General features: G+C 40.3%; 6 protein-coding genes across 7 annotated transcripts in view; 2 read left to right on the forward strand and 4 right to left on the reverse strand.

Moving 5' to 3' along the window:
- dmac2l (distal membrane arm assembly component 2 like) overlaps positions 1-1,896 on the forward strand; it is a gene marked incomplete at its 5' end in the record, with an annotated part of 3,290 nt that extends 1,394 nt beyond the window's left edge. The window contains 2 exons of the mRNA XM_079217714.1: positions 548-719; positions 866-1,896. Of these exons, the coding sequence (XP_079073840.1) occupies positions 548-719; positions 866-980 (287 nt within the window). The 3' untranslated portion in view covers positions 981-1,896. The remainder of the gene's footprint in view (positions 1-547; positions 720-865) is intronic.
- Positions 1,893-9,510, reverse strand: cdkl1 (cyclin dependent kinase like 1 (CDC2 related kinase); the record flags this gene model as incomplete). 2 transcript variants are annotated; one of them, XM_079217696.1, is made up of 9 exons in its annotated part: positions 1,893-1,994; positions 2,661-2,822; positions 3,209-3,265; positions 3,476-3,558; positions 4,121-4,321; positions 5,222-5,312; positions 5,663-5,735; positions 7,518-7,639; positions 9,343-9,510. In XM_079217696.1, the coding sequence occupies 9 exons, from the start codon at positions 9,508-9,510 to the stop codon at positions 1,893-1,895; spliced, it is 1,059 nt and encodes a 352-aa protein (XP_079073822.1). The 2 variants fall into 2 exon arrangements, with proteins under 2 accessions (XP_079073822.1, XP_079073821.1); XM_079217695.1 differs by having other exon boundaries at positions 3,407-3,558.
- A 2,502-nt stretch (positions 9,511-12,012) lies between these two features.
- On the reverse strand, positions 12,013-44,273 carry map4k5 (mitogen-activated protein kinase kinase kinase kinase 5). The gene is made up of 33 exons (XM_079220703.1): positions 44,147-44,273; positions 37,390-37,447; positions 31,575-31,665; positions 30,578-30,642; positions 30,417-30,472; positions 30,289-30,336; positions 29,453-29,495; positions 29,271-29,343; positions 28,655-28,786; positions 28,370-28,432; positions 28,166-28,247; positions 27,401-27,517; positions 26,393-26,471; positions 25,605-25,676; positions 24,486-24,544; positions 24,259-24,326; positions 23,049-23,093; positions 22,649-22,691; positions 22,324-22,537; positions 21,989-22,074; positions 21,510-21,551; positions 21,189-21,273; positions 21,026-21,105; positions 20,670-20,730; positions 19,851-19,965; positions 19,664-19,722; positions 19,268-19,371; positions 18,713-18,890; positions 18,292-18,360; positions 18,071-18,163; positions 17,717-17,787; positions 15,338-15,393; positions 12,013-13,040 (listed from the first exon to the last, which is right to left on the reverse strand). Exons 1-33 carry the CDS (start codon positions 44,252-44,254, stop codon positions 12,953-12,955), a joined length of 2,703 nt encoding a protein of 900 aa, XP_079076829.1. The 5' UTR covers positions 44,255-44,273; the 3' UTR covers positions 12,013-12,952.
- A 1,949-nt stretch (positions 44,274-46,222) lies between these two features.
- On the forward strand, positions 46,223-57,779 carry atl1 (atlastin GTPase 1; the record flags this gene model as incomplete). The annotated part of the gene is made up of 14 exons (XM_079220725.1): positions 46,223-46,262; positions 47,930-48,180; positions 48,615-48,749; positions 49,290-49,394; positions 50,193-50,243; positions 50,532-50,588; positions 50,941-51,033; positions 51,122-51,260; positions 51,900-52,027; positions 52,288-52,344; positions 52,933-53,004; positions 53,921-54,352; positions 55,967-55,981; positions 57,663-57,779. The coding sequence occupies 14 exons, from the start codon at positions 46,223-46,225 to the stop codon at positions 57,777-57,779; spliced, it is 1,692 nt and encodes a 563-aa protein (XP_079076851.1).
- A 2,935-nt stretch (positions 57,780-60,714) lies between these two features.
- sav1 (salvador family WW domain containing protein 1) lies at positions 60,715-67,389 on the reverse strand (the record flags this gene model as incomplete). Its single annotated transcript, XM_079216166.1, has 5 exons — positions 60,715-61,344; positions 62,812-62,967; positions 63,146-63,416; positions 65,845-66,393; positions 67,296-67,389. The coding sequence occupies 5 exons, from the start codon at positions 67,387-67,389 to the stop codon at positions 61,131-61,133; spliced, it is 1,284 nt and encodes a 427-aa protein (XP_079072292.1). The 3' UTR covers positions 60,715-61,130.
- A 2,519-nt stretch (positions 67,390-69,908) lies between these two features.
- nin (ninein (GSK3B interacting protein)) overlaps positions 69,909-72,089 on the reverse strand; it is a gene marked incomplete at its 3' end in the record, with an annotated part of 20,579 nt that continues 18,398 nt past the window's right edge. The window contains exons 26-27 of the mRNA XM_079225879.1: positions 71,151-71,264; positions 69,909-70,124 (exon numbers count right to left, since the gene is read on the reverse strand). Of these exons, the coding sequence (XP_079082005.1) occupies positions 69,909-70,124; positions 71,151-71,264 (330 nt within the window). The remainder of the gene's footprint in view (positions 70,125-71,150; positions 71,265-72,089) is intronic.

A 72,089-nucleotide genomic window follows, 5' to 3' on the forward strand; every position in this document is an offset into this window, starting at 1 on the left:
CTCTAAAGGCCATAATCTCCACTAAATACAACGGGTTTATGTACTATAAAAATATTTTCCTACAAAATCAGTTTTTCATTGAACAAACTTCTCAATGCGGCTGTACAATAACAGAGCCTTCAAAATTGGCAAAATCGTGATTTGAATCAGCCTTCGATTCTGTGTAAATATTTTGGCCAGGTCCGAGACAGTGTTAGGTTTCGATCCGGCCTATCGATGTTGGATTACCAGACTAAAGAGCCGGCTCTAATCAAAGATTAAAGCTCGGCTCAGAAAGTGTAAATTTTGCATCAAGTATGTTAACATGAGCTTGACCTCGACTGTTGACCTGAAAGCGATTCCCCTCTTTGTTAACAAGAAAGGAAAGGCGATGGCATAAGTGCATCTTTCCCAGACGGATTATCCAAAAGTGACGCAAGAGACCGGCGGGTTTTACACAGAGCCGGCACCGTCACTGATGACATACACTTTTAGTGAAGTCTCTTCTCTCTCTGCCTCTGTAAATGTAATCAGGAGAGTGTGCTGATCTTGCGTTTTTTTCCCCTAGATGGTTTGAAACACGTGGAGGAAATCAAGTTCAACAAGTGCAACTACATCGAGGACGGCTGCCTGGAGAGGCTGAGCTCGATAGAGAACCTGCAGGAGACTTTGAACAGGATGGAGGTGGTGTCGTGTGGAAATGTGACCGACAAGGGCCTCATCGCCCTGCACCAGCTCAGGTGAGTCTTCACCATCTAAAAAAAAAAAAATCAATTAAACATGTTCCATCTGTTTCTCTGTTGCAAAATGTGTTTAAATGGAACAGATTAATCTATGTTGCTGATTTTAGTTTACTCATTTGAATTAATGCTTTAATTCCACGCAGGAATCTGGAGCATCTGTTTCTCAGTGATCTTCCGGGGATCAAAGACAGACAGACGACAGTTGACAGACTACAGACGGCTCTCCCACGTCTGGACATATCGCTTGACTTGGACTGAGAAACAACTCCCTGTTTGTCATAATCGTAAAACATGGACGTCTTGTTCTAAAGGGCTTGTATATGCATATGTTTATTTCATGAATCATTAGGTCGTTCGTAGTTGTGTCACCGTTCAGCTTTAATGAAGAAACAGCGGCTAAGATTAATGTTAAAGCACTTTATTTTGTTGACAGCAGCTTTTCTCAATAGATTTAACCATTATGTAGTTTATTATATTCTCAACATTCATGGTAATAAAGGTTACTCCGTATGTGGGTACAAAGAGGAAAAACAATTTGTGAAAATGCAAAAGGACTTTGCGTCTTTTCCATCATTTCTCTTCAGATTCATTTGGCATTTGTACAATATCTGAGGACAGACAGATGGCTGTGAACATCCAGAGCACCAAAGTTCCAGAGATGATGAGTACAATGTGTTTATTGTTACTGCATTATGCTACTGAATGTGGTTTAAAGGAATATTCACTCCCGGCGTCAATAAATAGTTTCAGAAATGCTCATGAGTCAAAGTTTGTGTCCTACATTGTAACTTACTCGTAACATAAAACTCACTACTAAAAACCATGACACTCTTATTAAATAGTCCATCGTTATATAAAAAAAAATACATTTGGCAAACCAGGGAAGGCAGTACGTCGTAGTTTTACCTTCAGTCTACTCAGCGATTACAAGCAGAGCATCGCTCCTTGTCTTTATAAAATCAGCTTGAAACGGAGGCAACATACGTGACCCAACATGTGTTGAGATATAGTGCATAGACTGACATCAGTATCGAGAGTCACTCGACACAAAGCCACGTGGTGAACAAAAACCTCTGTGGTTGAATCCTCTCATAAAAAAAAAAAAACACGGTGCTAACAGAATCTGCAGTTCTCAGGAGTGGCTGCTTGTTGGTTTGATCCAGCTCCAGTTCAGATGTTCGGTAGGTGATAGTTGAATTTGCGCAGGTTGTTGTAGTACTTCTTGTTGTCCAAAACTGGGAAGATGCTGCTGCTGGTCAGCTGTGGCAAATACTGCATAGAGGAAAAATGAATGCAGTTTCAGCGACGAGTTTCAGAGCATTTTGAGAGTATGTGGACACAATTATTTTAGATCTAGTGAATATATCAAGTTCCTTCTGGTTGTAAAATGCAACTTCACTGTTTTTTTTAAGGATTATTTAAAAATGAAGACACTTATTCTGAGAATGCAGGTCCAGAAGTAGTTTCATTCATCTAGAGTGTATTCTACAACGACACATCTTACTTAATCAGCTAAAAGGTTGGGAACAGTCGGGGAAAAGTTCTCGTCCAATGGGTGGTTCGTGCACACATTTCAAAATACACAATCAATTAGTAGCACTGCATTCCCACCTGCGTCCTTTTCTATTAGTTTTAGTTTAGATTAGTCACCAATGTTCTTTGAGACTCTTAAATGTCATGTTATTTCTAGTTAATATGATTCTAATTTTCTGACTATTACAAGGTTTCAAGATCAGTAAATTCCATATTTTAAACCTTTTGAGAATTTCAATTTTAGGTCAATATATTGAAGCTTTTGATACCTGATTTTCCCCGAATTTTCTTTCAGAGAAAAACAATATTTTGCCTGCAGATTTCTACAACAGACTGCAGTATTTAAAACCCACTGACATCAGCCCTTATTGTGGCAGCTCATTGGTGTTCTAAGGGGCTACTGACCCCGGGGGGGAGGTGTTTGCGAGGTAAACGCGTCCTCCTGTTGCTGGAGCGGTCTTGCTCTCGAGAGGTGCTGCAGCTCTTTTCTCGCAGGCTGTCAAAGTACGGATGCTGGAGGAGCTGCTCACAGGTCAGCCGCTCGGATGGGTCCATCCTCAGACAGCCCTAAAGCATCAGAACCATTAACTCGGAGACAGGAGACGTCAAGGCCGGACAGCCAGTTGACCCCATGACATCCCGTTTCTCAATGACCATCAAATACAGCTGTCTGGTTATGGCCAGAATCATACAAGCAACTAAGCATAATGGAGCATTTACTCTGGTTGTTTGGGAACGTCAGAGCTCTTTGCACATAGTTTCTGATTTGATGTCCCCAAATGTAATGCAAGTCATACTTTTCCTGTTTTCTTAAAACATTAAAAGAAATCTATTTAAAAAAAAAAAGAACATTTCAGTGGATTAAAATCCAAACTTGAATTTACAAAGCTTGTCAATGTATTGTGTATTAAAACATGAAATGGATTGTAATACTGCAGTTTGGACATCGTTACCTTCATGAGACTCAGAGCTTGATGTGAGAGATTTTGATATTTCTGCTCCAAAGGTTCCTATGCAAAGACAAAAAGACAAAGATGCAGTATTGTTTTGTGATTGTGCTGCTTTTTATGTTTATGTTCACTTTTCTTGTGATCCCTCAACAAACGTCTTCATTATTTAATCTTTGTGTGCCGAGTTAACTGAAAAAAAACATCCTGAAAACTAAATTTACACAACGAATTTACAGAATGCAGCTCATGTAGCACATATGTGTGTCTCACCATCTCTTGGGGCTCTGGGATGGAAACTCCACAGAAGAACTGGTTGCTGCTGAAGACCTGCTGGTGGCGAGGGATCAGATCTCCTGCAGAGGACAAGAAAGATGAACATAATCTGTCTCAAATTCCTCCTGTGGATGTATTCATGCTCAGTATTATCATTCGTTTGGAGATATTTTACAATTTCATCCATCCACCTCAAATTTCACAAGACATTAATGACAGTGGAAAGATGTTTTTCTTTCTTTATCATGTTTTACTCTCACATCTGTGACAATTTAAATCCAGATAATCCATATTAATACTTTAAAATCTACATATCTAATGTATCTGTTAACATTTTCATGAAAAATTTGCATGCTTTATGTTTTGTGATGAGTGATTGCATAAAAGTGAATTGTGTATGCAGTAAATTATAAAGCTCTAGGCTTATGAACACTTAAAGATCTACATTTTTTATGTTTAATTGTGTAAATTGCCTGACAACCATGCATCACCATTTAAATCACACTTTAGTTCCAATGAAAGACAATAAATGACAACGTTATCCTTTTAATGGAGATATTGTTGTTTTCGTTCTGAAATATTTCTCACTGTGTACAGTTTGTATCCGCGGGTTCCAGAACTGCAGCGGGCTGATTGGCTTACCGAGAGTCTTCCTGATCAGGTACAGCTGGTCCATGTCAGACTTGCCGGGCCACAGCGGCATCCCTGACAGCAGCTCAGCGAGCACACAGCCGATCGCCCAGACGTCCACCGGAGGGCCGTACTGAGTGTCTCCCACCAGCAGCTCAGGAGCCCGGTACCAACGAGTGGCCACGTAGTCTGTGTAGTAGTCACATGGGCCAGCTGGAGGCAGGAAACATATACCATGTGACACTAATATACTGGGTTAATTTGTATCAAATGGTTATGCTAGTGTAGCCTCTCATACAATGATAAATATTAAATACTGTAAACCCCTTTGTACATGTTCTGTTTCCACTATTAATGATCAATGTCATATTAATGTCCGATACAATCTTAATAATTAGCTCCGAAAGTCTTTGGGTTTAAAGCAAAACGAATGCTTGTATCAGGGTACATATGACTAAGCATTTGGATCTAAGAGTAATTTACCTTCGCTCATTGTTACAGTTGGATATTTTTATCTGGCTTGGAGAGGTTAACTATACATATTTCCTAGAAAAAGAAAGTGCAGAAAAGAAAAAAAATGTTTTTCTTCATTTCAATGTTTTGAATCATCTTGTGACTCCTCATATTTATCTTGGGGGGATTTATTTTCTGAGTCCAGATCAGAAACAACTGCTCTTTAAATTATTCTTCACTTTCATCTGATCAAATTGTAACAGAACTTTGAGTTTGATAAACGTCCGTTTTATTTTTAAGAATGATGCTCGTCATGATACACAAATCATAATTTATTAACTTTTTTTAAATCACAAAATGTATTTAATAAACCAATATATCACTCCATCTGCATACAGTGAATGAAATGTGTGGTCCAGACGGAGGCATTTCGAACCAAACAAGAAACTATTCATGATTTTGTGGCTGGAAAAAGTAAAACATTTTAAAACAATGATTATAAAGTTCTGCTCTTGTAGACTAAAACATTTTCACCTGCACAACTGAAGCACACAGCGTTTAAAGGCTTTAAATACTACACAGCCAGCACCCCTGAATGCGATATGTAAGTGTCCACCAGATGGCACTGTTAGCAAAAGCTTAGTGAGGCTTCAAACTTACTGAGAATCCTTGCAAAGCCAAAGTCACAGAGTTTGATGACTTGGTGTTTGGTGATGAGAATATTTTCCGGCTTGACGTCTCTGTGGATGCACTGCGGGAACAGAAATGGTCAAATGAACTCCCTAAACTGAGACTCAGATACTTGTGGTTGTGAGGAGAATAAAAGGGGGCCGTGTGAGAAACCGTAAAAGGAGAGACAGTGCTGTTAAATGGGGGCCCTTGTAGCATTTGTTGTGTCGAGGTGATACATTAACTGCTGCTCAGCCAAGGGGAAGGAATTCTTGTTATAAAAAAAGCCATAAAGCAGAGGGCTTGGTGGGAGGAGAACGGAGGAATTCAAAAACAAGCTGAAGGGAAGCGTCGACAACTGAAAACACACTTTTTTCTTCATGGAGAGACAAGTACGAGGAGAAACCAACGAGAACGAGTCACCTCACTTACATTTTGTTTGTGACAGAAGTTAACAGCTTGAAGTGTCTGCCAGGTTATACTTCTCACAAGGTGCTCCGGGACTCTGGAAGACAGGAAGGAAGTCAACGATTAGTTGATTAATCACTTCAATGAGCAATAGAAAATAAATGTTTCAAATCCAGTATTGACTTGGGAAATAGAAGCTTGACAAAAAAGATCCACTGAATGGAACTAAGCATCTGATGATTCACCAGACGCCATGTATTGATGAAGGCAATGAAATGTGGCTGAAAGCTCCAGAAGATTTCCAGATAGAGAATAATGTGCAAATATTTTTGTTTTTAATCAAACTAAGGTTTAAACAAAATGACGTATACAACAAAATAATCTCCAGTATTTTCTTATTTTGCTGTGTTCAGGACGTTTCTGGACGACGAAGATGTGTTTGTTTTGGGTTTTGAGGAACCGTAACAAAATAATCTGAAAAGATGAATCTAACAACAGAAGAATGGACGGAAAGATAACTTTTTCAGCTGACTTTTGCCGTCATCTCTGCTGTCTTTCCAGACATCTCTTCTCTCTATGGAGGATAGTGAGCGGTCCTGTTTCCACTACTCAACACTGAGGCTTTGTTGGGTCAGGGACCGCCATCCATCCGTGTTGCCGGGGAAATGGCTAAATCGAGCCTTGCGACGGGCAATTAATGACAAACTCCGCCCCTTCGCCCCACTTTGTTGTCTCTTCTTTTGAACCCTCTGTGTCCAGGAGGCTACAGGCCAGGACCAGAGGGGGGGAGCCAGACAGCGAAAACACTCCGTGTAAAATGTGGCCCCGGGCCTAAAGAGTCCCGCCTGCTCCCCGCCAGCAATGCATTCTGGGAGAGCATCACTGTAAACATTCCACAGCGAACGGGTCAGCTTCCCGAGAGACGAGCGTTGTGCCCGTCAGAGTCGGACAAAGACCAGTGTACGCTGTGGTATACACGTAATGTAGAGATAATAAAGAAAGTACACATCAGAAGCCACCGTACTCAGATTCATGCTCTCGCTCTCTCAGCGTGTTAGAGTTTACAGTCAAGTTGTGAGCTCATTTCATAGAAGGAAAAGTCCTCAAATAGCTCAAGTATGTTATTTGTATTGCATTACTAATACAAGTGTCTTGGCCTGAGCGGTTGAAATCGTTAATTCTGTTTTAGTACAAATATTTCTATAATGCATTATAAACATACTTACCATTAGAGCGTTATGATCTACTTATAGCACTGTATAATTATAGTTACAAGCACTCTACATTCACAATACTTTATAACAATAATCATAAGTAAGTCTATTATAAGTCATAATTAAAAGGTTTTATGATTATTGCTTTAAATCATTCTGAATATGTATGAGCAGATTATATGTTTCTAAGGCATTATAGACATGGGAGTCATCAAAAGTGTTTTTGAATATTTCTTTTAAAATATTAAGGGTTTTCTGGAGTGAAATGTAACCAAGTATATTATTGTCTTCTCATGCATGTTCTTCATATTGTACTTTCTACTACTATTAGACAACTATTTATTTCACAGCATTAATTACTTTACAATTCAAGATTTTTGCACACATGCAGCTAAAATGATAAATCGATTAAATGACTGGGCAAAAAATACTTGGCAACTTTTTGATCAGCTGCTATTCCTTTTAATTTGAATCATTTGGGGGTTTGTACTTTGCATTTCTCACTATTTTATCAAATGTTTACTGTACTTAATCCAATATTATAATATACATTATTCTGAAATGGGCCAAATTTTGAATGGATGATTTTGACTTGTCACAAAGTATTTCTCCACTGAGGTATAAGTAAAGGAACCAGATACGTTATCTTCTGGAGCCACACCCACCCTCGGGGGTGCCGGTCCAGCTCGTTGAGCACCGTGTGGTCGCAGTACTCGAACACCAGGTGAAGCTTGCGTTTACGCCGAAACACCTCGATCAGATTCACCAGGTTGGCGTGTTTCAGTTGCTGCAGGGAAACAAATCGCAGAAGAAGAAGACGGTCTCAGCACAGACGCCAAAACCACCAGACACAGGAACAGCTTCTTTCCACTGGCAGTCAATCTAATAAACAATTCAGACGACACCTCCATCTGCACTACTCTGTTGTCTTTAATCGTCTTTTTGATATTTATCTTGTTTATTGTATATATTATTTATATATGTACGATGAGAGCTACGTAAAACCGGAGTCAAATTCCATGTATGTGTAAACACACATGGCCAATAAAGCTGATTCGGATTCTATCGGAGAATTGCAGTGACGTCCACACAAATACAAGTTCAGTAAAACTAGTGAACCAGTAAAGCCTGCTGGTTAGAGAACGGCCCCATCTGTGGTTTGCTCTTATCAAACACACTAAACTCTTCACAGATGGTAATACACAAGCTGTTGCCCCTGACGACCTGTCCCCATCCTGTCCTATTTATGAGCTCTTGGTGTCCAGCAGGCCACGGACACTCCCACCCAGCGCATGACTAATTAAACCACCAACAACTGTACCTTTATTATCTTTGATAATCATTAGGAAACATAAAAACAGGTTTTAGCCTTTGGTTTAAAAAAATACAAATAAAAGATTTTAAAAAAAAGATTAATAACTTACTGTCTGATGTTTCAGTTGTTTATTTCCAAGATAAAATCATTAAGTCTCTAATCACTTAATGATTTGAGATTAATTCACTGACTTGGATATTTATCTGTATGTCTAAGTCTAAACCAGACTTTTATAGCCAAACACACTTTGACAAGCCAGAACAATTGTGCCGACTTGGTGCTTAAGTCTTTTTCAATTTCTCATTTCCTGTTACCTTTTACAGACATTTCACATCCTAATTTAGGTCCTTCAGTGGGTCCGGACCCTGCAGAGCTTTTACTTCATTTGATTACAACCCTGTAAACCTCTTTTGATCGCTGCTCTTTTCTCTGTGCAGCAGCTACAAAAATGCCTCCCCTCTGTCTGCAGAATTAACTGCGTCTGTCCCTCCTGCCGGCTGTTGGCAGAGAACGAAGACGCTATAAACAGGATTTGCATCTTTAAAAAGGTCAAATATAAAAAAGGTGTTGCTTCGTATTATTATAGTAGGTTTTTGTTTGGCTGTTCATCGTTATATTGTATTTCCAAGGTAGAATATATAGTAGTAGTGAATCAAAAGGATAATAGACTGAACTCTGACAACAACAAAGAATAAAAGCTTAAAGGTTAGTTTTGTTAATAGAAAAACAGAAATAATATTATTTAGTTTCATAAAATATTCATGTTAGTTTGCATTAATTTAAAGTTAAAAGTTAAAACTGGTAAGGAAGCAAGAAAAATGAAAAAAAATGAATGCAAAGCTAGTTTTTTTTGATTGGACAAAATTGGACTTTTCAGCGCTTTTATTCTCAGAACAAGATAAACCTAAATTGTACTCACTTTGTTAGTTTTTATTTAGTATGTCACTGTTTTGTACTTTATCTCACTATGTTGTATTTTCCCCTAAAAGGTGATGTACTGTGAAAATGTAACTAACAAAGTCAAAATCTTTGTATTTCATAATTGTAACATTGAGCATTTTATCTCGACTAAACCTTTCCTGCAGAAACGCAATTACTGCTTCATCAGTTTAATGTCAGTGAAGGTTTTTTGTGAGAAGACCCAGAGGAAGTTATGGATATTAATGTGTTGTCACCTTCAGCATCCTGATCTCCCTCAGTGCAATCTTTTTGATAATCGGATCGTCCTCCGACTCCACAAACTTCTTGATGGCGACGATCTGCCCCGTGTCTTTGTTTCTGCACTTGAAGACGACGCCGTATGAGCCCTCTCCGATCTTTGCGATCTTCTCGTACTTCTCCATCCTCAAGCTGGACCAGCAGACATCCGAAGGTAAAGACACTTTTTCCAGGCGGGTCCAAGGAGGCAGACTTTCACTGCAGCCTTTAAAGAGACGCAGGAAGGTTTCTCAGCAGGGATGCAGAGAAGGAGAGTGACTACCTGAAGCCTTTATGACTAGCTCACTTAATTAATAAATCCACAATAAGCACCCAAACCGGGGCACATGAAGGATGGGTATTTTCTGAAAACAATACAATAATGCTTCTCCTAAACATAAAATAGATTTTGGTCTATTTCGGTGTCTTTTCATATTGTGACATCAGACATTTTGATTAACTTCTGCATCATTAGAATGAAAAACAGCTGATTGCACGGAAACATGCCATGCAGAATTATCTGAATACACTGAAAAGCACAAAGACCTTTTCATGCGTCAACTAATTCAATGAAGACACCAAGAAAAAGATAAATAAGATAAGATATGAGGAATCCAAATGTTGAGAACATCTTAAAACTCTTAAACTGCCTGCAACAGATAGATTTGATTGCTTAGAGGCAACATTACACCTGTCTCCCGACAGTTAGACTGCGTAACGAAACAATTTGCAATGCAAAGTATATTAGGTCATTTCCCCGAGGGAGGAAACCAGAGTGGAAACAAATAAAACAGAGAAAGTGAACAGCCAGGGGAATTAAATCAAAGTGCTGCACTTATTTGGAAATTAAATAATAAGAACAGCTCAGGCTGCATGTTTGTACCGGACACTGGAGGTTCATTTGTGATGAATAAATAGTTTCTATCATCTTGGATCATGAGCAAAGTTTCCCCAACAAGCTGATCATATAAGTGGTTACATTTAAATATTTATATGAGAAATATATTTATAAAATGTAAATGTGAAAACTTACTTTGAATGTCCGTCAGTCAGAAGCTCAGTCAGTGAGGAGCTGCTTCTTCCAAACACGACGAGGACGACAAATACAGCTCAACTGTCCCTGCAGACACAAGAAGCGTCAGCTTTTAAAGAGTCAAGGTGGACAGAATAAACCACAACATCCAGCCACGCTTTTCAAAATAAAGTGTAACAATAAGCAACCATTACCTCCTTTACTTCCATGACTTGTGTGTAATTAACTGCCTAAATAGTTTAAATGTACTGGGAGCCTTCTGAGCAAAGACAATCTTTTATCAAATGTGTTTTTTGTTTTGTTCTGCAGGTGGAAAAAGTACATAGATCTTTGACTTAAAAGTAGAAGTACCACAATGTATACATACTGTGATAAATGCAAGTAGAAAACATATTGCCTGAATTATAGTCAGCTGGTAAACTTAGTATTAGTTTGAATTATTATTAATTATTTTTTACACGCTGCTGGTTAGCTTGTGAAGTTAGCCCTCAGAAATCAATAAAGTTGTAATATATAATAGCCTATTTATTTGATTATATCTTGTATTATTAATCGTAATTTACAAAGTAGGCAGTTATCAAATATTTGTTGTGGAGTGAAAAGTGAAAAACTTGCATTTGAAATAGAGTGGAGTATGAGTACACAATTAAGTAGCAGAAAATAATATACTCAAATAAAGAACAAGTACTTCCAAATTGTATTTACGAACACAAGTAAATGTACTTTGTTACTTTCCAACACTGTTGTTCTTTCTAACCCATAAATTACTATTTAATAGAATATGTATAATTCAGAAAGAAAAGAACATAGCCAATAAAAAAAAGTAATAAGAAAACTTAGTATTACTAGTGTACATGTTTTTGTGAATCAGCTCCGTTAGAGCAAACCTGGCAGTTTTGTTTCTTGATTTTATTTTGAAGGTGAAATCACCAGACATCTGGTCCTGACATCAACTGACTCAACTTGACGCATTTTCTTTTATCTTTTCCACCTCAATTTCCTAGGAACAGCGGACTGACGCCACCTCCATGAGCAAAATGGGAAAAGCCTGTTTAAATTTTTTTTTTATTATAGATTTATAGATTTTCGCACCTGACAGACTGAGTGTCAGAGATGTGTTTAAAAACAGAGACGGGTGAATGACAGCCTCTTTCAGTCAGTTACAATCAGGGAAAACTCCCACACACGTAAACAACCTTCTACTCTCAGAGGGGGAATTCCCTGATGCTCCTGTCCTTACAAAACCTGAATCTGACATCACTTAGTAGCAGTAGGAGAGTCTGTGCTGCACAATTTTATCATTCTAGGATGTATTTTCTTACGCTTTTGAGTCCATTTCATGTTTTTGGCGATGATCAAGACAACCAAATCGGTGACATCACATGACATGAGTAAAATGTACACTTAGCATGTTGTCCTGTCACACCGAGACTAATTACTGCAGGTGTATGCTGTCAGAGGAACGGCAGACTAAACGTTGAAATAATAGAAACTAATACTCACCTGTATTCCTCAGTTCCTCCCATCGGACCCTCGTCATCACTGAGGAGTAACTCATCTTGGTTGCATCAATCCAATCTCACAAAACATAAACCAGAGTCCATTCATGTTAACTTGTTAACAACTTTTTTTATTTAAAAAAAAAAAAAAACAGCATACATTAAACATTTTGCGAAGGGAATGCAAAGATGTTAGCAAAACCTAGCATTGTCCCTCATTTTGTCATTTTATTTTAAATAAAAAAAATGTACAAAAGTGCTTACATGGTGCAAATAATGAGAAGTAAAAGGTCTATAAAAGATGAAAGTAAAGAAAAAAAATGTACATTATATCCAACTTCTAAAAATGCAGCAGAGCAGGAGAGATGCGACTATATTACATAGCAGTAAAAAATAACCCAAAGCTTCTCAAGAACGGTTCACTAGGTAGTTAAACCTCACGCAGCAGGACTGCACTGTCTGTTAATACGGCCCGTAAATCAAACATACCCTATCACTTAGCATGAGGTTAATAAATATTGCTTAAATAACCCACAATGCACTTGGGTTTCTGTTTAAACAGAGCTATTAGTTTGACTACAGAGCTTGTAAATTCTCCTCTCAAGCCTACTAACGGTTGCCACTGGCATTGATTATGAGACATGTTACAGGTGATAACACAATAAATCTCCCACTGTGTTGCTAATACAATCACAAATTATTGTGAATTTTGAATGGCACTTTTGTCAATAATACCGCTAGATAACTTGTTTGTAACTCAGTCCATAATGTCCATAACAGCTGTCATTGGCTCTCCACTTTGTGCTCATAACGGTGTCCTTGTTGCTTGTGATGAACATGTTGCTGGTGATGAACGTGTTGCTGGTGTAAGGCTACTCATGAATCCAGACTGAAGAGGCTCCTCTTTTTACTGACCTGTCGATCCCGTGATCAGTAACAAAAGCTCCCAATAACTGTTTTAAACCAGTTTCCCTCGACACAGAACCTGACGTGAACGTCTGGAGTTTTCTCCCAAACAAAACTGAGGCATCTTATCCACTTTTCTCTGGGGGAGGATCAGTAACTGTTCTCATGACCTGCTAAAATGTAGAGGTTGCTGAGGGCCGTGGGGTTGTCTGTGGGTCGGCTCTGCAAAACTACCACCCTACAAAAAAAAAAGACACAAAAAAAAAACACAGACACCACAGTTAGAACATCACACAGAACTACTAAAAGATGGCGGCCGTGGTACCTGTTGGAACATAAAATTAAGGCTGCAACTTAAGTTTATTGTCAACAAGGAAGTTGATAGGTTTTATCATTTACTATAAATCACATGTCCATTAAGGAATACTTCAACATGTTGGGAAATAAACTTATTTGCTTTCTTCCTGCGAGTTAGATGAGAAGATTGATATCACCCATATATGGTATCAATTGGCACTAGAGTGAGCAGCCGGATAGCTTAGCATAAAGACTGGAAACATCGACCATTGTTCTGTTCAAAAAGGTGACTTTTTTTTATAAAAACCCGACCAGGAATTTAAAAACACAACTTTTTAAACTTTGCTGTGTAAGAAATATAATGATGTATAACATTGTATCATTTGGTATCAATCATGTCATTTTACAACCTGTAAGACAGAGAATAAGCATATTCCCTCAAGCATCAAACTATTCCTTTCCTACAGATTATTTGCATACCATAGCTTTTTAGATAGTAGAATGTTTTTATTCTAGCTGCCATGCTGCACATTATGTCAGTGTTATTTTAAAAAGGTCAGTTATGTCAACGTAACTTTGTCTGTAAATAAATGGAAAACAACGGCTGCCTGGAAAGTAGAAAACCGTTTATCAGAGATTTATCCTTGAAAGATTTGACCGATTGCCAAATAAAACAAATGTCTCTCCAGAATGACAGATATTGACGAAATACTATGAGGTTAGGGGGCTGACTTTTGCCAATGAAATGTAAAAGCTTACTTTAAGTAAATAGGGGAAGAAATGCTGCTAATTTACCTGCATTAACAACCAATGTCAAAACTCAAAGCGTCATGTTAATGGTATCGATCTACTCAGAGGACAGTTCACGGTAAACCGTCCGCGTCTAACGTCACAGTCAGATCAGGACGTCAGCGGCTGCATCTTCAGATGCCATGTGGTCGTGATAGCTGAGCAGGGAAGCTACAGCCCATACTGTCCGTTCCATCAGATGAAATTACAGAGGCATGGAGAGACACTCAAACCAGGCTGGCAGTGCCCGGGCGGCGGTGAATAAAACATGGCGGGCTGGGCAGAGAGAGGCCTTGCTCCGGTGCCACAGGCATGGTGGCTTCATCGGGAGTCACTGACTGAGCTGGGAGAGCCTCACTGAGTACGCTCTGCGACCCTGTCTGTGTGTGTTTCTATACTGTATATGAGTGAGTGAGTGGTAGGGAGCTAAATCACATCCTACTGCGTCTGCAGCTCAAAACCAACAATCAGGACATCAGTAGAGAGTTTGAACGGTTAGTCGATTAACGATAAAAAAGTATCTGCAACTATTTTAATAGTATTTCCATAATTTTAGCCACTTTTAAAGCAAACTTTAACTGGTCCCGGTTTCTCAAATGTGAGGATTGTGAGGACTGCATTTGTCTGTTTTATGCCATTTATCTAGTCATTAAGAGAATAGCCCACCTGATTAATCAATAAGGAAAGTGATCATCAGTTGCAGCCCTGCATCAGTTAATGCAGGTTAATGGGGTTTTGTTCCTCTTATGTGATGGTTAACTGATTAACTTTGGGTTTTTGGACTATTGGTCAGCCTAACTAAACGATATATATATATATATATATATATAAACGATGTATTGACACATCTAAAACATTAACAGGGGTGTGACTAATAGCAAGGTGTCTAACATTTAACTTGGCCTTCAGCCACCAGAGCTACTGAAGCAACAAATGTGTGTGCGCGTGCGCGTGCGCGTGTGTGTGTGTGTGTGTGTGTGTGTGTGTGTGTATGTGTGATGTCAGGGGTGCCTTCAGCAACAGCTGGGTTTAGAGTCATCTGAAAGCAAAATCTTAAGAACAAATGGAGAGAATTCAAGAGTAAAAATAGAGCGAGGAGAGGCAGGTAGAGAGCAGCGGAGTGAGAGATGCACCAGAAGCAGCAGGCGATGAGAGCTGTGTGCTCACAACACAGCAGGTGAGCGGGTTGTTTGGTGGTTTGTTTGCTGGGAATAAGACCTGAAGGAGGACAGTCATAACACGGGTGCCTGATATCAAGGGGCTGATCAATTATACCAACAGCGGTATTGAAAAGACAGATAAACGGGGTAAGTGAGGAGGTAGCGTGAGACACTAGCTGTAATCCTGTTTGTTGATGAGGTGATGCGCCGTAGAGGCCCTTTGAGATTTTTGCGTTTGATCACTCGCCTGCACTGATGCAGCTCAAGATGGAAATATCTCTGTACCAACCTGTCAGATCCGAGGAGGCGGAAGACTCTGCTTGGATCACAAATCTCCTGGGTCACCTGGGGAATGAAAAGAAAAACACAACTGACAACTGGTTTTCTGTGTATCTGACGTACTGGTGGAGCCAAGGGGGCATTAAAAACACATGAATCAACAAGTATTTTTATACTATGAGAGCATACTTCTAAATCTTTGCCGTGGGTGACTCCTGTCTTGGCAAACACTATGTTTTTAAACCAATTGTATACGTCACGTTTACTGACACTGCACTCATTAGTTGGCCTTTCGGCAGAGACAAAACACATGACTTCTATGCTCAAACTGTACGGATCAATCACTCAGTTCAAATGTGGGTCCTCATACTGATTATACACATGCCCACTGACCATTCAAATAAATCTTATTTAAACAAGATGACCACACCCTCAACTATTTAAATGATAATACAAAGGCTGCTGTACAATTGTACTAAAATAAAATAAATTTAAAGAAATGAGCAGAAAACTTGGAAGATACAGACAATTTGGTCCACGACATGTAAAATAATAAAAGCTCACTTCAGTTTATAACAATTCTTTGACAGCAGCCATTTGGAAAATAAAATGGTGGAATTGCTCATATTGCAAGAGAGCAAACCAAATTTTTGTACGAGGGTGACCAATCCCGGATTAAAATTCTGCCTATTCTGTACAGTGTCTGCCCAGTTTTAGAGCGATAAAATAAACAATTGTAATTAAATTGGTTAATTTCTGTGTACATATTTAAAAAAAGGCAAGCCCAGTATGTGTTTTCAACTATAGAAATAACGCATATATAATTTTAGTTGATTTTATCTTAATAATAAAAAGATGATTATAATTAGCACAGCTGTCCTGCTGTTAACAAATCAAAATTACTGGCATAAACCTCTAGTAGCAACATTACTATTATTATTATCTAGTTGTTGTTTAGTGTATTTTGAAAGATCTGTCAATCAATTTCAGAGCCAGAAAGTTGCCGGCCTGTGTTTGGAATTTTGGTGACGCGGTGACCGTTTACATTGGGATCACTTGTTGTGTCTTCAGCAAAAAAATGTCTTCATGTTTTTGAACAGACTGCAGGTAACCGAGTGCCGTCTCTCGGGACTCTGTGTCACCGTGTACAATCCTGGAGCTGACTTGTCTGAGACACAAGATGCAGCCCGACACTTTGCGGTGTACAGAACAAAAGGCCCCTTCAAAACGCACTCTCACGGGTTGACATGTCATGAAAAGTTGCCGACAGATGGGAGATAGTCTACGTGTGACACCTGCTAGGTGTAATTTCTTGGCCTCGGGAGAGATCTGATCTGTTTAAGTCTAAACGAGAACAAGGTCTCGGGTGTTCAGAGAAGCACCCGCCAAAGCGGGCACGGATCAACAGGCCTGCCACTTGAATGCCTTCGCTTTTGGGAGGAATCATAACGAGACAAAGGCTGAATTATTTAGTGCTGCTCCCTGACGTGTGACAGGTTTCGTTTATGATTGAGCATGAATTTTGCATGGCAGCTGACATTTCAAAAATCCTTGCTGTGGGAGAACCGTCAAGCTGGGCTGGTTTCACCCGAGTGCCACGGGACCACGTGTGACACGGCAAGCTTTCAAAAAGGGGGGCCTCGATCGCCGTATCACTTTTCATAAAAACAGAATGCTTCACCTCCATGTGATCTCTTGAACTTTTATTCTGCTGCTGGGCACCACTCGTGATCAGGTTCACATGGAATCCCTCCGTGAAAGGGGGACAAATTCATTACCTCGCCCTGACACAAAGACACCGTGTCTGGCTTCACCTGAGGTCTAATCTCCTGGGATCACCTAAAGCATGTCGCAACGCATATAAACAGCCAGCTCTCAGAGCCAGAGGTGTTCTCGTGTGTAGAACAAACAAGCTTACATTCAGAGAAGTGACAACAGCTTCTCCTCTTTTGTCACTGGCAACCCATTAAGATGTACTAATCTTTCATTTTAAAATGTTGTTTGTCATGCAGCCTTTCAGACGAGTGGAAAGAAAACGTCCAAATTATACATTTAAGTGTATATTTTACTACTGTGAATTCTCCTAAATTCACCAAAGGTTATAACCAGATAATGCCTCACTTGCATAAGCAAACATAAAATTCCATAAAACTTGAACTAATTATACTCTTCTTAAAGTAAACTGGGAAAGTTTGATGGTGGTATCTATTAGTTAAACATATTTTACCCATATCACTTGGGGTTCCTCCCCTGAAGAGGTGAGGCTAATATACTTTAGATATACTATACTACAGATGCAATACAATGGTATAGTATCAAAACGAGACGTTTTTGTGAATTTGTATTTCAATACTGTAGTCATATGGTCAGACTTTTTATTTATTTTTACCTCGTTAGACTTGAAGCTCTTTCCTTGCATGCCATGTTTCCAGAAGGCCAGGACGCTGTCTTGAAGGCACACTGTCAGAAAAGAAAGGTAAGAGGCCATGTGTCAAGGAAGCCACTGAAACACTGCCAGCTTCATGAAGAGGAACAACGTGATTCATTTTGAGTTTACAAAAAGCCCCATTGTAAATGTAACCTGCAACTTTGCTGGATATGAAACTACCCTTTTCTGTCATGCTGGGAGTTTTTTGGTATAATTCCCTTCAAGGTAAGGATGTTTTGTTGTGAGGTATTACACAGAATAACTTGCAGCACTAAAGACAGAGTGTATAATCCAAGACTTTGTCTAAAACCTTACCAACTGATCCGATACAGAAATCAAAGCTGAGCTCAGATGCCAGCTTCTTGTTGGACTTCAGTCTGCCCTGGAGATTAACAATCTTCAAATTTTCTGGGGAGAGAAACAATAAAAGGCTGTAAAAATTATGTGGCAGAACATAGATACATCCATCCAGACTGTACATAAGACGCTGCGCTTGTACAGATTCTGGTCCAAGCTGATGAAGAGATTGTACTTACGGTCTAAACACACCAATACTGTATCTCTCTCCAGCTGGGTGACGTGGATTGCATCCACCTGCTGATGAGCTGTTGGAAGGAAAAGGTACAACATTAACAATACTGTTCTAGATCATGGCCATACCATCATATACATATATACACACACACACACACACACACACATATACATATATATATATATAGATAGAGAGAGAGATAGAGAGATAGAGAGACACACACACAGTCTATGCTTTAGACTAGTAAGTAAACAAAAAGCCATGCCATCTAATGTTATGTGCCTGAATGTTCAAACTGCACAAAAGCCACAAAGACGTGAGGCTGCCATTGCATTCTGAGGAGTTTACTGCTAATAGACAACTTGTCTTTGTATTGACTTCATGGTGTTCATCTCCACAAGACGAGTACACACTTGACCTACTTGTTCCAATCTCTGTGAACCAGGAGGAGCAGGAGTTAAGGTTGATGGTCTCAAAGCGGACCACCTGGCCTGGCTCGCTGCCTTGGCTGATGGCCACACACACTAGAGGATACTCCTGCTCTGGGACCACCAGCATCTCAAACACTTTCAGTGGGCTGGGAAGAGGGAAGTCGAAGTGCTGCAGGAGAAAGAGAGCACCAACACATGGGGTTTGTGTCAATGGGGTTCTGATGTGTAAAGCTAGTGGCAATTTTGTGTTTTTGCCACACAAAAAAATAATCCGAGTTTCAGAGCAATGGACATTTCCAGCTATATTATAAAATGTAACTACAGATGGGCTCCTCAGAGATAATAAATTATATATATATATATATATATATATATATATATATATATATATATATATATATATATATATATATATATATATATATATATATATATATATATATATATATTATAGCACAACCTTGTAGTAAAATCACCTAGTCTTACTAGGGAAATTTGTGGAAGGTCATTTAAGTTGAAGATGAGAAAAGAAAATAGTCAATTTACCTTGATAAGCATAAACCTCTGCATGGGCTCATACCACTGCAACAAGACAATTCCAGACTGCAGCGCTCCACACAAGTACTTGTGGCCTGTATACGGATTTCTCACTGTGAAATAGAGAACACTTTCACGAAGTGTAGCTTGATTGTACTATGTAGGTTTATAAACAGAGTATGTGGTCTAAGAAAACGTATAATAACATAAAAGTACATTTATTCAAACCCCACTCACATTAACGCACAATATGAAAAGTCATGAGGGCTTACAGAACAAAAACATTGCAGCAAAGTTAAGTGGGACACGCCCAGAACTGAGATGTTTATCATGCTTTGACACAGTATAATATGATGGAAGGGTGAGTAAATAAAATAAAGGGGTTGGGAGGCAAAGGCCACTCACCAATGCAGCACTTGTGACAGCTCTTTGTGTCGGGGATCTTAGTTGTCAAGGCAAACCTCCTGAGGAGAGAAAACAGTCAAGTTGCTGTGACTTAAAAGAGCTGATGACGTCGGCCAGTGGTTTTCCTTTTTTTCCCCTACCACTGCAGTAGTTTGTCAAGGAGGATTCTGACACATGTTGGTCTCACCTGGGTAAGATTTTGTCTGGGAAGCGATGAGTCTGGAACTGAGCAGCCAGGCCCGGCTTCTTCAGCTGCTCAAACAGCCCGATGAGATTGTGAGAGTACAGCTGGAAGGTTTTCCCTGCAGCAGAAAAAAGTATATTCAATCATCAGCTTCATGAGTCAAAGCTGTCAGTAGTGGAGCAGCAATCAAAACCAGGCGTAAAATATATTCATTTTAAATATGACAAACAAGAACTGGGTATACTTTTCTACACGTCATTTCAAACATCCTTTCTGATTTTCCTTTACACATTCTAGATCCATAAAGCAGGTTTCACATAGGTTAGATGTGAGCATGGGTAAAAACAGAAGTGTGATGATGATGTGAAGCATGATTACCTTCTGATGAAGCCAGTTAGTAGAATATCAAATCAAGCCAGGCGAGCGGAGGAGGATAGACAGTGTCCAAGGGAAGAGGAGAAGAAAACAGAGGTTACCAAGGGGCAAACAGCTGACGGTAAAACCCAAACTTTCTAATCCGATCCTCTACATTTAAGATAAAAAAACAACAGACCGCACATCCGTTTTAATACAATAAACAAACTATACTTGCTAGTGCAGCTATTATACATTGTAACCTACAGAGACCAGTATGTCTCAGTGGAACAGGCTGACAACGTTCATAGAGGCTCTGATGACAAACATAAGAAACAGTGATTTTACGGCTGCAGCTATGGAGTGACTGTCTTGCCCTCAGGGACAGCTAGTTAACACAAGACAAAGAGGCAGCATGTTATGACAGTGGTCAGTGAAGCAGGAGGCTGTGAGAAGTCCATCACTTACCGGATAAAGACATCAGGTTGTTGTTGATAACGTAGAGCCATGTACACTTCCTTGGGAACAGCTACATATGCAATAAATAAAAAAAATCAATCACAATATAGCTGGACTCTAGTTCTCAACAAGTGGAGCGAGAAGGGGAGAAAGAATATCAATTGACTATTTAGTCCCCTCCTCCGAACAGAAACTGCCCAATCACAGCTCAGCCCCTATATGTAGTTACAGTTACTTTGTAGTGCGAGCAGATCTGTTTCCAAAGAGTTTACTAACTACATTCATTTGTGGAGTTACACATGTTTTTTTTTTTAACTAATCCAGGTTATAATAATTGGTTTTAGATTGATTTTAGTTCCTGTTACCTGCTCCATTGTGGCCTCATGCAGCTCATTAAGGTTCAGTGTATAGATGCCATCCTCCGTCCCAAAGATTAGGTATTGATCTAGAAGAAAACATTTAAAGAAAATTAAGCTTTGAACTAAATAAAAGATGTTTGTGTAACACGCTTGTTAAAGGGAGCTTTACCTTTGGTGTCTGGATGAATCCATGATGTGGCACAGTTGATTTTCAGTGGACAGCCATCAAACACTTTAGAGAAACAGGCTCCCATCTGAAATGAAAAAAGCAACATGGCTCAGAACAGACAGCCTCTGGCTCAGTGAGGCACTGAAATGTCAGCCAGGGTTTAATGAGCTGAAGCTGAGCTGAAGCAAAAGCTCTGTGGACACAAAATATCTACAAAATGTACAGCAGCAGCTCAGACAAGAGTTTAATGACAATGCCCATGAAACTAGGCCAGCAGGGAAGAGTGAAGGCTGCAAGGGACAAAGCAGAGTATTCACTCACCAGTACTTTAGGAGTGGGAGGAAGACCGTTGATAGCTGGTTTCTAACGAGGAGCAGAGGAAACAATGTAAAAAACACAAAATAATGGAGATGCAGAACACACAGACAACACGGCAACAATTACTTTCAATTCAGCGGCTTAATTTAGCTTCAGTCTCAACAATGAGCTAAACAAACAACAATATAGTGTTTTCTTTTGTGTGTTCTGTCAAAGAAAATTAAAGTTTGACATGAGTGGATGCCACAAATCCCTCTTTAACTCAGTGTTTGGATCTGACAAAGGGAAAAACATCATATTTGAGGTTTTAGTGTAAGGGCAGCCAGCCGTTGGAAACACTCCAAATATAAAATAATAGACTCTAAAACCACAGATGAAATTCTACTCCTAAAACCCCATGAAACTAACAATGAGAAGTGTGTCTGATCACGATTGAAATAAATGTTGCAACGTAGTATATTGTGGAGTATCTCCAGACTCACAGGAAAATCCTTTTTCTCCTTCCGGTGCTGTCGGTTGGGTGGCATCTTGGGGCTGCCGCCATTCACACTGTCATCCGAATCATTATCTGTCATGAGAGAGCAAGCAGATTAAAATTACATTTGTTATATAGCTATAAATCATACTGTCAAAAACCCAGAATCTAAAAACCAAAGATCAGATGCATTCACATCAGGCTCCCTTACCTTTACATTCAGATTTACTGAGAGCTTGTGAAAAAATAAAATAAGTTCTCATTTAGACATCCACTTGATGTAAGACTCCAATGAAAGACATATGAACAGATACATATGTGTAAATATCTCTGAAGACTCACCGGGATCAGAGGCGTGAGACAAAAGACCGGGGCTGCTGACGCTGACGGAGAGGAAATCTGGAGGCGAGTGCTCCACCTTGTTGCCCAGGTGCTCAGGTGTGCTCTGTATGCGAACCACCTGGCCCGGCCCGTTCTCAGAGTTCGGGAACCTCCGAACTGTCAGAGACCTCTCGTCGTTAAGACCGAGCTCCTCTGACGAGCTGTTTAATCGTGGCTGAGCGGTAAAAAGAGTCAAAACAGTTTGATGTGAATGCAAAGCACAAAATAAGATTCTAAGTTAAAAAAATTCATACAGAAAAACATAATATATCATTTGGGGGCTCACCTTTGGAGGCAGAGGAGGAGGAACCCCTGGCTTGAGAGTTGACCTGAAATTTAGGTTTTTTTCTTTTAAAGATGTAAACGACATCAATTCATATATAGGTATGACACCCATGTCCATAATGCATTATAAACATACTTATGCGCTATATGATTATACTGCATATAGTATATGATAATAATGTATCAAACTATGGGAATTACAATACGTTATAATTCCAAAAGTGGTAGGATACATTACAAGTCATGTGTAGGATTACTGTTATAAGGACTTATGAATATGCATGACTGCTCATAACTATTATTATACAGGGCTATATATTTAAAATGTCTATAATACATTACAGACATAGAATTTGTTACCAATGTTTTTATGTCAATCTTCATGCAATGAAATCACTCACAGCTCCACTTCTTCAAAGGCATCTTCAAGATGTGCAATGTGTCCCCTGCAGGTGAACAAACACAGCGATCAGTGTGGAAAATAAGACTCAGGAGCTCGGGAGCAGTGTTAATGGCGCAAATGTTTACGTAGAATCCCTCCTTAGAGAAAAAGAGAGCATGACTCTAAGGAAATGAAGGGGGTGTATTCGTTCAAACCTTAGAGAGCTTCAATTCCAACAAAAAACAAAGGCATTTAATTTCATCACTTAATATGTTCACTATCGTTGTTAGTTTTAAAAATTAAGCATTTTTGATGCAGTCTCTTTGTTATCCATAGAACTAGAGACAAATCCAAGTGATGCAATTTTTACAAAGTTCTTTGGCTTGGAGAAGGTTTAAAACAGCTTTATTGTACAGCCCTGTCCATGCAGGGTTAAGTCTGAGCAAACAAGCTTTTTATTTGAATGCTACAGTATTTCCTGTTGTCCTTGTGCGTCACACTGTTCTACCTGACCGATTTTCTCAGACTCATGTATGCAGCACAGTTTTTATCTGCAGCTATCATCACACCACGCATGGTGAATGGAGGGGGTGTCACTACAAAAAGGGATAAGGAGCAGGCGAGGGGTGGAGTGGATGACGGAGGTTGGGTACTACAGCACACACAGTGTTAGTGTTACCGTTGGAACAATTCGTCCTCAACGCTTTTGAGAAGACTCCTTCGTGGGACAAGACGAGAGAGAGCCCGAGATAGCCAAAAGAGGACAGAGAGAAGTGGAAGGAGAAAAACAGTCAAAGCACATTGAACAAGTGAGAAGGAGCTTACAGGCCAAAGCAACAGATCAAAGTGCAGATGAGGAGAGGGAGATCATGCACAGACACAGGTTAGCTCTGGTGAATAAGCAGGTTAATGTGAGAGACAGTGAGGAGCATCCATAACAGAATTAATTCAAACTCAGATTGCTGAGCATCATTTATATGCTTCAGTCAGCCTTTTGATCAGAATTCTTGCTTTCTTGAACTATATGTTGTTACTCAACCCTGCATTTTATTTTCAATTTTAACAGACTCCAAAGACACACAACTTAAACAATGTATTAGTTTCCTTTCTCTAAATGAATTTAGGGATGCATCAATCTAATAAATAAGACAGGTCAAGAGAGTGTGAAAAGAGAGAGGAGGGGTAAACGGGAGCAGTTCCCGTGACAACAGTTTCCATGGTCCAGTTACCTGGTTGTTATTCCTCCCTCCGCAAAGGGACTCCAGGGGGAAGGGAAGTCATTATCTTTACTCACATCCTGTGGAAAGACGCACATGCACACAAACAGAATTTCAAAAAACGTAATTCTTTCATTTGTAGATTTTTGTTTTTTTGACACTTCAAAATGAATTGTTTACAAACAGAATTAGAAAGTAGCACTTCAGTACTGATTGACTAAACTGAATATGATTATCACCATTTCAGAATGAGCCTCAGTTTCCTTCCGGAGAGGTGGTTCAAACTGGAGCTTGTCAACTGTAAATGACAAGAAATGGGTTCAGTTTTGTATTTTCTTTTCTTTCTTACAGACACACACACACACACACACCTTTGGCACTAGAGGGCATCAAAGGCCAACACGTAAAGACACACAAAGCCTTTGGAGTAGTACTCATGTGCATTTATGGCAGGCGCCTTAGAAAACACTGAACAAAAAAATCACGTGCAAGAAAGAATGAACCAACAGCAGATCAACTGCTTCCATTGCAATGTACCTACCAAAACAGCACAGAGGTCCTCCACTGATTTATTAGGATACTATGTGAATATTTGGTCTGGAGCCTAAAGACTCGTCGGCCACCAGAGACAAACACAGATTACACTTGACCAGATCTGTTCACTTTGGGAACATATGGGTGAAAGAGCATGAAATGCAAACAAATCATGGAACAGATTCCTCTTAGTTTAGGTTTGAGGTCACATTCTGACAAACAGTTGACCCCACAGAGGAGACTGGTTTAGTGTCCAGTATAAACAGGAGTGATCCTGCTGTAGGTATGAAGGCAAAATAAATCAACCAACCTGCCAATAAATACTCCTACATAATCGGCTTCTCATTAACAAAGAAACTTTGTATTCAAGAATTCAGACCACAGATATTTCTTTCATAGTGTGTGTTTTTCTGCTTGAGGTATGCTGATAATGTGGAGGTGCTGCAGTATTTAAAACACAGATAACAGCGAGGAGGTGAGTAACTAACAGACGGCGATACATTTGAGAAAGTGAAGTTGAGGAATCAGGTGAGACGTAGGAGTAAAACTTCATTTTGTTGTTAGGATACGATTAGTCATCCACAATGTAATTTGATTTCAGTCCGTCTGACAGGAACCAAGATATTACAAAATCCAAACTTCATTTCAGCTAAATAAACTGTAAGTAGCCACTACATGCAGATCAACTCACCTTATTAGTGCCACTTAAATCTCAAACACAATGTTCTGTTATGTGCTACAACATAATCCTAATTCTCAGGCAGTCTTGGGAGTGAGCTAGGGAATTGAGCAAACACACACTGTCTCACTACTCTGTCACTGACCTGCGTCCCCCCTGTGTCCCTCAGTGAAGCTAGGACTTGAGCATGGCCCTCCTTGGTCTTTCCCATTGTTTGCTTCATGTAGGAGGGAAAGTCAGATGTAATTGTGAGAAATATAGATACAACTAAACAGGAAGTGCATCTGGTACAATCACAGTACGAACAAGCACAAAACACAAAGGAGCACAGCAAGTATCGCTACAGATAAATATTACAAGCAACCAACAAGGACACTTAGCTCACCACTGGACTGTTACTACATCAACCCAAAATGATGAAATGAGAAACAGTCAAACTTTTGACATGAGACACAACACAGCGTTCAACTTTATCTACAACTACTGACAACACAGACACACAACAACTTCCCTGAAGGGTTGTAAAATAATAAATGTATTGAATATGGATAGAGAGATGGATCCTCTGCCAAATCCAGTAGTATGTTGACCGAGAACCAAATCCCTAAAGAAGCATTCATGACCCCTTCAGACAAGCTATTTCACATTATTAATTTAAATAAAGATGTGGGACAGTTAACTAAATGGACTCGACTACCTCCATTCTCTCTGCCGTGAATCCCCCGGCTATTTTTATACACACTACCACATGCTGTGGTCTGGAAAAGTGCCAGCCAGTTCTGCAGGATTAGTGGGATGACCCTCTGACAAGCCGACGAGCCTCTATCAACCTACACGGCCAGGCTGACTGACATGCTGACCAATGACAGGACAGATGCACAGCAGGGGTTGGCCTTCATCTTGGTGATGAGTTTGGGCTTTTTGTTTACTTACAGTCCATCTCTGAGCGCGTCCTCTCAGCTCTGGCTTGTTTATTGGTGGAGCGGATGGTGTGTCTGACTGCAGAGAGGGGCTGAGGCAAAGAGTGACAGAGAGAACGATTTAAAGATAAGAAAATAGGTTTTGACAGTGGGAGCAGCGCTTGACAAGACAAGTGCAGAGAGTAGGGTGAAGCACCTTCAAATTATATAACACCAACGCCATATAGCCTGGAGTAATTTAGAACAATTAAGACATTTCTCTTTTTAAATAATCTGTAGAAACAAATCCTGTAACCTGCATGTCAAGCTTCTGGAGAACTGAGAGATACTTTTTGTACTGTGTCTATGCATCGTCACATTATTATGCATCCCACAGACTGGTTGTTTGCAACAAACTCCATTGCTTGCAGTCAATAGCCTTCAGGCCTTTTTCATTCATGGGGACCAAGACAGTGCTACTGCTGTCAGGGGGAGAAAAGCACAATGGTCTTTCAAAAGGCACTCGTACCACCTCTTTGGCTGTCACGTAGATGTGATGTTGATTCCAGTTGGAACAATAATGTTGGTGGAGAGAATCAAGAACAGGGGGGAAGGGAGCTTAAAGGGAACATGAAAACAGACTTCAGCCAAGATCACCTTTTTTTAACCAAGTTGCTGAAAAAACATGGTGTGCAAATATTTACATTCCCCGCTGATAGAGACTCTTTCAGTGTTTGCATGAAAGTCTGTTTTACAAGCAGATCTGGTTAAATTGGACAAGGAATGCTTGTTTTTTTCCAATCATGTTGCTGTTTTTATAACTTACATGCAACAAGACAGTCAAAAACAACAACAACTAGGGCACTTTCTTTTTTTTATCTTTCCGAGTATATATATCGTTGCAAAGGTTGTCAATGTGTCTTTCTTTGATCACTTCTTTGTAGGCTGTGTAGACTTTACATGTATTTCTTAGTTTGTCAAAGCAATTGAAAACTTCTCACAGTATTGGTGCTATTTTAGATGTGACGGAATCAGATATTACCTCAAGATCATCATCGTCCACCTCACTGTAATGCTGGTGGTTGTCTGGGTTGTTCATCTTATCTAGGAGATCAACAGCGAGCCTCCTTGTCAAACCCGTCTGGGCTACATACACATGCTGCAGGAAAAAGGACAAGATTGTAAGTTATTATGAACTGATGCATAATTTGACAATAGTTTACTTTTAGTCTGACTTTCTTAAATTTGACACACAAGGTCCATTGAACAAGGAACATCAGAGGCTTTCACTGTTCTAAAGTAATTTAACCCCCTGGATTAATAATCAGATTTCTGTACCATTTGGATGAGACACTTTTCCTCAGAGACATGCAGTGAGTTACTGATGATATCTTTTCAGAAGCAGCAGAACTGGGCATCTTAAAAGATAGTTTGTTTTGGAATATGCACACAGGCTGGAGCACCAGCCTTCTTCCTCTGGACTGAGGCGTTGTTGACAATATTTAAGAGAGTAATTGCTAATAACTTAAGCCATTCGGGCCATGATCTTACTCTGACACACAAAGCTAGAAATTCAGCCAAACCACACAGAAGCTCATTGGGACAACTGAGGTTCTCTACTTCTTTGTTTGGCAATGCAATATTCTACTCTCAACTTAACTGTAAATAATGAAACACAGACAGGACTTTTGGCTACAATGCTTGTAAATAGGTTCAGGCTAAAAAACAGTAATGCATTCTTTGCTGCAAACATTTCAATCTCCTATCTACCATACAGTATGCCTAAGCAACCAATAAGAAACATTACCGATAGAAGTTTTTCTGCAGTGGGCCTCTTCTTTGGGTTCTTTGTCAGAGACACTTTGACAAAGTTATGGAAGGCAGTGGACCTGTGGAACAAGATGATTTTTTGTTTTAATGCAATAGTTGTCACCATTTTCTTCGAAGACCAAAGTGAAAGGTATCATGAAGCAATTTTAGAGCAGCACATTGAATACTCTAGGGCAATCACCATTTGTTTTTGTCTTTTAGCTTCGGAGGCTGGAAGCTGCTCTTCGACATCAAAAACAAGGCCCTATGGAAAAACAAAAAATAGACTCAAATTGGGAAATATACTTCAGTAAGACTGAATCCTATTTTCATAACAGCCTTAACATAGTTTGAATGAAACCGTCTGACCATTTAAGTAATGAAAAAACCATGATGAAACATGGCAGGAACACAAAAAGAGAAATGTAGCTTCAGAATCATCTGAGGAAGCTCTGACTGATCCTTTTCTGAGGAAAGAAAGACATGCCTCATTGGGTGTAGGTCAAACATTGGAGGCTGCAGCTCGGCCAGCTCTATGGACGTGATGCCAACAGCCCAGATATCACACAGCTGGTTGTAGCCACCGTTCTTCTCCACAGCAGCTACTTCTGGAGCCATCCTACGAAAATTAAGGATAATAATTCAGTGACGACAGGTTGGTTTGGGGGTCCTCTTTGAAGAGAAAAACAATGCTGGTATTAATAATGAGATACCCTGGTGATCTATGTAGGAAAACTCCTACTTTTCCCCTTTTGACAGGGTGTTTAGATTTCAGGGTCAGTGACAGAACACCGGCCGTGGAGCTGGTGATGATTCATTGTCTTACTCAAAAACACTTCAGCTGCTGTGAGAATTTTTACTGGTATCTTTCAGGGGGAAGTGTCTATCTAACCACTTCTACATGTTGTCACCACAAACTAGATTCTGTTAGATAAAATACATGACACAGAAAGCTGACTAGAAAACGTCAGCGTATCCGATTAAATGTATTTAAACAATGCTTCTTAGAATATAAAAAGAAAAAAAGAACCCCCCACAGTGTTTTCACCTATTCAACAAAGTCAAAGGCCCACTGGCTCATTTAAGGATGGTGAAACACTCACCAATAAGGTGTTCCAATGAAGGACTTCCTTTTGGCAATGGTGGCTGTTATTTTGGCTGCAACTCCAAAGTCAGCTGTAACAAGGATTGACAGGATTTTTCAGATTATGTAATATCCACATACGACTGAAAGCTATAAAGGTGTTCAAGTCCTTGAGATTCAAGATGCTAAAGAGCGACTTACCTAACTTCACATCTCCGTTGACTGAAAGAAGTATGTTAGCACCCTGTTCAAGAAATACCATAAACATTTATTTTACTTTGAGAAAATACATTCAAGAGACCATAATAATATTTTAGCATCATAAAACAGAGCTGAGCTGCTGTGTGCCAATCATGTGTAACAAATTCTCAGTAACATCTGGTCTAGTTGAAACATTAACTGCTGATCTGTTACTGATCAGGCTGCCTAGTAAAGGTGCACCAGTATCACAGGTTTTTGACAGTCCCACTAACAGTGTTTCTGTTGGCGGTGACTGACAGTCTCTCTGCTGGCATCCTGCAGTGAGAGTAGAGGAAACAGGAAGTGCTCGCTGCGTAGCGCAGAGTAAAGATAACAGGTCCAACCCTGACCTTCTGTGATACACATGGAACTGAGGCTCCAGTCTGGGTGCATGCACCAGGCGTGATCAACTTCAGCTCAACCTCAAAACCGCTCTAAGTGACACCATTGGTCACATGCTTTCGAGTAAGCAAATCCCCAGCTACATTTTTCCTGTGACTTCAGTTCACACCTATGCCGCGCTGCTGCATCAGAAAGAACCTGACCTTTGGACTGCTTGAGGGCCAACAGATGCATTTGCAGTGCAACTGCTGTTTCTTTTTTGTCAATCTCACACCTCTCTTTTTCCCTCCTGTTCTCTCGTGTTTTGAGATTTGTTGCTAGACTTTTTTTATTGTTGTTCTGAGTCTGAGTTGGCATGAGGCAAATTGTCTGCATGTGGCACAGAAAAATGGGCATGACCAGGATAATTCTAAAAGGTTAAAAGAGAACAAAACTCAGTAGAAAAGATACGATACCTTAATGTCACGGTGCATCTTGTTCTTGGTGTGCAGATATCCCAAACCCTGTGAAGGTGAATGAATGTATTCAGTAATGAGTTAAACTAAAACTTAAAACATAACAATAAAAAAAGAAGTATAATTACCTGTAAAGTCTCTCTGGAGACATATGCTATCTGAAGCTCCGAGAGAGGTCCCGTCACTGTTGAAACACAATTTCATTCCATTTTTGCAGGGTAAGGATTTTACAATGTATGTACAGTATTTTAAACCATTTTATGACTGCATCTTACATACAAAAGCTCACCATGATAAATGTCCTGCAGAGATCCTCCACCACAGTATTCCATACATATCCAAAGCTTCTCTCGACTGATGAAATCAGAGAACAATTATCAATTGAGGAACTTCTGCTCTGCTAGTTAGTTATATAATAAAGTGCGTTTAGTTAAGTATCCACATATTTTGTGATTAAACATAATTAAGCAGCACAAACATTCTACAAAATGTGTCTTGTTGAACAAGTTAAGCTGCACTAATCAGCAAGGTGAAAAATAAACAATGGTTCGTGCTTCTCTCGGTGAACTGGATATCTAAGAGGGGGGAGTACAAAAATGATGTCATACCTTAAATAAAAAGCTAAAAATACCACCAGTGTGACTGTGATGAAACGTGGACACTTGGCCACTGGAGGATATGTTACATTTCAGCTGGACGTGGAAATGATTTTAGGCCAGGAAGCCGGTCTGAGTGGAAACTTGAATTCCCCCAAATAAAATTGTGGTTCTTCTAATGCAATTAATGTAGTTTTATAATAATCAACGCATGGTGAGTCGCTCGTTAACATTTTACAGTAACCATTTGTGCTCTATGCGGCGAGACTGTACAAGACATGCCTGCTGTGATAAGACATGCATCTCTCTGGACTAACAGCCACATAAAAACAGATCAGAGGCTCATATTCCAGTTAAACCTGCTGGAAGTCTGAGGCAGTGATGGGCGGACCAGCCTTACTTCCTCTCAGAAAACAGCTACAAAACACAGGCTCCGTTAAAACAGAAGAGCTGCGTCCTGGCACTGAAGGGCCTAGTCAGCACCAGGCGAAAGGTTTGAGTCACAATTTCACACACACAGGTGTGACTCAGTAGTTACATACGTAATGTGACTTTCAGGCAGCGGCTCGTTAAATCCTTTTGACAGTAATGTAAGAATTTCACAAATGTTATACCTTGAACTGGCTGCGAGAGAGGAGCAAATACGGAGTATAAAATGACAAAGCAGGAGTATTTTAAGCTGGCTCTTACCAGAGGTAGCTCCCAAAGTAGGCCACAATATTGTGGTGCATGCATTCCTTCACCATGAAGATTTCCTGCTGTATGATGGAAAAGTCATCCCCTGGAAACAGAGGAAGAAATCACACAGACAAAAAGTTACAGTTTAATTTTCTGCTCAGGGAACTGGTTCTTTATAAAATTAGATATTTTCCATTCAGAAATGAACCCTTAACAAAATGATTGTGGACATGAAATAACATTTTGTTTAATGATTCATCATAATATCAGTAACACTTGAAAAAAGAGAGTCAGATGATACAAAAGTTGTGCACACCATACACATTATGTTTTAGAAAACACTTTCCACACACGTTTGCCAAACTTCAAACCACAGAACAAAATCTTCCCATATTTCCCTCTGACTAAAATGTTACATTTTTCGTCCCTCTATAAAAACAGCACATTATTAAACAGCCAATACCAATAGAAGAGAACACCTTGTACTTTTAAAGTTTTTGTAGTATGGGCTGCTTTCCAGTTCAGCAAAGCACTCTAACACATCCGACAAGTCGGAAGTAAGAAGAATAAAATATGTAAGCCCAGCTGCTCCCAATTGTGCCGAGACATGGTCCTGGAATACATTAACAGGAGGTTAAGATATGCCAGACTGCCAGCTCCAGAGCTCCATCAACAGACTGTCATCAAAGGCATCAGTCCAGATTAAGCTCATTTAATAGATACAATCTCTGCAACAACACACACAAAAAAGCACATTACTTTGAGTGAGAATTACTGTGAACAAACCATTTGTTTTCTGCATATGGTCAAGTGTTTAAATTCTGCTTATCTCGCATGTAAACAACTGTATTTATTTGTCTAAATTCTGTTATAAAAATCAACTATCTCAGAATTTGCGTCAAGCTTTGGCCACTGACACCAGCTGTGGCCTGAAGACAAAGAGAAGTTGTTGACCGGCACTTTACTCCACATAGCTCGAGACACTGTAGTGGGTGGCTTGTAGTCTAGCTGCCCAATTAAAATGATACTAGTGCATTTGAACTCTGGAAGAAAACATCTCTGGAGATACATCCTAGACCACAGAGGCATTTTTTTTTAGCACACAAACAACGTTCTTACTAAGTGAAAAGAGAGGTCTTGTTTTTTTGTCTGTCTAGGAGGGGTTAGGCTCTCTCACGTGAGTGTCTGAATTAAAAAGGTTGGAATGCCAACACGTGCATAACTATCCAGCTGATAAACCACAAACCAGCAAATTTCCAATATCTTTGAAGTGATCCACGCCGACTAATTTGGGTATTTAGTTTCATCAGAAGGCTTTAGATAATGTAACTATTAGTTGTCTAAACTACATAAAAGAACCACACGCACCAGTGTGTAACTATATCCCTTGTGACCGTGAAGTTAATCTGAGTGTCAGGTGGTATCTCATAAAAGAAAACTTGTTCAATCATGAAGGGGAAACAAATCACATTTAAAGACATCAGTAAAGAATTTATACGACAAACTACGTTTTTTTACTTTTTAAATTTCTCTCAATAGACCTTCATCATTGTCCATTGTTGGATACGTTGTTTTTATTGTGCCGATCCCTCAAACATTGTCTTGCTGCTGAAATACTCACTAGTATCAAAAGCATCAACGGTGTTCTAATCCACAGATGAAAATAGCCCCGAACAAATACACTGTTTACGACTGAGTAATGTTGACAAAAAAAGCGTAGTGTCTGGCTATTTTAGGAAATTACTGCGCAATTTTTTAATGTAACTAGATACATCTGTTACTTTTAAAGATGTATGTCTTAAAAATGAACCAATGGGTGTACGGTTGAGTGCAACTCAGAGTAGGAAAGTCAGAAAATATTTAGAGACAGAGTTACTGATGCCTGATTTTGGTCTTTTTGGGAGATTTGTTGACGATAACATTAAAAAAAGAGAAGAATTTAAATGACCGTATCCTTAAATCAAGGGAAGGAGACATGTCCAAAACTTTTTTTTGCACAGCTGAGATGTTGATTGTGCAAAAGGAAGGGAAGGGAAAAATTGGCTTTCGGTATGGCATGCTGAGTAAGCTCAATACAGCAATGTTAGCAACATCAAACAGAGACTTTAAAGTCACATTATTCACATATTAGCACAAAATAAAAGTCACAGACAGTAGCCAACCCTAAAAGAGTTGAGTGTAGTGCATCTGTCAGGGTTAGTGAGGAGTGTTGTTATTATTACAGTGGAGAAAAACGTTTGAAAACGGGATTTATTATTCTTGCTTGAAAAGTCATGCAGAGCGGGGCTCGAGGGGACGGGGCTTCCAGCGCTCACACAACACTCACAGCGCTCGCACACAGAGATCGCTGCAGACACGAGCACGAGCTTTTGAACGCCCGTCCTCGGCTTGCTGGAACAAATCTCTCCAGTTGATATTAATGATGACATATAGTCCAGTAAAGCAGCGGTTTGTAGGATCCAACAGTGTCTGAGTTCTGTTGCACACGGTCCCATCAGGCCACCTGATGCTTGTGTCTGTTCTTTTTTTTAAATATATATTGTTTATAGTTTGAAGTTAAAAGGTTTGAAGCTGTAGTTTGAAGACAAGTGTGTTGCGTGTATTTATTTATTTATATGCAAAGTATACTTTAAACAGTTAATATATTGTTCAATTTTAAGAAAAGGAATTTCCTTGGCAATAAAAAAGTATCGGTTCAGGCACCGTTTAGGCATCGGTATCGTTTTAAAACTATCGGTTTAGCACCGGTATCGGAAAAAACCCAAACGATACCCATCCCTAAACGTAACAGCGTTACAGCACATTACATGAATATGACAGAAATTGTATTGAATAAACGGCACTCTGCTGCATTAAAAATTCCCTTCAAAATAAAAGCACACAGGTTTTTTTGCCCATGCAAAGGGCCGTGACTGACTGAAAACGGGTCCGCGAATGACTGAAAACGAGTCCGCGATTTCATAGCTTTCAAGCAGTCGCGGGCCACATACAATGACGTGGCGGGCCGGATTCCGTGGGCCTCGAGTTTGACACCAGTAACAGAGTAATGAACGCCTCAGTCTCCCAGAAGCTAGTGCTCACACACAGCTTTAATGATGATGAACATGATAATCATTTTCCACGTTCGTCATTGTTTGCCACATAAAGCTCGAGAAATGTCCCACTTTTGGGGACTCATTAATTAGGCTACAATGACATATTACTGCGTGTGTAATTGCAGTGTTCTTTAATCCAGTGTCATTTCACAGGAGGAACGGGTGCTGATCACAATAATTTTCAACATTTGTTGACGGAGAGAAACTGGCTCAAGGAACCACAAAAATTTGAGCGAGGGTAATTTCACTGACAGGACTGTGAACTTGGTCAAACAAAACAAACATAAAGTGACAATCTTCTCTTCTTAGTGAGTTGTGGCAAAATAGTGTAGCCACTTCCTCTCAGACCAAGCGCTTCCCTCTGCTCTCTGAATATACACATCCTCACTTAATGCTTCAAGTTTCAATTCAGTGTGTTGGGAGTTATTCAGTGTTAAGTCTTGCCCAATTTTACACCAATATGATTTGATGGTGTCCTGTTAACCATAAGATGACATATTTGAGGGAAAATGGAAAATTGATCACTAAAAAAAGCAACACAGCTGAATTTCTAATGGAGACTACCAGGAGGCTGGTGCCAACAAAATACGTCAAAATGAAGTTTCATAAGAGGGAAAGAGGTATAGTGAGGGATGTAGGGATATTGTTAAAAAAAATAACTACTAAGTAAAAGTTTGTACACTTCAGAGGGAAAATGTAAAAAAATAAAATAATAATCTCTCTTTACTCTGTGTTGATGACCAAAACTAATTTGGTCTTAAATAGTTGTTTACCATCTAACTAATCAAATTAACCTGCTTTGTGCCCAGCAGCCCGAGGGCTTCACCACTCCTCTCTTCTTTCCCTCTCCCCGTCCCATACTTAATAACAGTGTCACTCCTCCTGGTCAAACCTGTTTGATTCTGCGCTCCGCCCAAAGCTGTTTACCTGAAGCACAGAAAGGAATAGCTCTTGCAAAAAAAAAAAAAGGAGAGGACCAAAGAAAAGAGAGTCCTGCTTAAACAGGACGACCTGAGCTGGGTTAATCCTGATTTCATCTTTAAAAAAGATAAAGCAAATAAGAATAGCACAAATATGTGTGTTTAAAGATGCTTATGAGAAAACCTGTGCAGGGCTATGCACCTGACAATGTTAACCTATAAAATCCTCTATAACACTAGTCTAAACCATTTTAACATGACTTAAACCATAGCTGTACACAAGGCCTGTTTTCACTCGGTCTTTGTATGATTTATATCTTTTACAATTCAAGTTTGCACAAATTATATGAATGAAGAATGTAGATCAGTGAGTTAACTGTATGCGTCATTTTCCAACCAGAAATGCTCGTGCCTTTCTCTCTCCCCTCTCCATGTAATGATTTGAGTTTCGGACGGTCCCTTTGGGCTCCGAGGGAATTATGAAGGACATTTGAAAGACAGTAACTAATGAATTACTCAAGAAAATAGAGGGCTTTACTTAAAATGTATTTAAATTGTATGATAATCGTACAATTGTATATGTATGTAATGTATTTAAATTAAGAATAAAATAATGATTTATATTCTTAAAAGTCATGACACTAATAAAGAATGCTCCCCTTTCTCTCTTCTGATCCCCCGCCCCCTTAGATTAAGCTGACTGACTGACTGACTGACTGACTGACTGACTGACTGACTGACACTCACTCACTCACTCACACACACACACACACACACACTCACACTCACACTCACACTCACACTCACACTCACACTCACACTCACACACTCACACACACACTCACACACTCACACACACACTCACACTCACACTCACACACACACTCACACACACACTCACACTCACACACACACACACACTCTCACACACACACACACTCTCACACACACACACACACACACACACACACACACACACACACACACACACACACACCTTAAATAAGGGCTCAAAACCTCAAGAGGATTATCAGGTTATTCGCCAAAAATTCCAGAGTGATCATTTATTAATCAATTCTTACATACAAGACAAGATGACACCTGAAGAATACGTCACATGTAAACTTCATACAAAAGCATACCCATCCTCTCACTCAAAGACTAAAACAAACAGACAGTGACATGACGAATGAAAGAGAAAACAAACGGGAGTGATCATCTAAACTCAGTCTGGTTGCTGGTGGTACAAAACCCTCATCATAATCCCACTAATCTGGATCGCACCAACTCTGTCACTAGGTCATCACCAGCACAGACATCAAAGCTGCCAACAGTCAGAAATGTCTCCTCTCCTTCACACAAACATCTCATATCACATCGCTCTTCAAATCATGGAAAAAACATTTTTCTTTAACCAAATGCTTTGCACCAGACTAGGCATGAGACGATATAGAAAAATATCATGTGTCAATTATCCGAACCAAAATAATTGTGATTCTAGATGTTTCAAAATGTGTCGGGGGGGAGGGAAATGGTACTAAAACCTACTGGAATCACTTTATATTATATTTTATGAAGAAAAAAAAATATTGTTGTTGCATCACAGAGAGTACACATCTTTTTTTGGTGGAAAATAAACAAGCCAACAAATAATAATAATAATGAATAAAGTATATAATGATAATAATAACAGTACATATTAATATTGTATATAATGAATTATAAGAAAAAAAAACTACTTCTTTTCCAGACTTTTTAATCATTATTTATTTTAGCTCTGACAAACTGAGATTATGAGACCATCACTCTTACCTGGTTCCAACTTTATGATCTTTACAGCAGCGAGCTCCCCAGTTTGTATGTTTCGAGCCTGAAAGAAATAGCAGCACAATGGTCAGCAAGGCTACAAACATCACAACGCAGTTAATATTACTGCTTTAATCAGAACTCGCGTTACAACTGTTTACGACAAAACTATAGGTTTGATTTTGTCGACCTCCAAAAAAACAAGTTTCCATCAATAATGCTAAACATTCCTACTACTGGAGTTGTCATTTCTTGTTTGTCTTATTTGATAGTAAATATTATATTTTGTGGGTTTTTACTATATAGTATATCAGCTGGGACCGTTTGGACAAAACAAGCAATTTTCTGATGAGCTCTCAGAACTTTAGATTGGGGATTTTCACTATTTTATGTTTCTCACTACTATTTCTAAGATAAACATGTGATGGGGGGACAATATATTAGACAAAAATTAAAATAAGTCAGTTGCAACGTTGAATATTACATAACATGGGACTGTAATATGATGGGAAATCAGTCACAGTTTTGGCCAACATAAGCATTAAAACAATAAATGCCATTTGAATGATCCTTTCTGCGCTGAGAGAAGTGGGGTGGAAACATTCAACTGTGCACAACCCCCACCTCCATCAGTCAAATGCAGCATCATTACATACTTGAGTACTATCATATTCAGAGTCTACTTAAAAAAGCATCATCCCCAGATGTCATGCTGGACAGTGTAAACCTTTAAATATCCTGAATGTAGAGGACTAAAGACTTAGTCAATCTTGGAGTAGCATACTTTTTCTTGACATCCTTTTTGGTTCTTCCACATATTTGTGCATATCTTCAGTTTAATATTGCATTATGCCCATAGCTAAATATCAATGGCATTAGATTAAAAAAAATATCCATCCATCAATTGTAAAAATGTCTATCTTAAAAGTAGGTTGCACCGACTTCAAAATCCAGGTCAAGACGGGATGCTCCCTAATCCGTGGGAGTGTAAGTGATGGGACAAGCAGCTAAATCAACCGTAAAACATAAAACCCTCCAGCACGGCCAGCTTTCAACACAGAATGTATTGGTGATTCACACACATAAACAGACTAACACACTGAACTACTATACTTGTACTATACATGATGCAACCATGTCCCTGCTGATGCAACTGGCCTGGAACCGGTCCTGCCTACTGCCATGGCCCTGGCCCTGCTGATGAAACTGGCCTGCAATGATAGCCTTAATGTTGCATTTAGCTCATTGTTGGATTTGATTGGCTTCTGTCAGGGAGTACAGGAACTGACGGTGCTGTTGCTAGATTTAAGGAAGCGATTCCTTCTGTATTTGATTCATTACCATGTCTCAATATAACAGAGGACTCCTGTGCTAACTTTACTCCCTCCCAGATTGATCAGCTCGTCGATGATGCTACTGGCTCATTGAAAGTGACACTGGACTCGATAGCCCCTCTAAAAAAGAGGATCATTAAGCAAAGGAGGCTCGCTCCATGGTACAACCCTCAGACCCGCATATTGAAGCAAGCATCACGGAAGCTTGAGGGCATATGGCGTTCCAACGGTCTGGAGGAGTCCCGGTTGGTTTGGCGGGATAGTCTGAGAACATATAAGAAGGCCCTCCGTAATGCCAGAGGAGCCTACTACTCATCACTAATAGAGAAAAACAAGAGCAACCCTAGGTTTCTCTTTAGCACTGTGGCCAGGCTGGCTGAGAGTCATAGCTCGGTGGATACGTGTATTCCTATAGACCTTAGTAGTAATGACTTCATGAACTTCTTCAATGGTAAGATTCTGGCTATTAGAGACAGGATCGGTAATCTCCTGCCCTCGACTACTGCCGGTCCATCCTCAGGTGGGATGGCCATGGAGGAGGCTGTGGGCCCTGCTGTGTGTCTGGATGAATTTTCTACCATCAACCTCGACCAACTGTCTTCAACGGTTTCTACTTCTAAATCGTCTACCTGTCTCCTGGACCCTGTTCCGACTAAGCTGTTTAAGGAAGTTTTATCTTTAGTTAGTGCCTCTCTACTAGATATTATCAATGGGTCTTTACTAACGGGTCATGTACCACAGTCTTTTAAAGTAGCTGTAATTAAACCTCTTCTTAAGAAGCCCACTCTGGATCCAGAGGTGTTGGCTAACTACAGACCTATCTCTAACCTTCCCTTCCTCTCTAAGATACTGGAGAAGGTAGTCGCAAACCAGTTGTGTGACTTTTTACATAACAATAGTTTATTTGAGAAGTTTCAGTCAGGATTTAGAAAGCATCATAGCACAGAGACAGCACTAGTGACAATTACTAATGACCTTCTAGTTGCATCAGATAGGGGACTTGTCTCTGTACTGGTCTTGTTAGACCTTAGTGCAGCGTTTGACACCATTGACCATGACATCTTATTACAGAGGCTAGACCAGTTGATTGGTATTAAAGGTACAGCACTAAGCTGGTTTAAGTCATATTTATCAGATCGATTTCAGTTTGTATTTGTAAACGATGAGGCCTCGATTACCACTGCCATTCGCCATGGAGTTCCACAGGGTTCTGTGCTTGGACCAATTTTATTCACCTTATACATGCTTCCTTTAGGCAATATTATCAGAAAACACTCCATAAACTTTCACTGTTATGCCCATGATACTCAACTATATCTGTCGATCAAGCCAGATGAAACCCACCAGGTCGCCAAACTTCAAGCGTGTCTTAAAGACATCAAAACCTGGATGACCTGCAACTTCCTGCTGCTGAACTCGGACAAGACTGAAGTTATTTTACTCGGACCAGAACACCTCAGAAATCAAGTATCTGATGATATGGTTTCTCTGGATGGCATCGCTCTGGCATCTACCACCACCGTAAGGAATCTCAGAGTTATTTTTTACCAGGACCTGTCCTTTGGCTCTCACGTAAAACAGATCTCAAGGATCGCCTTTTTTCACCTAGGGAACATCTCAAAGATCCGGCACATCCTGTCTCAACGCGATGCAGAAACATTGATTCACGCATTTGTTACCTCAAGACTGGATTACTGTAACTCCGTATTATCAGGCTGCTCCGGTAAATCCCTTGGATCTCTCCAACTGATCCAGAATGCTGCAGCTTGTGTACTAACGAGGACGCGGAAGAGAGATCACATTACTCCTGTACTAGCTGCTCTATACTGGCTTCCTTTAAGATCGAGAATCATATTTAAAATCCTTCTCCTTACCTACAAAGCCTTAACTGGTGATGCACCATCATATCTTAAGGACGTTATAGTGCCATATTACCCCACGAGAGCATTACGCTCACTGAATGCAGGGTTACTTGTGGTTCCCAGAGTGTTAAAAAGTAGGTTGGGGGCTAGAGCTTTCAGTTATCGGGCTCCTCTTCTGTGGAATCAGCTTCCACTTTCAGTTCGGGGGGCAGGCACGGTCACCTCATTTAAGAGTAGACTTAAGACTTTCCTCTTTGATGGCGCTTATAGTTAGAGCTGTTTCAGGCTTATAGTTAGGGCTGGCTTAGGTTTGCCCTGGTCCAGCCCCTAGATATGCTGCTATAGGCCTAGACTGCTGGGGGACATCTTAGGATACACTGAGCTCCTCCTTTCCTTCTCTTCCTCTTTCGCTCCTCTTCTCCTCTTCTTTCTCTCCTTCTGGATAAATGATTGTCTCTTCAATGCATATTACTAACTCTATTTTCTTTATCCATGGATTCGTGGCTGCCTGGAATCAGGGGAAGGACCACAGTCCTCTCCCTGGCCCTGCTGATGCAACCATGGCCCTGCTGATGCAACTGGCCTGAAACCGGTCCTGCCTACTGCCATGGCCCTGCTGATGCAACTGGCCTGGAGCCGGTCCTGCCAGCTGCCATGGCCCTGCTCTCTCCTCCCACTGCCCCTGGAATGCCCCTCCTCTCTACCTCCTTCTGCTTAATGGATCGTGGCTATCTGGATCATGGACCATGCATACTACTCATTATATGAATCATTTCTGTCACATTCATTGAATGTGCTGTAACTCCGTTACGTTATTCATTCTGGCCACATGACATCTATTGCTTCTGTCCATCTGGGGAGAGGGATCCTCCTCTGTTGCTCTCCCTCAGGTTTCTTCCCCTTTTTTCCATGCGAAAGGGTTTTTACTATCTTTATTGGGGGAGTTTTTCCTGATCCGATGTGAGGTCCCGGGATAGGGATGTCATGTGTACAGATTGTAAAGCCCTCCGAGGCAAACTTGTATTTGTGATGTTGGGCTATATAAAATAAACTGAATTGAATTGTTCTGCAGCTGATACCGCAAGTGCATGCACAAAAACAAATAACAAAAAAAAAATGTTTTTCAGATGGGGCTCTGCTGCTTTAAAGTCTGTTTAAGTAAAGACAAACATATTTGTACACAACCTGTGTGTCTATCTTCACATTCCCTGAAGTAGCTGAAGTTAACCTGAGAACTAAACCCAGAAAGGGGAAGTTCTGCACTGACTGCTTAAATATGTGATGCAGCAGACAACACAAGATTTAACATCCTTAAACAACCTTTGACTGGAGTCGTCTGGCATGTAACAGACCTCTAAAGAAACAAGGTGGGACACAAGATCAATACCCATGTCCAGGGATTGGCCAGGTCTGCCTGATGTCTACATAGAGCTTATGTTCAGCTAACTGTAGTGACAATGTTGACACTGACTTAAAAATAAACAGGTAAATAGTTCCTCACATCCAACTTAAAGTTAGTCTTCCACCCACTAAAGGCCTCCTGAAGGTGTAGGATACAATCTCTTAATCCACACATTGTTTATGAAGTGAGTATAAGTGACCGACCGTGTGCAGGATTCATTGGTTCCTTCTTTGTCATCCAACCTTAACACAAGCACCGACAGAAGCAGAGCTTGTATCAATACACTGACCTACATGACTAACCCTTTGTAGATACGGTTTCATCAACTCAAAAAACAAAACTTGCTGGTACATAATGTTGAGTAAACCTTTAAGAAGTACTAATTCTGTACAAAATGCCGGCATATAAATGGATATTGTAGCAACAAACTACACAGAGCTAAGTGTATGCAATTATAATAAAGATAAATTAATCATTATCACCAGAAATAACAAAGAGAGCAATATGTGGTTCTCCAATTAATATAATCAAATGTAATAATTTATCCAAGGCAAGGATTGATGTGTCCATTAAAAGTCGAACGAGCACAGCAGGCCAAGAGGGGACTTTTCACAATTTGAGGTGTTTCTGCTGTCGGTACCGCCCAGAACACACCCAGCGAAACGTGTGTTTAGACAGGGGCCTGATCATATTTCAGCGCGCTGCAGCCCTTCGCCTGCGAGCTGTGGGAGAATACCAGGCGCAGCATTCCACCGGTGGCCTGTCTGGGGGTGGGGGCTGGGGGCTGGCCAGAGAGGCTTTGTATGGATGACAGGCTGCCTGAACTATCACACACTGGATCAGATGGGTCGTCTGTTCATCTGTGGCTGATAGACAAACGAGAAAGTCTCCAGCAAAACACATCTCCCCACTGCCAACAGAGAGTGGGGAAAATGTGGCTAAAAGATCTTGCGGGACAGTTTTTGCATAGATTTAATTAATTGAATTGTCATTGCACAGTTTGAAAAGTTTTGAGCTGCTCTACGACAAAGATGTGTCCTTCCTTTAAAACTAAATGTTTAATTCAGTTAACTCAGACAGACAGTCTTGTTTTGGGCAGTGCAGGGACTTTTGCTTGTTTGACTCATGAATGATTGATAATGTTTAACTGTGAGTGAAAAACAAAAAAATATTCTTACCAAGTTTCATCTGAGTTAACAAAAAATTCTTTGGTGAAAGCAGTAAGGCTTCGAGAGGCAGCAAATATAGTACCAGTACAGGAATGGTTTCTTTTTCCTCTCGAGTAACATACACATCACATTGATGCTGCAGCTGACAGCAGATCTACAGATTATATACATTTAATATAAGTAAAACTATAACGGATAGTAAGCCAATATCCATTTTGAGAAAATATTCCTGCTTTAATACTGCTGCTTTGGACTAGGGATGGGTAACAAGGTCTCCATCATTAAAAAGAAGAAGTGATGTGGATAAATTGGACAAGCAGGTACAGGCAACCACTGTTCAACAGTCAAACAGGTTTGAATTGTTTCAGTTAACTGTGATGCAGCTTGCACAACCAACCAGTAATACCATAATGGAGGTAAGACAGTTAATCTGCAAAATTTATTCTTGATCAATTTACTAAAAGTTTACTCTGTAAAATGTAATAAAATAGAGAAAAATGCTCATCATAGTCTTCAAATTGCTTGTTTTGTATGACCAACAGTTCAAAGCCCAAAGATATTTAATTTATACATGACCAGGAGAAATGAAGCAAATTCTCACATTTGAGACGCAGGAACCATCAAATGGGTCTTTTTGCAGATTCAGTTAATTTTGATCTACTAGTTGAGTTATAAGTCATTGTCCTACACCTCACAATGAACATATCATCTTGCTTGTTTCCCGTGACAGTATTGTTATCAGTAACGTTGTCTTCGCCCATTGTCGGATGGGGTACCAACTGCAGTTATTCCTGCCAATACGTGTATTTTAGTAGCTGAAGAAGACTAGCGGAATGGAACTTGGCCCTCATTCAACAGCTACTGCCAAATGTGTTGGCCACATGTCACAAAACAAACAACACTCTGGCTTTACTTAAATTAATAGTTCATGTGATGGTAAACCAAGATATCTCCAGCACTAATGAAAGGCTGTGGGAACCAGTAACTTCACTATACCTTGTACACGTCTCCATATGTGCCGCTTCCCACCCTCTGAATGAGCTCAAAGTCGTGCTGAGGGTTCCTCCTCTGGATTTCACCGCTTGGCCGAGGAAAGATGTCCATGGTAGCTTGAACGAAACGATCCTTTACATTTAGTAGATCAAATCTAGTGGCGGAGGTCTGATGAAGCAGCGGTGCTGAATATATACAAGTCAATCCCTGTTACTCAGACTGTCCTCCCCGTGCTCCATGTCCTGATCGAGAGACATAAGAGAACAAGTGGAAGAAAAGTGTTAAAAAGAAAAAAAACATGTATGTAACATTAAGTGGGTAACGTTTCACAGCAACTCAAAAGTTGACATTTCATCAAAGCGGTTATGTGCGTCAATACCAACAGGAAATGTGAGTATATTCTGTCACATATCGTGACATCTGTCACCCAACAGCTCAACCCTTTGTATTACATTTTTCGTAAACCTCCATTCAAATTAAAGTTCACTCAGAGCTCCGACCACTAAAACAACATGAACGTCAGCATAGACAGTGTTCATTCCAGCAAATAGCCAGAGCCAAGTCTAACGTTGCTATTGGACCGGGTTAGTTAAGGGGTTGGGGGCATTAGCTAATGCTAACTAGCCAACGTTCACTTAGCTAGCTTCTGGTTCTCGCTCATTTCCACTGCTCCTAACTTACCGTTTACAACGCGAACATACATCTTGCATTGGAAATCTCTTCGGGGGCCTTTAACCGCACACGCTGGCGTCGAGTAACGGCTCAAAGAGAGCAGAGAAGCGCCCCCCTCCCCTTTGTTGTCGAGGGCACAGCAATAAACTTCAGTTGGCCGTTGGCTCTGTCTCCTTCAGCGCGCGGACGTTGTAGCCGAGTTCGGTTCTACAGCAATAAGTTTAGCCGCTGACATGTCATTTTCCTCCCTTGACAGTTTAAGCGAAGCCTCACGCTCGTATGTAGATGATTAACGGGGGGTGGGGGGGAGGGACTACGTTAATAATGCCAAGTATCACTCTTAAATTGATTTTTTTCACCCTCCAAAAAAAATCTGCCGAAAGAGCAACAATCTGTTGCTAATCTCTGTGGAGTCGCAGTTACAGGATCCTGATGCTGCGTTCATGAGCTCCGCGGAAAATCACTCTAGAGAAAGAAGAAAAAGCAACACAGTTTAAATGTCTCGTGGCAAAACCACAGTCAAGTATAAAAACTGTGAAATAATTACAACGTGGAGCACATTACAAAGGTATCGTAATAAATCGAGACAATTGTTTTGTAGTTCGTCAACAGTATAACAAGGATAGCATATTCATTGTATTTATTATGTTCCATTATTTTCTATGTATTTATTATTTACTATTTGTTTGCACCAGTCACTGTTGCTGGTAACCTTGAGGTTTATTTTGTATTGGTTTTTGAAATGATGCAATACTACTACTAATCTACCTAGTAGTATACAAATGATCTATAATTGGCTCCACATTGCAGAAATACAACATTAAAATGCTCTTAAATGCTTTACTTTTTATATTTTGAGTATATTTAGCTGATAATACTTTTGTACTTTTACTTAATTAACATGTTAAATTCATGACTTTTGTATCTGAGTAAAGGATCCTTCGACCACCACTGCTCGTCATACTGTGTCGGGTAATTTCTGGAGAAATATTTACGACAGTACGCGAAGGCAGCACGTGTTCCATTCTCTGTGTAATTACCGCCCCCTACCGATGGAAGCTGTACATGTATTTTCATAGCAGGCTCAATGAAAGATACTTGAATTAAATTGTAAAAGCCACACTTTACATAATAAATGGTTGCACTCACACAATGTCCGCTGAACCACATTATTTTTTTCCGAATTATTAAGCTGCTACTTTACACTGAGTAGGAACAACAGACAACAGCGTCCCCTGGCTGCATGCTCGAGTCCTGCATCACGCTGGGAATAAAAGCTCCATCATCCTCCTGCGATACGAGCATCGCTTTGGTGGAGATAGGGCATCCTCCCAACCCTTCGACACCCATGAATACCGACTAGGGTCGCTCATTAACGGACAAACAGGGGAATATAAGGACAGTATTATGGCGAAACACCGTAAAGAAAGAGACAGCTGGGGTGAGTGTACGTATACAATATTTGATATTTCATGCTTTCTTTGACGCACATACATGTGTGTCTTATTCCTGTCGAGGCGAGGGTGTAAGCAATATGCAGCCAATTAGATTTGTATTTCGGACTCCATCATGAAGGGCTTGTTATTGTTCCGACAATATTGTGACCAGTGTGTGTTTATTTTGTTTCCGATAATATCTAATATTACTGCTGAGAAATATACATTTTGTCCTATTTGTGACTGCATCGATGTCGGACAATCAAGCATAAGCGAAGATACATTTTCACCATTAAATCCTGTAATAAAAAAAACGCGTTTTCACTAATCAGCATACAGGAAATATTCTGTCGGGGCGGCCCAGGCCCGGAAAAGACCTGGAAATAACGTTCTGATTGTATTGTGTTGATCACACTGAGCCTCTTGTGATGCTATGTGAGGCATCTGGCATCAAATGATGAAATATTGCATAGTGCATAGCTTTTCACCATTATCACCATCATCTTTATACTAATCACTGGTATCATTATTGTCATCCATGGTTATTCTGATAAGCAGCATCCTGATTGTCCCTGAGATCCCTCCATGGCTCATGTTAACTCTAAATACAGGCCTGCAAGGGGCGAGGAAAGGGACTGCATGACTGTTCTAGGGTTGAGGAAAAGGAGGAGGAAACGCCGCTGTTTGTCATTGGAGAGTTTATCTGGTTTGACCCACTTTAAGCAGACAGTGCTTCTGCCTTCGGTTTGTTTCAAGAGCAGTGGTAACAAGATATCGGGTTAACCAGGCACAGGCTCTGGCCGGGCCCAAGTGAGGCCTTTGCAGGAGATGTGAAGTCAAACTGACAGTCTTCCTCTGGTCTTTGCTGATTCTTCCTTAAATTATTCACCGTGCATTCTTGGCACCCTGCATTAATCTTTTAGCACGCTCCCAAATTTTGCCTGCTACTCCTTAATCTTTCACAGTGCCCTTGTAAGATTTATATAGGCATGTTTAATTTTCAATTACATCCTAGAAATGAACATCACAGCCACAAAGATTGCAATGGGTGACTTGTGTGTGGATTTTCTTTTCTTTTTTTACAGCAGTAATCCTTTTGTGCTTTGCAGAATGTACACGGTCAGACACAAGTTGATGTAGCATAAAGCATACATTACATGAATGGGATTTGGAAGCCCAAATGTGTGTACCAGGACGGTCGCGCACCTTACACACTACGTGAGGCAGCAGAGATTTGAAACACACTGAGTCACTGCCGGGAAAGCGCCAGAAACAGCTCACAATGCACATGATCTCATTGGACTCAAACAGATGGGATGGACAGCATGGCACGATTCATTATTAGTATTACCAAGCTTGCAGGCGATGCTATTGATCTGGTGCTAACAGGAAGGAATAATGGACTCAACTTTCCGGTTTCCTCGCCTTAATGGACCACTAATTTTCCTTCTCACCACTGTGAATACAGTGGTGAGAAGACTGATCACTCGCTGATATAATAACATTGATTTGACTCTACAGAGCTTATAATACGTCATTATGTGGGACACAATTGCAGCATTAGATGAAACCATATTCAAAGATGAAAATATGTTTAGTTCAGGTTCATGTTTCCCTCTTACAGGGTCATTATGCACTACTCCATTATTGGAATCCCCCCCTCTGTCTCATCCTCCAGGGTCCCTCAGTGACAAAAATGTCTACGACTGGAGCTCAGAGGAGGAGGAGCCGGATGGACGAGCCCGGCCCATACAGGTGCTGCTGGTCAAAGACGACCACACCTTCGAGCTGGACGAAGCGGCGCTGAGCCGCATCCTGCTGGCGGAGGAGGTCCGAGACCGAGAGGTGGTGGCCATCTCTGTGGCCGGAGCTTTCCGCAAGGGCAAGTCCTTCCTCATGGACTTCATGCTGCGTTACATGTACAAACACGTAAGTGTCAGGTGACGGAGCCGAGCCTTTGATTGTGGATTCTCAGTTGTGTTGTCTGCAGTTAAAAAAGTTCAACTTAAGAGGTTTGACATTGGCTTATTAGGCTTTGACCAACAGCAGAACCTGTAATTTTCTACTAAGGCTGCAAATGTCTGGTATTTAGCTGATATCATATTTTCATGGAAAATGTACCATTCATTCTTCTCTCAAAGCAATTCACTCTTGTCAGCTTGGAAAAGGTCTGTGATTTAGCAAATTTGGGGATATTTCCAAACGTACTATATTTTTTCCAGTGATTGAGGATGCAGTTCATAAATGCATGTACATATATTAAATGAACAATAAAAAAGCAGCAGGCACCATGTTGACCAACTACTTCAATAAAAACATTATTGAAACCATTTACCTCTCACTTCTGATCCCACTGTGCTCAGGCATCTGAAGACTGGCTCGGAGACGCAGACGAGCCTCTGACCGGCTTCTCCTGGAGGGGGGGCTCCGAGAGGGAGACCACCGGGATCCAGATCTGGAGTGAGGTCTTCCTGGTGGACAAGCCAGACGGAAGAAAGGTGAAGTCCTGTGCCTTCATACCAGTTTCAATTATTATAATACAACAACATATTATGAGACTTCATGTAATGTGACTCTATTTTATTCACCTTTTCACGTTTTTTTTACACAACCTTTTTAGAAAAGGCAACAGGTGTGCTCCTCACTTTTATAGTAACACACATTCCCACTGAAAGCTGCCCAGTAGAACCACACTTGAAAGAAGACATTTTTGCTTAAAAAGCTTCTTTGACACCAGCATCGGCCAAACGTCTCCCATCTTTGGTCTGCCCAGGCAGCAAAAGCCAGAGTGCTACTGGTTGTCAGCTTTAAATTGCTTCCTAATTTATTATCATTTTATTTAAATCAGAGGAGGTTTGGCCTTTATCAAGATATTTTCTCCATTTTAATTTCCATTCAAAACCAGACCGACCTCTGGCTCCTAACTCACTTCTACTTCCAGCGCTCCTCTAATCCCTCACACGCTCTATTACAACTTTCCTCTGCGCAGGCTATAGCGTACCACTCAGCTCATTGTCTTCGTCCGTTTCCTTTCACAGGTGGCTGTATTGTTGATGGACACACAGGGCACGTTCGACAGCCAGTCCACACTGAGGGATTCAGCCACCGTGTTTGCACTGAGCACCATGATCAGCTCCATGCAGGTATACGTTCACCCGTCTCACTTGAATGGATGAAGGCATGATTGTTTCGACAAACAATCATGTTTCCCAGACAGTGAATCTCAATGTCACCATGAGGCTGACATGTGTTGCTTTGAGTGAAACGTCCTAACAACTATTGAACGAATTTCCATGGAATTAGGGACCAGTGCTGCACAGTTAATCAAAATCTTCTCAAAATTGTGGTGTGGCCCACTGCAATTCTCAAATCACAGGAGGTACAATATTTGTTAAAGACCAAATGTGTCTCAAAATACAATTTTTTTTATTTAATATCGTCGCGCTGCAGAGATGTCCTGGCTCACACATCATAATTTAGATTTAAGAAAACATCTTTGTTTGGTACAGATCTCTGCAAGAATTACACTATAGTTCTTCTAATGTTTTGCAATACAAATTACAATTCCCTCTTATTTAACAAATCATATTGCAATAGCAGTCAAAATAATGTAAATTAGATATGTTTTGGTACACACACTTATTCCCCCTTTTAGGATGAATTGTTATAACTCTGTTGATCCCTTTATTTTTTCGTTCGCCTCATCTTCAAGTTAATAGTTTGATCAAATATCTGCAAATCTAACGATATTCCCATCAGCCTCGCAGCTGCACTGTGTTTAGTGGTAAATGTTCGCCACTAAGATGGTGAACATTGTACATGCTGCTGTACATGTCTTTGTGAGCATGTTGTACAGCCTCACGGTCTCTCAGTCTTGGTTGTTCTTTGACTGTTTCGTTCCTTTGGGAAATAAATTATACTATATGAATGATCTTTTTCAGGTTTACAACATCTCGCAGAATGTACAAGAGGACGACCTTCAGCACTTGCAGGTAACACTGTAAAGTATCTCATGAGAGCTGAAAGAGAGCGAGTCCAGATTTTAAACCTATAACCAGTCAGACATGACGCATATTAATATTTGTCTCGGTACCTCTTCTTTCTGCCGAAACATAAACCTGTGAAAGAAAAACCCTTGAACACAGGTTCTGAATGAATGTGCTCCCACATAATCTATTAAGCATCACAGTGCTCCAAATATTCCTGTTCATCTTTTATAAAAAAAAAAAAAGGCTACAATTCCCACCCTGACTCATTTTGTCTTATCTGCCTTTTTTCAGCTTTTCACTGAGTATGGCAGACTAGCTATGGAGGAGACGTTCCTCAAACCCTTCCAGGTAACGTCAACTTTACAGCAGCTCCTTCATGCTTAGGATGGGTCACATGCAGAGGTCAAATTTCATTCCTTCAATTTTTTCCTGAAATAATTTTTCACTCGCTGGATAGATTTGCTAACGGTAAGCTGTCTGCGTCCAAATGTCAGGAAATGACATTTACAAATTATTATTGGTGTTTGCTTGAAGCAACTTGAAGTATGAGATGGAGGTTTGTTATGTAAGGAAATGTAATGACTTAGATGACGACTGAAAAGGATTTGAAAGTGAACAACTGTCTGCTCCTCTAGTGATTTATTTTAATATAATGTACAGTGCAAGATGTAACTGAAAGAGTTACTTTTTTTTGTCATAGTCCATGATTTTCCTCGTCCGAGACTGGAGCTTTCCATACGAGTTTCCCTACGGACAAGAAGGAGGCATGAAGTTCCTTGAGAAGAGACTGAAGGTCAGTTGTGACTGATCTTGTGCAGTTTGAAACTCTCACTAAATCAAACTAGCACACGTCCAAAACCTGGTCGTGTTTTATTGCACAGATCTCCGAGAACCAGCACGAGGAGCTGCAGAACGTGCGTAAACACATCCACTCCTGCTTCACCAACATCTCCTGTTTCCTGATGCCTCACCCCGGCCTCAAAGTGGCCACCAACCCTCACTTTGATGGAAGAATTATAGGTACGCCTCCTCTGTCGTGTAACATGTGACTGATTCATTCAGTGTTTCAGAATCTTGGCTAAGTACTTGTCGAACGTTTCTGACCTTGAGCGATAACTGCAGTCTTGTTTATAATGGAGGCATTTAAATGTGCATGTGCTACTCACACGATAGCTAAACATAAACATCATTAAATGTTTCTAGTCTCAGTAGGAATAGCAATCACCTCTGATCCTCTGACTTTTCCTGATCCTCTGACTTTTCCTCCAGCACCAGCATGAGGTTGACAAAATGTAGGTTTTGTTTTGTGAAATGTCTCAAGGAAATGTCTTGGAAAGATTGCAGAGATAGTTGGCACATACATTAATGTTCCTCTTCAAATCAAATGTAATAACTTGAATTTGGCATGGCTCTGAGACAGAACCTGAGGCATTTTTACAAAGAGGTAGTCAAGGTGAAACAGGTGCAGAGTATGTATGTATTGTGCAGGAGCAGGCGGTGCAATGCAGTTTTTTAGAAACCGTTCTCGGGGAGAAAAAAGCTGTTTGCTGCTCTGAATTGTTGACTCTTTCCTACGTATTTACCTAGACTACCACACTGGCCGCCAGAAAGTGAATATAACACACATACACTGTGAACTCTCTCTCCTTCCCCGTCTAGAGATTGACGGCGAGTTCATAAACAACCTGAAGGTTCTGGTCCCGTGGCTTCTCAGTCCTCGTAACATCGACGTGAAGGAGATCAACGGCAGCAAAATCACCTGCAGAGGTCTGGTGGAGTACTTCAAGGTGTGACACACACAAACCAACCAAACATTCACTTTCTTTTGAATATTGTTTTCACCATTATAATTAAAACTCTACTTTCAAACAGTTTGCTTCAATCACAAAATTGGTGCTATCCCTGTTCACTGGACATAACGTCATATTTACTTTTATTTCATATGTCAGTAACTAATAAATTGAGCATGTTTGTAAATCCAACATATTTATTTTACTTAATTACACCAGTTCTGTTACTTTTAATGTTTTTTTGTCATTTATTTCAGGCATACATCAAAATTTACCAAGGTGAGGAGCTTCCGCATCCAAAGTCCATGCTGCAGGTACATTTCCTACATCGTCTCAAAGGGCCAGTGTGTAGTATGTCGGCTCTTTTAACGAAACTATGTAACATTAGTGTATAATCACTCGAAACAATGAATAGTTTTGTTCTCGTTAGCTTAGAATGAGCCCTTCACATCCACATAGGGAGCGGGTCCTCTTCACGAAGTGCGCCACGCTTCTACGGTAGTCCAGAACGGACAAATCGAACACTGGCACTGGAGAGCTTATCACGTTTTTACGATATCTGAACCGTAGTTCTTCTTCAAACTGCGTTAACGTGAGCAGCATAGTGCAAAACCGTGGTACATCCACCGCATGACTTGCATTGCCACCAAATCCTACACACTGTCCCTTTTAATATTTTACTTTTGTCTCAATACACTTTAAAGTTGCTGTTAATCTTGGTGTATATAGTATTGAGTACCTATTATTGTATTGCCATGCTTCATTTATATATATGTATGATGTATTTAGTATTATGTTTTAGTTTTTTTGACATGTTTCCCTGCGTGGGATCAATAAAGTTCATCTCGTCTTAGTTGATCTTAAAATAAATGATCACTATATTCTCATCTGCTTCCTCTCAGGCCACAGCCGAGGCGAATAATTTGGCCGCAGTAGCAGCCGCAAGGGATCTGTACAACAAGAAAATGGAAGAGGTGGGTGAAAACAGGGTTTCCCAGTGGATCCCAGTCTAAAGTAGGGGTGTCAAACATACGACCCCGGGCCGGATCCGGACCGCCAGATAACTGTTAAAATTACAGAAAGAAAAAAAAGTGACATTCTTTTGCCAACATTAGCCTAATGAGGAATACTTGTGACAGATAGGATTTCCGATCTTTCAGTCGATTTGGATAAACAAAAGAAGCATAAAGTAAAGTCAAGATGAGAGCACTGATATTAAAGATGCTGCCCAACTGGCCATATTCATTCATGGTGTTGATGAGACTTTGGCGTCACCGAGGAGTTCCTTGAGTTGATACCCATGACAGACACCACTACAGCGAATTACATCTTTAGCGCTCTCATTGAAGCGCTGGACCGGGTCGGCGTGGACTGGACCCATGTTGTCAGTGGGCTACAGACGGTGCACCATCAATGATCGGGAGAAAAACAGGCTTTGTGACGAAATTCAGGGAGAAAGTACAAGCTGCAAATGGAGGATAAAGTTTTTGGACATTCACTGTATTTTTCACCGCGAGGCATTGTGTTGCAAGTCGTTGAAAAAGGATCACGCCATGAAAGTGGCGTCACAAACACGTCACAAACGCACCACAAAGCGAGGGAATTTGCATAGGAGAGCCCAAGCAGATAAACAGTGGGCTGATGTCTGAATTTTTGGTCTTTATGTTTCTAGTTTAATGTAGAAAGAACTTAAAATAGGGTTTATCATCCAAAAACCTTCACCAATGATTTAAACATAGAGAAATATTGTCGTTATGTATGCGTTAATATGCTATGATTTTACTGGTCCACTTGAGATCAAAATGTGCAGGATGTGGCCCCCTAACTAAAATGAGTTTGACACCCCTGGTCTAAAGCATCATCATTGAACATCTCCTCTCTGTTCTCCAGGTCTGTGGGGGGGACCGGCCCTTTCTGGCTCCCAGTGAGCTGCAGGCTCGACACGGCGCCATCAGGGAGGAGGCCCTGCAGGTGTTTCGGGGCGTGAAGAAGATGGGGGGCGAGGAGTTCAGTCGCCGCTACCTGCAGCAGCTGGAGGGAGAAGTCGACGAGGTGTTTGTCCAATACATCAAGCACAATGACTCCAAGAACATTTTCCACGCGGCCCGGACGCCGGCCACCCTGTTCGTGGTCATCTTTGTCATGTACGTGGCCGCGGGCATCACAGGCTTTGTGGGCGTGGACGTCATTGCCAGCCTGTGTAACATGATCCTGGGTCTGGCACTGATCACTCTCTGCACCTGGGCCTACATCCGCTACTCCGGGGAGTACCGAGAACTCGGCGCCGTCATCGACCAGGTGGCCGGTGCATTGTGGGACCAGGTAATGTAACCTTTAATTAAGTTAATAATGAATCTGGCCGTCTATCTTAATCAATATCGGAATCAATCGTCACCAAGTTCAAGTTCACTTTATTAATAATGCAAAATCACCAGCAAGAGTCTTTGCACACAATACAGTATTCCTTAGATACAAAAACATGAACATTGAATAAGAGACACTGGTTACCTGTCTAACATTAAAAATAAGTTTACAGAAATACAGTACCGGTATGTTTCCACATCAAAATGTCAGATTTACAAAGCAATAAAGACGGTATATATGATGTAATATCAGGTGCTGTATAAACTATGGTTAAGGGTTTTATTAGTTCCAATTGAGATCTTTAAAAACATTTTTTCTGGGTGCAAAAAAAAACCCTGTTGATCTTAATTGGTCAAACATCTGGTCAGGAGTCCAACTGCATTTTGAACCAAATAAAAAGTAATGCGAAGTTTCAAGTTGTCATAAAAGGAAACAATTATCTGTTCTGGATACACGGCTGTAACTAATACTTATTTCACTTATTGATGAATCTGTCTAAAAGAAATCTTGCCTGTTTATCATTGATGGAAGCAATCCAATTTACTCATAATGGATAAAGAGGAATCAAACACTGTTAACAAACCATTGCAGAAGTTATTCTGAAAACAATCTTAAAGATTATATTTTTTTAATTAGATTAATTTTCCGTAACTTGACTCACCAATTAATGAACTAGAAATATAAACCAGACGACCCTAAGTGCAGCAGAAACATACTGAACATATTCATCAGTAAATTAGGTGATACAGTATCTTCAGACCACCAGAGGGCAACAATCCTCAACCTTTTGGACACCAAGCCCCCCATCTGCAGGGCACTGCTTTTTCTTCCCAAATCCAAGTAGTCGTATGAACCCCAAATGAGTTATAATACTTGTGTTATTTTATATAATTTTTTTTACTAATAATTACTTATTTTATGGCAAAACATTGGTCGATTTGGGCATGCTGGGTACCGAAATGATCATCGGCTTCCGCACTTGCTGTATGACGCGGTTTTAGAAATGTGGGCGGATCAGGAAGGCTTCATGACACATGAAATGTGCTCCGGAAAGAGAAAAAAAAAGAGAAAGACAGGTACTAATAGGGGGTTTATCGGGATTATTGTTCATAAGGACTCCCACAAGCCTGTATGGTTACGAGGATGTGTCTGTTAGTGAAATCCGACATTATTAAGGGTTACTCATTAACGTTTTAGTGAAACGTTATGATCGCCGCGGCAAATTTCCGGAGTTTGCGTAAGTACTTAACCTTGACGGTTACTTTAATTTTGTTTTTAAACCATAGGTCTCTTCTCACAAGGGTTACGTCATTTAGAAATGTTAATAAAGTTAAACAACCATCTGGTTGCGGAGATAATTAAGGAAACGTTTAAAAATCAAATCTCTTTATTTTGTGTGAGAATAGGCGTGGGGGGCTTGGTGCGCTTGGTTTCCAAAAGGATTTATCAATGGCAGAGACAATAAGGCCGGATCCCTTCACAGCAATAATAAACGTTATTGAACACGCTTTTATGTGACATATGCATGTCTATGCTCACTTTACTTTCTTTTTCTTTGCCATGCCTCTGCAGGGGAGCACAAATGAGGTAAGTGGAGCAATCAAAGTGGGAATATTTACAAAAACTAGCAAGAGCATGTTTTGGGAGAGCATTGTCAATCATTTAGATCAGGGGTGGGCAATTAATTTCCCCAAGGGGCCACATGAGAAATTTGGACCGTTGTGGAGGGCCGAACCAATTCTGAACTTAATTCAATTAACTCAATATTAATGTTATTACTTAAAAAACTGTAAATTATATTGTTTGAGCTGCTACTGGTAAGAATGCATGTTACAATAAGGCTATGAAAATAAGTAAAAAAAATAAATATATATCTATGTTATAGACCAGCAATTTATTAACTTAAAACAAAAGCAATAATAAATGCTTTTGATGTTTTCCAGTTCAGTTGTTCTTACTCAGGGAGAAAAGTCCAGTCTGTGTTGACTTGAACAAAAGCATGAAGTCTGGTTGAATGAGGTGGAGATGAAGGGCAGCTGACAGGTATCAGAGAGAGGATCTGATCTGTTTAACTTCATCACTAGAATGTATGTTCTCATGTGTAGGTAGATCCAAAGAGAACCAACATCTTCTGAGCAGGCCTCCTCATGTGAGGAAAGTTCTCCTCTTTGAGAGAAGAATAAAAATCCAGAAGTGATACTGACTTAAAGTGCTCTGCTATAGTGTATCAGACCGCAGGTCAGATTCCGCGGAGGCTTTGCGTGATTCATTTTCAATCTGGAGGCGGAGACTGCAGCGCGAGGCTCCTTGAGAGGCGGGGGTCACACGGCAGCACCCGCTGCTCGCTGAGGACAGAAACTGCAGAACAATACGCTTTCCCTTCAGTCTCCAAGTCGGCAACACTGCGTAAGCGCGCGCATGCGCGCACACATAAATAAATCGCCTTCAAAGTAAAAGTAGTGCCGTTTGTATTGCACTCATGGCGTGCACCTTATTTATTTTTTTTGTCATTTTTGATTGACCTCACGCGGGCCAGACTGGGAGAGCCCGCGGGCCAGATGTGGCCGTAAGATGCCCAGGTCTGATTTAGATGCTCACAGTAACATATGTAAATAAATATGATGGTAAAGATTTGCAGCAGCAAAACACATTTTAGACAATTAAAGAAGTGCAAGTTTCAGTGTTTGCTATGTTTACATTACATTGACGCTACACATCCCTTTCTGAACATAAGCCTTTATCTACGCTCTCTTCAAGGCCACGAGGCTCCTTTGGAAAAAAAACTGTATTTCACATCGCAGAATGAATTGCTGGTCCTCTGCTGCCTCGATCAGTTAGTTAGTTAGTGTTTTTGTGTGACTTTGGTGTTTCAAAGGGTTTAGTTCGGATTCCCCAAGTTCACACAGAGACACAAACAAACGAACCCATCGAGGCAGAAACTCCTGTGTTCTGCGAAGTAAAATTACTGTTTTTGTCAAAGGAGTGGCTTGTGGCTTTGAAGAGAGCATAGATGGATATAATAGCTTCAGCTCCCCGTCGGTGAGCGCTGTCTGACGGCAAGGTAAAAATGTGAAAATACACTAAAAACACCTTCTTTTTTTTTTAAAGGAGGCTAAAATAGCCTACGTTTTTCCACAGCTTTGCATCCATGCTGCCACCTCTGCCTACTTCTCCAAACTCTGGATAATACACTGATTATGTACCTCAAGCTCAACTTGGGGCTGTTAAATCCTCCGCCTGTAATATTCTTGTCTCTTTCCCCCTACAGGCTCTCTACAAGCTGTACAACGTAGCGGCCAATCACAGGCACCTGTACCACCACGCCTTCCCCGGCGGGCCTCGGGTGGAGGAGGTGCCGGAGGAGCAGGACATGAAGAGAGACTGATTAGATAAGACAGGAGTACGGCAGGGACTTCATGGTGATGGAGGAGTGACATCCTCACCCATCAGGCACTCTTTTATTCTGTTATTGGCTGGTGCTGCCCACCAATACATCCACTACTTTTAAACCGAATAGGGGACTCTATAATGTTCATCTATAGGCAGTCAAAGCATCTTCTCAGTGGGTGCCTGTCTGCAAGCGATGGATAACATGTTTCATTGTCTCACTTTCTGTCCGTGATCAAATATCACCTGTACAGATACTGCAGGCTCGGCATATCCAACCTCAGTTCAGGTTTTTTTATTTAATTTTTTTTATTCTCTCCATCCTTTGTCACCGACATTAATTCTCAAAGTATAGCCAAATCTGTGAAATCCCCATTTGTGACGATTGTTCCGTTCTTGGACGTTTAGTGCTGTTTATAAAAAATAATATCTATGATCTGCGATGTTTGAAAGCCAAAATATGTACTGTATGTTAAATAATGAAGCGTTACAAGCGTCATCCGCATGGTAAGTGGTTAATGTCTGTCAACTTGAAGCTCTTAGACCAGGTATACTTTGTAAAAAAAAAAAAAAAAAAAAAAAAAAAAAAAGATTTAAGTTTGAATAGTTGTGACAAAGCGGTATTGTGCCATAATAACATGTAAAAATGATTTCACATCTACTGCAGCCTGGCTACATGCAGACACGCAACGGCACATCTATTAGTTGTATAGTTTGTTTTGGAGGTAGATTTCTGCATCAGGGACTTCGTACTGGTATTTATTTTTAAAAAAACGCACCGAGTGGAAGGACAGTTCAAAGTTTACACAACAGCTGACATTTATCTCTCACTTTGTAGTCTGCTTGCAGTGTTGTAATTCCGCTGTGATCCTCTCTATATGTGCGTTTGGTCTTTGAGGGCGAGGGGAAAGAGCGTGTTTGGTTCCCATTGTGATGTAGAGGTGGTGGGCGATAAAGCATTGTTGTGTTTCTCACTGAATGTTCGAGCAAATCCGAGGAATGTAGCTACTCTGTGGCCACTGAGGAATCAAACATGTTGTTATTAGGCGGGGCGACAGGCCTGCTTTGGAAAGAAAAAAAAAGGATTCCTCATTCCACATCTCTTTCATCATCTTCACACACTTAAGTTGCTTCATCTGTGAAGAGCTGTTGCACAGCGAAAGAAGCAAGGCCCTGAGTGGTTTTGTTTTTGTTTCCAAAAAACAGCTTGCATTTGTAAACAAAAGGCTTGTAATGGTGTTTGAAATGTTGGGCCTTGTAGACGGTTACTTTTGTACAACCGTGGTTATTGTTTTTAGCTCACTGAATAACCCAGGATCACGGAGCTTGCTGTAAAACGTCTGCATCACATCCAGCTGCAGCACTGAAATGTTTTTTTCCCCATCTTTTCTGGTCAGCAACCGTACAGGAACACTGTCATGCATATTTAGCAAGTTTATACTGAGGTTTGACCTCAAGGGTTGGCAATTTAAAGGCACTGCAGCCGAGTGGCTTCTCGAGTCTTCCACAATGTATAATCAACATCAGTGAGGCCTTCACGCAAAGACCCACCGAAGGCCAGTTTAAGATTCGTGAGGTTATGAAATCCCATTTCTTCAGAAAAGTAGCATCATTGTGTTGCGTTTACGCTCTAAATAGTAAAATTGAAGATTTTATCAGTTTCAAAAAAAGAAATGTGATCACAACATGTTATTTTTGGGTTTAACTATTCGTTCCCGAAGCCGCCCCCATGGACATTTAGATCACCTCCGGATACCGTGGGATCCTCAGTGTACTGAAAGGTCAAGATGAATCAACCTCTTCAAAGTCAACACTGCTAAGTTTCCACACACGCATTGCAAAATTGCAGTTACATGGAAATGACTAATAAAGTTGGACCAAATTAATGAAATGTAGACGACTTATTTCTTTTTGGTTTGCTTTTTCCAAAGAGTATTTTTCAGTTTCACGATAGAAGTCTCAACATCCTTCGAGGCTCAAAGTGAAAGCAAACACACAGTAAGAGGCAACAACTGCACATTCAGAAGTGTATTTTTCTTCACTGCAGACTTTATTGCTTATGTTCTGTATTTGCAATCCACAAAATCAGATATGTACAAAGTGATGACATTCTGGAGAGAAGTGATTGAGACCTTCTTGCATAGTGAAGGACTCCTTGAAACATATTCCACTGTTAAAGTATCAGAAACCCTTTTAGGACATTCAGAAATGTTTGGCTTTGCAATCACCATCGTAAACAAATCCCCCTTAAACATTTGTGTTGAATTTTTCTCTTTTTTAAATGTGAAAATAATTACTAGACAAAACCTCCAGCATGAAAACATTTCTGAGTATCTTAAAACGGCTTAAGCCGATTGATTAGTGATCAAAAGAATTTGCTTCCAAGAACGTGCATTTCTTCCAGACACGTGTCAGTCCATAAAAATAAGGCATTACCAAGGCAAGAAATATCCCAAAAGAACAGAAGAAGCTGAATTGCACTCTTTTGGCAAACTTGGTGCATCTTCTGAAGTGTTTTGTAAAGTTCCAGTAGCTTATTTATGTTTCATTATACACACACTATTCCTGACTTACAGTAATGCCAAGAGCCACAAGGTGCTCAAACCACTGCATCAAATGTTTTGCTACATCTGTAAATAAAGACTTGTTTCATATCAAAACTTAAATATCTGTGAAAGTTTTGGTGGATTGTCTTATTAAGGATATGTCATAAAAAAAAGGAGAAAAAAAAGCACTTTCTATTTAATGTAAAAGTGTGGTTTCAGTTTATGAAGATATCAAAGCGAAGGAAAAGAAAATAGTCATGAAGTATTTCATATAGGAACAAATTAGATTAAGCTGGTAGCTGGTGATTAAAATTGCTGCGTATTATTTAATAAAAAAATTAAATAAAAAAAAAAAAAAAAAAAAAGGCACAATCTTAGGATGTTTTTGAACAAATATCCGTAGTTTCTCTGACTCTGTACCCATCAGTCTTAAAAACAAAAATCCATACAGCAATTCAATTCTCAGGGCAGTGGCTGAAAATGGCGCCACAATTCTTCCCAGATGCACATTAGAGGTTATTCTTCTTCATTGGAGTGTTTTTCAGTCACATGGTCATTCATAGATTGACTGTCACACGGGAGGCGGGGCGGGGGACTGGGCCCCTCGACAATGCGTGTCTTGACTTCCTGGCTGATATATTTGGATCAAGCGAAGGCACAGATGTGTTTGGTAAAGAGGCAATTAAGAGTCAATCGTGATTTCAAGGGAAACCCTGACCGCTCCCAAACTGTGGCGACCTCAGAGAGGAGTGGCAGCGCGACGTCCCCTGCTGCACACACACGCACGTACGCACGCACACACATCACATGTTCCCAATGAAGTTCTTGTTGGGCTGCTGGGCGTACCACTGCTGCCGCTGTTTGCGAGCCTCCACCTCCGACAGCAGCGCCTGCCGGTACGCCTCGTAGGATTTGACGATGTGTTCCAGCTCCTTCATGAAAAGCAGCTTCAGCATGCCCTGATACGTGTCCAGGTCTGCCAGCTGGAACAACTCCCACTTCAAGATGTGGTCATACCTGATGCAGAAGGGAAGACATGTATGCCACTTTAACAGGTACTTTGGAAAGTGTTGGACAACAATGGCCCCCTATATTATTTGTACCTCTCAGATTACAGCGCAACCGTTCCAAAAAAGGAGAAGAAGATGCTGCAGGTTTCCATTAGTCAAAATAAAAAGGGGATGCAAATGTCTTGTAAAGTAGGAGAGGCATTCAACACGCAAGGACTGAAGAACACACACAATGTGCTTTGCATTTGGGTGAAAAACTAACCTATATTTGCCAACAATAAAAACTCCACTTCAGGAAATTGTAACGGGCAGTTTTCACCATTTTATAGAACAAACGATGAATCAATGATAAAAATAGTAATTCTGCCATAACCAGAAACGGTGCACTCCGCTCACCACGGCTGTATTTTGTGATTGAATGAATACAACACACAATTGGTTCTCGGCACTAATTGCCTTTGAGCCTCATAAAACACACTTCATTCAAACTCAAAAATAAGCGATGACGAATGCAGGCAGTAAACTGACCGAGCGGTCTGCCCACGTAGCAGATCAGCAGTGTGTGGTGGGAGTTCTGTTAGTTGTTAGCCAAACACACCATCCAAACATTACGCAGTTTGCTGCAGCAGAAAGTGAGATTAGGCACTGACTGACACAGACATGCACACTCACTCACGGATAGACTGAGGCGACATATCACGAGGGATGGGTATCATTTGGGTTTTTTCCGATACCGATGCTAAACCGATACTTTTAAAACGATACCGGTGCCTAAACCGATACTTTTTTATTGCCAAGGCAATTTTTTTTTCTTCAAATTGAACAATATTATTAACTGTTTAAAGTATACTATAGATATAAATAAATAAGTACATACAAAACACACTTCAAACCTTTTAACTTCAAACTATAAAAATATATATTTAAAAAAAGAACAGACACAAGCATCAGGTGGCCTGATGGGACCGTGTGCAACAGAACTCAGACACTGTTGGATTCTACAAACTGCTGCTTTACTGGACTACACGTCATCATTAATATCAACTGGAGAAATTTGTTCCATCAAGCCAAGGACGGACATTCAAAAGCTCGTGCTCGTGTCTGCAGCGATCTCTGTGTGCGCGCACTGTATGTGTGTGTGTGTGTGTGTGTGTGTGAGCGCTGGAAGCCCCGCCCCCTCGAGCCCCGCTCTGCATGCAGGCAGACAAAGAGCAGAGCAGCGAGTGCGCTCTGATCGTTTTTAGCGTGCGGGCACCGCGCTACCTTTTTAGTATCTATATACCGTGCAACTTTACAGAGTAGTGTAAAAAAAAAAAAAGTATTTAAATCGGCTCAGGCACCGGAAGGAAGCACCGGAAGGAAGCACCGAAATCTGCGTTGCTTTTCGGTCCGGTAGGTACCGGACGTGTTGGTTCTCGGTACCCAACCCTACATATCACACGGTCCTCCTGAAGAACATAATGACGGTACTCACTTTAGAGGGGCACGTGCGTACACCTGCAGCCAGTCTGGGATCTCTGCTGTGTGATACGGGTTCGCTGGCACCAGCACCGGCTGGTTTCTGTCTACAGGACGAGGCTGATAGGTCACAGGAGGTGGTAATGGTGGAGGCTGATCATAGCGAGGCACACTGGAACAGACAGGGTATATTGTATTTATACCATGTTTCATCTGTGTGAAACCAATTTAGTCATCTTTAATAAGACTGTGCTGAATCCGGGTGAAACATGGAAATGTTCTGGTGAGTATTCTGGGCCGTGAGGTAGAGATGAAGAGCCACACAACATCTTTCCATTCTGATGACGTACCTCGGAGCACAGGGGTGTCGATACTGTGCCCTCTTGTTGATGTGATCCACATAGTAGACCCCAAACTCAGCCGACTCCACCTTCTCCCAGCCCGGGGGGAGCCCTTCCCTCTCCAGAGGGTGGCTCCAGTGTGTAGTGTTCGTGTTGTGGTCGATGTAGTACTTCCTGCCACGGATGGTCCAGTCAACGGTCCAGCCGCCCGGAAGGGGGATGTCCTCTCCCGTTAGATTGGAGAGGTTCCCCAGGGACTTGGCCTGTATTCGACCTATGCCTGAGGAAAACAAACAGTTTTTTTTAAACCAAAAAAAGGGAGAGATTTCTGACCAACAGTTCCAGCAGAGCAAGCTGCCAGCTAACAACGCCGCTGGGAGAGAGAAAATATTTTGGGAAATTTCTTAGAAAACAGTATGTGTGGGAAAGTGTAATTTAAGCGAGAAGGATTGAACAGTAGTTTTAAAAAAAAGGTCATTCAAATGTGGAAACTGAACATTGATCGGGGAAAGCAGAGGAATGCAATGAATCACTACTTAAAGCACGATGCAGTTACTTCAGTTAAGTATTGCAGTGATTGTGGGGTGCTTGATCGCTTTGACCCGGTTGCGACGGAGCATCTTATTCTGGCTGACATCGTTTGATGAATGGTGGGAAATGGGAGTTTTTGTTAGGTTTGGACAGGAAGACAGAGATCTCTGCATGGCCAAACATACGCACTGGAGCTGTCACCGGAAGAGAACAAACCACTGAACTCCCAAATGGTCTCAGTGAGCGCAGACAGCCGAGTGGGTTCATTCAACAGGGACAGTACTTCAAATTGGTGAATATGTCAGCGAGGAATGCAGAGCCGACAGCTGTGTGGATGAGTTGGACTGAGTGAGAGCTATCGTGACTCACAACCAAGTGAGCCTGGAGGGACCTAGAAAGGGTTGAAAACACAGCAGAATGTGCGGCGAATGAAGTATCCGAGCAAAATGGCGGCTACAATCCGATACATTCTGCACGAGTGACAGCAACAGAGCTGGAGCTCTTTGCCAGCTGCTGAGTGAAGGGACGGAATGTGCGAGGGCGCCGCAGAAATGCACTCCTCCTCCTAACACCACCACTACTACTACTACTACTCCTCCTCCTCATCATCATCTCTGCCCTTTTCCTCAGAAAAATGGCAGAGCGCCACACTCACTGCAGACCTACAGCTTAATGCATTACAGGAATTTCACTGAATACAGTCGAGCGTAGATTTTTACAACTGGTGATGTGGAGGTTTTACTAAAGAAATTAAGTACTCAGAAAAATAGTCAGTGATCAACAAAAGTATGACTCACCAACCACATATTTTAACAATACAATATTTGTGGTTATCCGACTTAACATTGTTGGCAACTTTTCCCCTAAAATATAAACAGATTTTTCTTCTTTTAAAACAACAGGAACAGATCAGTGTGAAATTCTCCAGATTTAATGTTTCCCTGCATCCAATGGTTGAAGAAATTTCTGCACGTTTTACGTTTTTCCCTGCAGTGTCCCAAAACACGATGAGCACATTGTTAAAAAATGTTTCCAGTAATGGAAAGTAAAAAAGGAAACTGTGGGAGATGATACAAATGAGATGATCATGTTTCATAAATGCTCATGATGATCGTGTGATCAACAAAGAACAAATGGTAAAACTACGTGGTGTAAAACTGGCGTTCACCCATCTTTACTCTAAATGAATATAAAAAGTATCATTTCAAACTGCATCTTATTTCCTTCAATGCCATTTTCTGTGAAAAATTAGAAGTTTTACAGTAAAGAATTAAGCCATTTATAAAAAACAAATAAATAGGAGGAGTCAGCTGATTGTAGGTAGATGACTCGTTCAAAACAACTCTGCTTCCTACTTGGTGCATTGTGTGATAACCGTACGTACGTTTTGCAGTTGAACTGTACAGAAAACAGTACTGACGTACACAGATGATTCATAGAAGTAAGCAGTCTGCAACTGAGACATTTGACTCGGGGCTCTCTGCAAATTGCTAGTTTGTTGGCAGGAGGATTCAGCAAACAGAGGTGAAAAATGCAGAGCCCCTAAAGCTTGTTTAACTTCCCTCCAAACAAGGCTCTGTGATATGCGATAGGCAGGCCTGACATAATACTAAACCATACACACGACGCTGACAAGGCAGCCACATAATAAAGGGTTCTCGATCGTTTGGAGTGGGTTGGAAAATTCCTGCGACGCCATAAACATTTAATCTTGTGGAAATTACACACTTACATCATACTAATGTTTACAATGTAGAAGGAGCCATTTTAAAATTGCTTGCCTTCTTTTCCCCAGTGGCCTTTGAATCGTCCAAAACCGATGCATGATGCTTTGATATTTCAAAACAACAATCATACATAAGGACAGCTCCTAACAGTCTCTTGGGACCCTGAAGTTGTTTTTAGACCTATCTGAAAACAGACATATCTGAAACATTGTAGACTTGCTGTTGTGACGTCACTCATCCTCAAAAAGGACTGAATTTGCAAAATAAAGCCACAGTGTTTTCATCCCTCAAGACACGATGTCAGCATGCCCTGAACTTTCCATAACCGCATGCTCAAAACAGTGCGTGCTTGCAATGTCTCGTCACTGCTTCTTATTTACTTTCCTATGAAGAGGAACTATCGAAACAAATACTGTAAAAGGTGAGTGGCAAAAAACGTGTCATGTTTACCTGAGGGGGGTCTGCTTGGAGCTGGGGGAGTGTGTTGTCGTGGAACTCTTTGGAAGTTGTGTTCATTGTGCTCATAGTATCTATAGTCCTCAGGAAAACGGTCCGGGACCCTCATGGGCTGACGTTGCTGCTGCTGCTGATGCTGCTGCTGCTGATGCTGATGCTGCTGCTGATGCTGATGATGCTGCTGCTGCTGATGATGCTGGTTGTCATAGTAAGGTTCAGAGGGGTAGTAATACCGGGCAGCGTCTCCATTCTCAGACATGGGGCTCACGTCTGTAAGAAAAGACTGTGCGGAGCCTCCGTATTCGTGAGGCAGGTCTCCCAGGCTGCGAGGCAGGTACGGCGGTGCAGACAGTCGGTGGCTCTCCCTGCGGGCCACCTCGTGGGGCGGCCTCTGCACGGGGGCACGGAGAAAACTCTTGTTGCGGGACACAACCAGCTCCCGGGTGGGTGGCACAGGGTAGGAAGAGGGCCCCATATCTGGCAGAGGGACCTCTGTGCGTCTTGGAATAGTGGGTCCATGACGGATGAATGATGGCATAAGATCTGAAAAGCAGGTAAACGAGGCGAGAGCATCCGTCAATATCAGTCAACACAGTAGTAGTCACAAGAGGCAGTGAAAGAATGTAACGTAGTAATCAAATACTACCTTTAACTACAAAACAGTATGAACTGTAGGAGGAGGTAAAATAAGCTCCACCCTGAACAACAATATTACAACTTGTCTTACACTTTATTGAATCAATAATAAAACACATTATTACACGGACAGGGTCATTCTGTCTGCAGGAGTATTGTTACTTTATAATAAATACGACTAACGTAGACTTTCATACACTTGTTACTTATCCTAAATATTGAATAAAGTAAATGCAAGTATTTTACAGTGTACAAAATTGCTACTTGAAGTAAATGTGTATACTTCTTCCAGCCCTGATAATAAAGTACAAAGTATTAATACTAATGGTCAGCCACGAACCATAACTTACATGTCAATTGGGGGAATTTTTAATAACAGACTATTTCACACCAAAGAACAATTCAACAACTTAAATTAATTTACTACAAACGGACAAATATAAGAAACAAATCTGACTCGGAATAAGACAGAAATAAAAAGTAAACCCGGTCTCTCTCGACACGAGTAGTTTCGTGTTGTCTCTAAACGTCTGACAGCTGACGTGCATGGAGCTGGTGATGCTTTAGCTCAGCCGGCTAACACTCAAACCACCAGGTTAGTTTAGTTAGTTTCAGGCGCACACACCCAGTCGGTTTACGAGATAAAGAGCCACATCGACGCGACACCGTGTCTACACACAAACACCTTCTGCGTTTGATTTAACTCGCACGTTTATTGGCATTAAAGTTTGTTGTGATTCGCGAGGCAGCTAGCCGATAGCAGGCTAGCTGCGAGCTAGCTAGCTAGCTGGCTGGCTGGCTGGACTCACTTCTCAGGAGCGGCGACGTTTCCTTCTTCACATACTTCCCCTGGACCTCGGCTGGTTTCGACGCTTCTTTTTTACTTTTCTTTCGCGAGAGCATAACTCAAGGCTCCGGGGTGAGGGGGTGGGGACCGGGCGCCGGGGCACGGGGACGTCAACAGGAACCGTCCCGGTCCGTTTGCGAGGCGCGGAGAGGGGACATTTAAAAAAAGAAAAGAAGAATAAGCTTTTCGGTGAGGTTTTAGCAGCAAGTTAGCCAGCTAACTTGAGCTTCCTTGGGTGTTGCGCTTCCTCCGGGGGTCCCGTTCGGCTTTAAACAGCGGTCCACTCCCTCCGCTCCTCGTCCTCAGCGTGCGGTCCTGCCCACATTCATCCCGACACTCACACTGCACACTGGCTCTGACTTCTAGACGAGAGCCGGAGGTCCAGCCTTTGAAGACAGCGAGGGGTGGAAACAAAGTGCTGCAAAATTATGATGAGGACATTATAATTTTATTCCCTCTGAGCAGCCGATTGTAAACTGAGAAAAATAATTCTAATGAGCTAGAAGCTTTATTTAATCTTAAATTCAGCATTATTAGAAATTATTATTATTATTATATTATTGTTATTATTATAAAATTAGAATTATTTCTGGTACATTTGTAAAAATGAGGACAATGCTAAAAAAAATAGCTATAAAACGATACTATGTACTCCAGATACCTCTACAAAAATGATTTAATGCATACATAAAATACATGTTATTTCTAAAGGAGAGGACAATGCTTATATATATATATATATATATATATATATATATATATATATATATACGTATATATATATACGTATATATATATATACGTATATATACGTATATATACATATATATATTTATTTATAAAGGAGAGGACAATGCTCTAAGACTAAATACAATATAAATAGGTATAAAATGATGCCAAACATTCCAACAAGGCCATGAGTAGCAGTAACGGCATGCATCGCCTCTGATCACAGTTTGTTCCTTAGTATGCTTTTTTTTCTGTCTTTTCTTAATTCTCTGGAGGTTGCCCCCTTGCATGTTAAATTTAAAAATATTTTGCTGTTTTTTATTAACAATTTATGAAATTGTACATGCGCAACTGTTGAATAAAGAATCATAAAACCTATAAAATAATTGTGTAGAACAATAATTGTGCGGTTGTTAAGGTTCATTACATTAAATTGACTGAGCAAAAGTGAAAAATGCAATACAATATAAGTAAAAACGCCTACATTATAATGTCACAAAAGTCTTAGAAACAGAATTTAATAAAAGTATCAAAAGGAAAAAGTACACACTTTGCAGAATGTTCTGTGTAGGAGATGTATAAATATATTGACATCATTTTTGTTAACGCATTTACATTGAAACATAACTTAAACTCTAGATGATGCTAATGATCAGTATATGTATCCAAAATATTGTGTAAAATTACATAAATGTAAGAGAGTATAAAGTACAACATAAGTATCCAAAGTAGTAATAATACCACACTTAAGTATATACATATTGTTAACATAATGTAATAAAATCATCATAAATGGGAAAATGCACTTTGCATTTTGGACCTCGTCAATAAATATATTAACATCATTATTGTTCCTGCAATTACATGTAAGCAGAACTTTAACGTTGATTATTGTGTTGGAGCAGTTTATCATATTTTATACAAAATATGAATGTAAAATAATTATCTGTTCAATAAATGCGGTGGGAGTTAAAAGTACTTTAGAAATGTACAAGTGCCTTAAAATTGCACTGAGAAGATAATCTCCAAACAGCAACACACACAAGAAAATAATCAACTAAGAAATAAAATCAGACGTGATCCATGTATTTTATTTATACCTGGAACACAAAACATGACCCTGTTTTCAGTTTTAGTGCTTATACGCTTCATGATAAAGACACATCATTTGAATATAAAACATTCATAATGGCACAGTTTAGAGGGAACTTTACATATTGCAACAGTGGCCACATGGCATTCACTCGTGTGACGTCAGCATTTACCTATTTACATGAAGGCAAACACTGAAAAGGTCACCGCATTATTTAACTGTTCTGTACACATGATTTTACCCGCGGCAGGTTTGGTTCTTCTTGACATAAGGGCTTGTGTAGCAAAGGAGAGACAGATTAACATAATTAATCTTTTCCGACAACATAGACAAAATAACCCCTTCTATATAAAACAAAAAAACAAAGTGCTCTTCAGCGTTGCTTTTCTTTTTCTCAAAAGAGAAATGGTGTCATAGTAAAATATTTACTCATTTACAGCTACTGCTTAAAAAGATACTATAAAATGATAAATTACTGTCAAATATCCTGTTTTCTTTCTTTAGTTATACTTCACATTTGGTTCGTTATAGGTCCAACACAACATTAACTTAGAAAAAAACAAACAAATAAAGATGTTGCATATTTAAAACACAGTAACATTTTAGACTTAAGAGATAAAAACATGCCAGTGGACATGCAACAGAAATACTTTTTTCTTGTGCACTTGACTGCATCGATTGCGCAAGAGTTCGAGCAGTGAAACACATTTTTTCAAAGACAGTGCACCGTTTGGTGGTTTAGGAGATACATGATTATGTGCATTTGTAGTGGTACGGTTGTGTTGGCAGCGGCGAGGGGTTTAGGTCACGCACGATCTTGTTCAGGCTGGAGATCTTCTCCTCCAGCAGGTAGTTCTTCTTCTCTGTGATTTTCTGCCGCTGCTCGGTTCTCTCCAGAACTTTCAGCAGCTCGGCGTTCTCCTCATACAGGTCTTTGATCAGCACGTCCGCTTTGCCGTTCTTGTGCAGCTAGAACAGTCCAGAGAAAGTACACGATCAGGGCTTTGATTATTCCATAATTAGTCTCATTTGACGGAGGCTACGAGAGCCAGAAGTAAAAGCTGTCTGGCTACTGACCCAGAGTGAGTCAGCCCATATGTATAACACAAATTGCAATACAAAAGGCCAAAGATGTCCCCATTACATAGTTTTTAGTTTTTTTTACTATAACATGTCCCTCTCAGTAGATACAGTATCTTGTTCACAAATCTTTGACCATATTTAAAGTATGTTTATCCCACCGTTTGATACGTCTTCTCCGTTTCTCCGGCTGTGGAGGAGAAAGTCCCGACAGAAAGCAACACCTTTCTTAGCTTCAACATATTGTTTTGCTCAATGATTTTATCATAAAATGAGATATAGTTGGGGATGTTCCACATTTTGACTTCTTTTAAGGATGTCCTTTCTAATATTGTATTATTTTAGATTTAGGTTTGACTTTTTAAATATTTGATCATTTCTCCTGCTTTTATATTTTAACAATCTTAATTGTGAGAAAAGGAAGAATTTAAATCAATTGTTTATGTGGCAGTTGTTTCAGGCATCGCTGGTGTTTTATTGGTTGTTACAACCTGAGGCTTCAGTACAAAGAAGAGTGTTTTTCAAACAGTGAATTTAATGCACGACCAAGGTCCATGACTGAAATGTTATGTCTTTAATAAACTCTGATAACAAAGTCTGTGGGATTTCAAAAATATAAAAAGCTAATATTGGGTCTGAATCTTGTTATCAGATTTTATAACTAAAATATGAATATCTTCCCTTTAAAAATACTGCCCTGTAACTTTTGAACTGTAAATCACAACTTCTTAGAAATCACGGTTCCATGCTGTTTTTTTCACTTTAAGAAATGGAATAAATAAACTTATGTGGACATTTCTGAAAGAAATTTTCAAGATTTGGGCACTTTTGAAAAATCAACTATTTATACCTAAGATTAGTTTTTTTCCATCAAGAGACAGTTATTTATAATGATTCTGAGCTTGTTGAACTAACCTGGTCTTTCAGCTGAGCAACCTTCTCTTGGAGCAGCAGCTTGACGTTACGCAGCGACAGTTCAATTTCCCTCATACGCTCCTCCATATTCCTCATCTTCCGCTCCCTTTCATCCTGGTGGGAAGACAGTGAGGGACGTAAACAAACTGCTGCAAATGTGTTGAGGAAATTTGTATTTTCTTCTCTATGAGCCGACGAAAAGTAAGAAAAATCAAACGACATGCAGACCACATTCTAATGAGCTAGAAGCTTTATTTTAAGTTAAATTCAGCATTAAATGATTTATGGTACATTTCTAAAAAAGGAGGACAATGCACTAACAAAATAAATAAAATATAAATAGGTATAAAATGATGCCATGTATTCCAGATACCTCTACAAAAATAAATAATGCATAATAAAATACATGTTAACAGGATTCCTATTAAAATAAATAACAAAAAAATACATTAGAGTCTATAAATGGTGCAAAAAAGAAAGACTCACTAAATTAATCAAAACACCAAAACACAGATATGCCATTAATTGATCACTACTGGGGACAAACAATGATTTGGTTTACAATAATAAACACCAGAAAAACATTCAAAGTTGTGTGACGCGTTGGAACAGTCCTAGTTTCAATAACAAAAATAAATAAATACATAATGTGATTCACTTTGGTGCAGCAGCAGCAACAGAAACAGCAACACAAGCACACACATACACACACATGTCCCAGAACACAAACACAATGTAAAACAGGTCAACATTCAACTATGTGTAGTCAAATAAGAAACAAGAAGAAGAATCAAAAGACAAACAGTGAAAACGCAATACTGTCATTAAGAAATCTTATATTGGACGCCGACAGTAACGCCACCTGACAATTACACGTTTCTTGATTGTTGGAAAAGGCTCAGAAGGCCGTCAGGCACTAATCTGGCCTCAACGTAACAC

This window comes from Taurulus bubalis (genome assembly GCF_910589615.1).
Source record: "Taurulus bubalis genome assembly, chromosome: 1".
Classification (NCBI taxonomy): Eukaryota; Metazoa; Chordata; class Actinopteri; order Perciformes; family Cottidae; genus Taurulus; species Taurulus bubalis.

Excerpts from the sequence above, each read along its gene's own strand:
- map4k5 (XM_079220703.1), bottom strand. The coding sequence starts at position 44,254 with ATGGACATCTTTCCTCGGCCAAGCGGTGAAATCCAGAGGAGGAACCCT. Across the intron at positions 22,538-22,648 it reads CTCCTCCTCTGCCTCCAAAG|CCACGATTAAACAGCTCGTC; the intron begins GTGAGCCCCCAA and ends TTTACCGCTCAG. Across the intron at positions 17,788-18,070 it reads TTTCTGTATCGGATCAGTTG|TGTGCCTTCAAGACAGCGTC; the intron begins GTAAGGTTTTAG and ends CTTTTCTGACAG.